The sequence below is a fragment of the Neomonachus schauinslandi genome, chromosome 2, assembly GCF_002201575.2.
Source record: "Neomonachus schauinslandi chromosome 2, ASM220157v2, whole genome shotgun sequence".
Taxonomy (NCBI): Eukaryota; Metazoa; Chordata; class Mammalia; order Carnivora; family Phocidae; genus Neomonachus; species Neomonachus schauinslandi.
The window spans coordinates 105,068,673-105,140,761 of record NC_058404.1 but is presented as its reverse complement, the minus strand read 5'-3'; the positions used below and the strand labels follow the sequence as shown (position 1 = coordinate 105,140,761).

The following is a 72,089-nucleotide window of genomic DNA, read 5'->3' as shown; positions in this document are numbered from 1 at the left end:
CTCTTATAATAGGAAAGAAGACAAAATATGACATTGCTGAGGCAGGAAGTTGGCATATATGGTTGGGGGGATATTGGTGTTTTCTCTGATCACGGATGGAAAGTGGTGAGTGGGGCCACACTTACCACACTTACCCTCCTCTTATTTCTGTTCTCTACTTGCTGAAGACAGTAAGTTCAGTAAGTATGGTGGGCAAATAAGAAATCTACAAAAGGACATTTTATAGCATTTTTAAAGGAGCAGAAGTTAGGGAGGAGGGTAAGTACATTCTAAGGATGACTAGTGGATGGTGCAACAGCTCTGAGAAATACCATATAACCTGGACGCAGGAGTCAGAGGGAACATGTATTCTGGTATGCAGTGAGGGTTACTACCTAAAGAAGGTAGGAAGTGATCAGACGAATTTTATTTTATTTTAAAGATTTATTCATTTATTTGAGAGAGAGAGAGAGAGCATGAGAGGGGGGAGGGTCAGAGGGAGAAGCAGATTCCCTGCTAAGCCAGGAGCCCGATGCAGGAATCGATCCTGGGACTCTAGGATCATGACCTGAGCCGAAGGCAGTCATTTAACCAACTGAGCCACCCAGGCATCCACAATCAGAAACATTCTTAAAAGTTCAAATTTTATTTCATCAGCAATATTCTCATTCCATGGAGACCCTGCAGGGTTCTGTGAAAGGGGAAGTAAAATGTAATACTTAAGGAAAGTGAAACTGTCTATCGATGTCTGTTGTACCAAGAGAAACCAACCAAGAGGCCTGCCCGTCCAGCTCGGTTGATGTCATCTCTGGCTTGCCCCACGAAAGATATCAAAGTATAAGTCAATGAAGCAAATTGTATGTAATCAAAGCTCATGAGAAAAATTGTGATAAAGACAACTGCTCTGCAGGAAATGACATGATAATATAGAATTGGGGACAGAGAAAAATAAACTGGATGATTAAGAATGATATGGACTCTGAGAAACAAACTGAGGGTTCTAGAGGGGAGGGTGTGGAGGATGGGTTAGCCTGGTGATGGGTATTAAAGAGGGCATGTACTGAATGGAGCACTGGGTGTTATACACAAACAACGAATCGTGGAACACTACATCGAAAACTAATGATGTAATGTATGGTGATTAACATAACATAATAAAATAAAATTTAAAAAAAGAATGATCAGTACATATGCAGAACTCATTTCTAAGCTCAAAAGCACTATGAATAAACTCTCATTTCATGATAAATGAATTATAGAAATCACTCATGCCCAGAAAAGTGATACCTGTGTGAGTCAGAGCTAACAGTGCCCTTCCTGAAACATTACATCATACCAGGTAGATACCCAGTGGGAGCAAACTATGGTTCAAAATAAGAGGGCAACAGGTCATGCTGTCTCATTCCTTCTGCCTACTTACAGCTTGACTCAAGACTGCCTGAAGTTCAAAACCTTTGTTCTCCAGGAACAGTCGACTCTTCAGGCAAAGTCTGTCCAAAGAAATTAGCAACTGACAAGGAACCTTCACTTTTAGATTTGACATCTCATAATAAAACCCTGAGGTTTATATGCCAACCATATGAAATAAACCCTAATTCAAGTTGATGTCATCTCAGAGAGCAGCAGTGGTGGTCAGACCCAAGAACAAGCCCATTTGCCCTGCATGAAAAGCCCATGGGTTTGAAGGGAGATTGCCCATTGGTAAAAAGGCAGATTGGGTTGCCAGCGTCTAACACTTAAAGCCAGGAAGTTTCTTATTCTTTTTGGCTGACTCTGTTGTAATCGTGAGTAAGTCACTTAAGTTCCAAACACTCAACTTCCTTCCATCTAGAAACAATGATCTAATACTAAGAAATCCTAAAACTATGAGACAAGACAATTTCTTATTTATTTCTTATTTATTTCTTGTAGGGCTGGTTTCATGTTTGCAAGTTCCTTTAGTTTTTGTTATATATATATAACAATATATATATATATAATTATAAATATATAAATAAATATATTTATAATTACCAGCAGCTAACAGTAGTAGGTGACTAAGAAAGAAAAAAAAAAAGAAAATATCCATAAAGCAAAAGTAATTCATTCATTTTCAGAGTATTTCTACCACCATGTTACAAATATGTCCTCTAGAAATGTTCTTTTTGAGCTATTCCAACACAGGCACTGGAATAGTTAATTCAAGAGATAAGGTTCAATGATGTCCACACAAACAGGTTTTCAAACTGTGGCTCTTTGTCTAGGTGGGAATAAGGGTGCCAGTGTCTGTTTTTGAATCATTACAGCATATTCATAAATTTATGTCCTAATCTGTTAGCTTAATTAAAGAACTGTCACCAAATATAACAAAAGTTTGGAGCTCTAGTTCAGGAAGAATGCCTTACTAAGATGCAGATTAGTGATGAGGAAGAATTAGGCCTCCAGGCAGGTCTCTTTTCCATAATATTTCAGAATGTAAATTTTTAAACTTGTTTTATTGTTATTTTTAATAAGCCCCCCAAAAAGGAAAGAGTATAACGTAGGGGTGAAGTATGTAGCCCTGGTTGTTTACTAGCTGCAGGTGAGGGGAAGCTACTTAATTGTGTAGTCCCAGACTTCACATTTGCAAAATGGGGATAGTTATGCCTAATCCGTGCATACTGCAGTGAAGTTTAAACAAGGAAAATGCATATATAAAAATTACATATACACATATATGTATAATATAAATATATGTAGCAATTAATGCAGTATCTGAGGCATAATTAAACTTGGTTTTTATAAGTGAAGAAAGTGGACCCATGTAATGCAGTATTTGAGAGTAATTTTATTGTTGACTTTTCAGCTACCCAGAGCCTTAACAAATTCTTTAGGAAGAAGTGATTTCTTAAATTCTTCAAAAGCATCCACCAAATTTAGAGTAGGTATCACACCTAGTGTTTTTCTTCTCTTTGGGGAAAAACATAAATTCTATGCCAAATTCTATAGCTTATGTATGTATTATTTCAAATCCCCAAAATGTTAAAATTTCCAGTTATTCTGGAGAGATTATTTGTGTATCAAACATCAAAATGTTGATCATTGTCTGGCAAATCATATCTTGGAATGTAGGAGTGTAGCAAAGTAGAACTGCTATAGAAAAATGGGAATTAAAAAAATAGACTAATCCTTACCTTCTTTAACCTCAGAGTCTAAACAATCAAGCTTTGTAATTACATGGCACGTTATACTTTGTACAGTAAAAATAAGACCAAAGGCACTTGTAACAAACACAGTTTTCTGCGAGCCAATGGCACGCCTCCCTGCTCATCTCATTTCCTAAGCCAGGACTTGAGAAATCAGGTGACTTGGCAATGAAAAAGAAATTACATAGATATTCATGGAAAGCCCATAAACCAGGATGATGAGTAACTTGAAAACTCAAGCAAGGGTCTGCTTCCCTATTATTGTTTTTGCCTCTGGCTTCTATTGCCTTTTATTGCCTCTACTGATGGCAGTAGAAGCTGTGAGCGTGGTAAGGAAAAAAGAGACAGCTAAAACTGACTTGGCACTGAATCCTGTCACACAGCATTGCAGGTCAGTGAGAACACAAGCAGAATTTGACTTGACCTTCTAAAACTCTTCACTGTAATCTTGGTCACTCTCTTAATTGAATTACGGATCTCAGGTTGGTTTTGTCTTTCATATTCTTTGAATTTTTTATTGAATCGGTATTTGTTATTGTTACTGTTGTCGTTGCTATTATGCCAATTAGTTCAATGAAAATGGCCCTATGCAAATGGCCAAGAACAAATAAGCAGAGCTCTTTTCTTGTTGTAAATGATATATCCTATGAATATATTAATTTATGACTACAGAGAGCATGATGTAGTCATTTTAAATGAATTTCTTCACCTCTAAGTTGAATTGAATTTAAAAAGACTTACCAATCACGGAGAGTTATTATGAAAAATATAAGAACTATGAGGCTTGAAAAAAATCATTAATTGAGTGTCCTACTTCTATGCCAAAAAAACCTTATAATTGTTAAAGATAAAGTCTATATTAATTATATAATGCATGCATTATATGTATATAAAAGCACATGCTTTTTTAGTATAAATCGGTATTTGTTATTTGAGAATACGAATCTGGGTCAAGGATTCCATGACATCCAAATAGCCAAGATTTTCCACGTTTTTGGCTTTTATTATTGAAAGAGGGAAAATGGGATCAGAGACCTAACAGCAAAGAGTTCCAGGCAGTTCTAAATGTGTAAAATCTGAACAGCTTACTTCAGCCCAGGACTTAGCTTCTCCTGAGTCCACCTGGCTGTTTAGCTTTTCTTACCAGAAATACCACTCTGGAGTGTTCAGGAAGCATAAATCGTAAGAGCCAAGAGAGAAAACCAGAAACTTGCACCTGGCACAACTTCTCTAGTCTTGTCAGTATAAATGAATGTTAATTCCAGAAGGATCTAAGGCCCCAGAACAGAGGCATGATAGATATTGTAGTTTGGTAGAAATAGTGTGGAGACGGGAGAAAGAAAATCTTTTGAATTCTGGTTCTGCCTCTTCATAGTTGTGTGAGTCAGGACCATTGTGGGAAGCTGCAAAAACCCAACTAGAATTAGCTTAGTCAAAGGAAAAGGAGGTATTTATTGGGTCAGGAAACCAGACAGGCAGCAGGTTAAAAAACACAGTTGTCATGAGGGAAAACTGAATCAGGGTCATGAGCGCTGCCAGGTCAGCTTTCTTCTCTTGGACCAGCACTCTCCATGTGCCTACCACAACAACTTTCAGTGGCTTCTTCTGGCTCCCATAAGAACAGCTTCCCAGCCAGAAAAGAAGAATCTCTCTCCACATCTCCTCCCTCACTTTCCTCCATCCCTCTCTTCGTCTAGGTTAAAAAAATGTGAGGAAAGATTCTAATTGTCTAGGCTCCCTTCATGTATTCATGAGATGGGTCAGGAGGGTTATTATTACCAGTTTAGGTCAAATGACCACTCCAAGGTCAGTTAGTGTTGCTCAGCAGACTGAGGTCACAAGATGAGGCAGCTTGTGGAGGTAAGAACACACATTGGAGGTAAGGGTAGAGAAGCACTTTTCCACAAGAAGGAGGCTAGCACAGACACCATCCCTGCGAGTGAGGCAGCCCATGTGACCTGACTCTACCCCAGTAACTCCTGGGTCTTAGGCCAAGCTCTTTAACCTCCTCACTTTCCCAAAGTATAAAATGGGTAAAATTATAATACTTAACTCACAGAATTATTGTGAGGAATAATTAAACTAATTTATGATTAAAAAAATCTTAAAAAACATAAAATAACTTACAAATAAATACATTTTCAGTTTTTTCCTCAGAACTAGTAGATTTCTGGAATCTGGCACAAATGAACAAAGGACTGTCTTTCCCTCAGCCCCATTTTATGCATCAGATTCCTTGGAAAATATTCTAATAACTATCAGGTGATTTGTAGCATGAACACCACATCTAATATAAAAAAGACACATTAGCAAGAATTCGGTCCAATAATTTAAAACATAAGCCTGAAGGAGCAAAAATTTATTTTATTTCATCGGAAAAATACAGTTGGTTTGCTCTATAACCTAACACCTAATTATGGATTAATACAAAGAAATGTGTTTCCCTGTAAATGTAGCCAAAAATGTATCTTGAATAAGAAAATAAATTTTCTTAGTACTCTTTGCTCCAACCAAGCATTCTGATTCCTTTTTTTGGTACTGATTAATATCACATGAGGGACAATACAAATTTCATGCTGCCTAAAAGGAAACTGAGGTAGGAATATTTAACAGCTCCCTTGCAATAGTTAGTAGCATTACTCAAGTAATGACACCAAACATAAAATCCTTGTCTTCCATCCCAAATTCAGGACTTTCACCATCTCTTCAATCCACTGTCCTTGATTTAGTGCAATTTGACTTTGGAATGTATATATATGGTACTTGGTAAATTATGTAAGGTGGGGAGGTGGCTCACAATGTGCATGAGGCTTCCCTGGACTAGAAGGTTTTGTTGGATTTTCCTGGCAACAACTTTTCTCTGGTGGGGAAGGTAAAGGAATTTAGGGAAAGAGGTGAATTTCTCTGTGTCAGTCCTGCCTACCTGAGCCCATGTGGACACATCCTTACAAAAAATAAAATGATTTTGCCCCATCTTTGACATGCTATAATCTCACTCCCTCTGGGAATATGTCTCTGACCTCTCAAGACTAGATCAGATGGCCGTCCTTTGGGTCCTAGAGAACACTGTGCTTGTTTCTTGTATCTAGTATATCTCTTTCGGTCTCAAAATGCCAAAAAATATGAATCAAACCAGCTTATACAAGAAAAGACCATTTTCTTCAGCAATGTATATATCTTCAGTGGCTAGTAAAGAATGTGGCATTTATTCATTCAAATATTTATTAAGCATCCACAACATGCTAGGCTTTATTCTAGGAAGTGTGGAGCTAATGCTTGAAACATTAATGAGTCCCATCTGCAGTTGGGACTAAGGATCAATCCTGCACCATAAACCTGGGCCCTTCTGTGCCCATCAAGATACAATTGTTTCCCTTAACTATCACAGTTTTTGTCCAGCCATTTTAACTGGGCTTCTCCTTAGTTTTCTACAGGTTTCCCAAGTTCCTTGCCATGGCTAGAACTCTGCCCTGCACTCTAGTCCACTCAGGAGAAATGAGCCCCTGTTTATTTCCAGCACAACTTTATGAGCTCTCTGAATCATGATGCACCTGTCCCTTTAACTTCAAAAACAGCCACTGCCCATTCTTTACAGTGGCTATTTCAACTTCTATTATTCTTAAACCTCCTAGGTTACCACTGCTACCTCTCTTTCTCCCAACAGATGATCTCACCTCTTATCTCAGAGTAAATAGGAGACATTTGATACAAACATCTGGAAATTTATATCTGCACATCTTCAAAATTATCTGCACCTTTGCCCATTGTTTCCTTCTTTCCTGCTTTCAACAGGGAAAAACCTCCCCTCTCCTGGAAAAAAACCAAACTCCTCAAGTTAGGGTCTGGTTCTCATTCTTGCCTTGTGTCTCTTTGACTTTGAAGCACAACTTTCATTTGAATGTGTTAGTTCCCTTATAAATCAGACCTAATAACTTTTCCATACAGAGCCTAAAAATCCTCTAAAGTAGCTGAAAAGGTAGCAAAGCAATGTTCTCAATAGGAGTTTTAATAAACTAGATGTTTTTACCCTCAGCACTCTTGACATTTTGGATGGGATAACTGGGTGGGGGTGTCCTCTGGATTAGAGGATGATCAGCCACAGCTCTGGCCTCTATTCACTAAATGCCAGTAGCACATCAAGTCCTGACAGTTAAATGTCTCCAGACATTGTCAAATGCCCCCTGGGGGACAAAATTACCCATTTGAAAACTAGTATTATATACAATCAGAAAACTAAATGTAGGATTTGAAAGCAAGATAAGAGTTTTCTGTTTCTGGATTCAGATTCAATCTGAGTCATGTTTCAGTTTGAACACCATTAATGACAAAACTTTCAGGGTTAAAATATATTGCAGAGCTGACCCTTGAGCAACACAGGTTTGGACTGTGCAAGTCCACTTACATGCAGATTTTTTACAGTACAGTGGTATAAATGTATTTTCTTTTCCTTATGATTTTCTTAATAACACTTTCTTTTCTGTAGCTTACTTTATTTTAAGAATACAGCATATAATGCATATAACATACAAAATATGTATTGACTGTGTTATTGGTAAGGCTTCTGATCAACAGTAGGCTATTAACAGTTAAGCTCTGGGGTAGTCAAAAATTATACAGAGATTTTCAACAACATGGGGGTTGGTGCCCCTAACTCCCATGTTATTCAAAGGTCAACTTATAGTGATATTGTGGTAAAGAATTAAATAATTCAAAATTCAGCTAGGGTTCCAAGATAAAGTTATGAATGACAATGAAATAACAAGAATAGAATGATCTAAAAAATAATAAAATAAAGAAGAAAGATCTTCATTTTGAAAGATGTATAATAATGAAGAATTTGATCTTCTGTTTGTTCTTTCTGTAGGAAGCTTTGTTGAATGAAAAGGAAAGCTGCAAAAACCTTTGAAGTGGCTCAGTATTCACAAAATCCTCCTTGAGAATGCCTGTAAATGCCTCCAAAGAAGCCTTTCTGAATTGCATAGTTATAATAAAAACTATTATTTCCTCTTTTGATTTGTAGAAAACAAGGCATAGATTAAGAAGATAAGAATTCTTCCAAACAGTATAATGAAATAATATACAATTACTGTAATTTAAAATGTTTCATTACTTAGTTGCCCTATTTAATTCACGTACATATACTGGTATTTGCTGTGCACACGAATCAATAGGTTAAATATATTCATAGTCAGAATCAAAAATCACTAATCTATGATACAATCACAATGAATTATTTCAAAACTATTCTCCGTGAATAATAACATCGAGAGATTGGTTTTTAGAATGGCCTTAAATAAGATCAAGTAAAATTTTTGAATCTTCTCATATTTCGAAACTATTCTCAGTGAATAATAACATCGAGAGGTTGGTTTTTAGAATGGCCTTAAATAAGATCAAATAAAATTTTTGATTCTTCTCAGAAACTTTAAATTTATTTAAGAAAAAATATTTAAAAGAGCAACAGGCAATGAAAATAGTCTAATTTCCAAAATACTCATTTTGAAAAACTCATTTCTAAAACTGGATTTGTAAGACTGAATCTTGTAGCTCTGAGAGATAGATAGATAGATAGATAGATAGATAGATAGATAAATGAATAAAATGATTTAGCTGCTCTTCACTTGAAATTTAGATTTGGTATTAAATACTGTACCAATAGTAAATGTTTACCCTACTTTGCACTTTTCTGTGATTCAGCAAAACACCCATTTCAAAAAATGTCACATTTTACCCCATGCTTCCTCTACCCTGCAAAGGTGTCATGGGATTACTGTTTATGGAAGTAGGAAGATGGTTTGAAGGGAAAAACACTGGAGAAATCTAAATTCTTGTCCCAACTTTACTATTTGCCATGCAACCTTGGGTAAGTCATTTAATCTTGTTGAACCTCATTTTCTCATTTGAAAATGGGGACAAAAGTATTGTTCTCTGCTTTACCCATATGATTGTTGTGAATATCAAATGACATGTAAAATACTTTTAAAAATTGTAATGATTTTGTACACCCTTTAGTAAAGATATGTAATGAGGCACCTATGATATTTTTATATATATTTTCAAAGTCTTTGAAAATATACTTATAACTCAAGAAAATACATCTATAACTCTTACCATGATTTTTCATCAATTCTTTTTAAGTAACTAATATACACTAGAGCATCAGGATTAAGCTCATAAAGTTTTGAGTCAAACTGTCACTTACTAGGACAAATTGCTTAATCTATTTCTCAATTTCTTAATCCATAAAATGGTATATAACAATAGTATCTACCTCGCCTTCAGAGCTGTTGTGCACATCATATTCATTCAAATATGCAAAGTACCTAGAACAATGACTCTTATACAATAGACACTCACAAATACTAGTTCTCCTAAGAATAAGAATCTGAAAAGATATGTGCATCAGCTGGCAATTTTATCATTACCAGAGGTAGGTATTTAAATAATCAGACCAGGGACACCTGGGTGGCTCAGTCAGTTAAGGGTCTGCCTTTGGCTCAGGTCATAATCCCAAGGTCCTGGGATTGAGTAGGGAGCCTGCTTCTCCCTCTGCCTGCCGTTCCCCCTGCTTGTGCTCTCTGTCTCTGACACATAAAATCTTTTTAAAAGGTAAATAAATAAATAAATAAATAAATAAATAAATAAATAAATAATCAAGCCATATGATTCATTTATTCTTTCAGGAAAAAAAAAAAACTCTTAAAAATTTATCCACCTGTCTCTCTTAAAATCCACTCATCTCCTCCATCTAAGAAGACAAGATCAAGAAAACCTTGAAAGCCTAACTGCTCATTTCTTCGCATTTTTTCTTAAGAAACAAAAAGATATAACCAATATGACTCATTGCAGTTGAGAGTTTATGGAAACAACGTCATATTCCAGGCTTCCACTTCCCTTTGGTGGCTCATTTCTGGGTCTGCAATACTTCACCATAAGAAAAAGGAAGCGATGATGGACTTAAATGAGAAGGAGGACAAAATAATCTACCATGCCCAGAAGACTGCAAGAAAGCCTCATGGTCATGATGGACACAACAGAGCCCTGTCTTGCGAAACAACTACAAGTTTGTTCTTTGTCTTATCATCTTCTATTTCTGAACAACTGCAAACTGAATTTCAAAAACTTGACTGGATGGCAGTTTCACAACCATCCCCTCCAACTGCATATAATCAATCATCAAATCTTACTGATTTTTTACCTCTTTATCTCTTTCATGAGGTCTATATTCATATATAATCTGCCTACTAAAATTTTCCAGTTGGATATCCCACATGTACCTTAAACTCAGCCTAATTTCCCACCAATCTCTTAATCATATATTTCCTATTATGGTGAATAACACCATTATCCCCTCATCTGAGGGAAGAAAAACTGATTTGATAGACCTCATAAGTTCTTTCTGCTCCTTTGACCATCTACCCACAAACCACGTGTCATGCGCATGCGCACATGCACACCCCCCCCCACACACACACTGTCCAACCAATCAAATCACTACTGCCTGTTAATTATCACCTAAACTATCACAGGTGTTTCTTTACTGATTTTCCTGCCTGCCTCTAATTTCATCCCAGGGTCCATGTCACCTTAACCTAACTTCTATACTGCTGCCAGAATGGCTTTCATGGGATGAACATTTGCATGTCTTTTTTCTGCTTGCATTTTCATAATGCGGTATAAGATCAATTCTCAACACTTCTGCAAAAAATACAAGACTCTTCAGAGTCTGACACCTGCCTCTTCACTCAGATTAATCTTCCAATGCTATTCCCCTTATCTGGAGTATCTCTTCTCTCTGTAAGAAGATCTCACAGATCTTACAAGCTTCACTTGAAATGCTGCCTCCTTCATGAAGATTCTCTGTCTCTTGATGGCACACTTAGATGCTAGTGCTCACATGATTTCAGTAATTTGTCAACATCTCTCTATCATAACAATTACCTTAGAGCTATTAGTTGTTTGTTCACACATCTATCTTCTCACTACTATTCTGGGAGGCAAACCAATATATACATTTTTAAATTATAACACTTAAACAATGTGAAGCATTCTCATTGTAGACGCCTTAGAAAATCCAATAATGTTTAATGAAAACGTAAAATTATTTATATTTCTTCTACAAAGAAAATACCATTATTTTAAAAATAGCTCTTCTATTCATATACATATACACACACATTCACATGCACACACCCACACTACCTATTTTTTATTTGTCTTAGAACATTTATAGTTTGGTTTGTTTGTTTGTTTGTTTTTCTAGCAGCTAGCACAGGGCCTACCACATAAATAGTCAACAAATATTTACTGAATAAATGAATAATCTCAAATCTATGCCCCATTTTTCTGCGTCCTTACCTCCTGCCTTATAATCATTTGTCTGAACTACTCTAATAATCTGTAATTGGTCTCATTGCCACCAACTTCTTTTCCTTTGGATTCACCCTCCATATTGCTGCCATGATTATATTATCAAATGAAAATCTTGCTACATTATTGTCATGTTTATGAATCTTTTGGTGACTTTTATTGCCTATGAAATAACATGCAATTCCTTATCATTCAAGACTTTTCACAATTTAGTCCTAATATACTTTCCTGACCCATCTTCTGTCATTTCTATCTCTTATATCAGGGATCAGCCTTATATCTTATCTTATATCTTATCTTATTTATATCTCATATATTGGGGATCATTCACAGTTCTCAAAGATATGCCATGGGGTCTCACTCTTGACTCATGCCACTCCTTCTGACCAAAATATCCTGCCCCAGTGTTCCTCATAAGGCAAATATTTGATATAGCCTTCAAGAACAAATATATATATACACATATATATATCTTCTACAAAGTCTTTTTAAACATTTCCTCCATTTTTCAGCCAAGTGATTCATTCTTTCAGCTGTTTCCAGAGAAGTCATCCCAAAAGCTAAAACTAATGTTTTGTAAAACTGCCTTCTCTGACCCCCACTAATGGAGGCTCAGATTTCGTAGGACTGGAGTGGAGACAGGAATCTGTTGTTTTAAAAACATGCTACATCCCAACATAAACAATGCCAGACTGAATGCAGTTCAGTTCCAGGCCAGACTGAACTCTGGGTTGCTGAGTGCTAAACATTCTTCTTAAAGCATGACTCGGGATCATACTGGAAACAGCCAGAAGTAGAGCATGTTGGGACCCATGCTTTCAGGTATCAATAAAACCAATCATTGTTTTTCATAGGTTTTATGCGTATGAGTTTTTGGGAAGTGAAATCAGCTTCTGTTATTTCAAGCTGTTCAAAATACCAGGGAAATGGAGGGATTGAAAACAAAAAGTAAAACAAAGGCATAAACTATTTAAATATAGACCAAAAGGAAGAAAGAAAAGGACATGAAGTCATGTAAGCTGTCTCTATAATACTGTACTCAGGGGGAAGTAAGTGAAGAGGAGAAGAAGCACAATGAAACTAGTTATAAAAAAATATGATTTGTGTCCAAGGAGCCATCAAGGGTCTTGGCTTGTTCAAATCAAATCAGCAGAACTATTATCCTAGATTGGCATTACTGGATCTGAACAAGTCACTTAGCCCAAAATTCCTGGGATTTTCCTCATTCAAAAAAATATGCAACTCCTTTTGAAGATTTCAGTTCAAAGCAACTCTATATAAAACCCACCCTCCCTTCTCTTGCGTACAGTATGTTCATTCACTGAACAAGTGCCCAGAGAAGAAAAATGCATTAATAATCACTTCTAAAGTTAACTTTAGAATCAAGAGTTTTAGAGACAGAAAGACTGTTAGAAGATTTTCTAGACCATATTTTTTAACCTTTTCCTCAACAAAGTGCACACAGAAAATGCTATTTGTGTGGCACACTGGGATAAAGAGATGAGACTGTCGGAGACTACAGATGGCCGGCAATGGGGCTCCTGCTGCCAGTGGGTGGGTGTCAAAGAGCTCAGTATCTCCCAGAACCTCTGTAACCCATACCGCTCGAGAAGAGATTCTAGATAAACCAATGCCTCTTAGAGAGGAGACAACTCAAACCCCAAAAGGTGGATTGACACCAGAAAGGCTAACAAAGTCACTTAGTGGGAGGGCAAGCACTGCGTTTTCACATGCCTCATATGAACTGTAGTTCCAATCTATGTGCCATTCAGAATTCACCAATTCTGATCATTGGTGGAGGAGTCATTTCAAGGGACCCACAATTCACCAAGGCACCCCGCATTGGCAATAGATTACAGAAATTATGATCTCTCCCACAAATATCTGTACTGATTTCAACTGTATTTAAATGCTACTTAAAAAAATAACAAAGACATTCATTCAGAATTCTCTTAATTCACTGAAAAAATGCTAGGTAAAATCCTAAAAGCACTTTGAATATAATGTATAAATGTATATATACATATTATACTTCATATATATATATACTTTGTATACAATAAATGGAGAAGGCTTCCAGGAATTAAGCAGGAGTATGAGTTTAAGGAAGTAAGTGAGAAGCAGTTGGGTGCCCTGGAAGAATCTATATATCCAGGATGCCTAGAACTTTGCATCTTCCCAGAGCAGAAAACTCCATTAGTGACCCTCCAGCATGAAAGCCATGCTCAGGAAAAGCCAGGTATGCAGGAAAAGAGTTCACTGGAAATAATTGAATAAACAACCCTTCACAGAGGCAAGCAGCAAAGAAAATTGTCTAAAAGAGATTTTTTTTTTTAAGATTTTATTTTATTTATTTGACAGAGAGAGAGACAGACAGCTAGAGAGGGAACACAAGCAGGGAGAGTGGGAGAGGGAGAAGCAGGCTCCTGGCTGAGCAGGGAGCCCGATGTGGAGCTTGATCCCAGGACCCTGGGATCATGACCTGAGCCGAAGGCAGACACTTAACGGCTGAGCCACCCAGGCACCCCTAAAAGAGATTTAAATACAGGTCCAAAGCTCTCCTGAGAATTTGTAGCCCCTGGAAGTTTTAGCCATGCATTTAGGATCAAAATTTACACTGTTTACATGATATGGAAAATTGTAAGCTAAAAATTTTCATGTCTGGACCCATTTAAACTAGACCCAGGTCTGTAATGTCCTCATACGGCTGCCAGAAAGAAACACAGATCCTCCCTGGAGGAATGAATTAGAGTCCAAAAGATTGTGTTTTATTGTGAAGAAAAGTTTGCAATAAAAGAAAAATCACACAACACATGAGGAAAAAACTAATCCACCACAAACATTGTTATAGAAACTATAAACAATAGGAACTTGAATACTGGAAATGTACAAATACAGAGAATATATTAGAAAATATATTTATATGTTTAAAGAAGTTTTAAAAGGGGAAGGGGGAAGGTAAAAACCTCACTAATAAGCAAGAGATTAGATAGATTTGGGAAAAGAGATCTAGAAATAAGAGTATAATAATTAAAAGTAAATATTCAATGTAGGGATTAAAAGCAGCAGATAGATACCATGGTGGATACAATTAATAACATGGAAAATTCTTATGCAAAAAGAGAAATTACACAGAATACAGCAACAGAGATAAAAAGATGGGAAATACTTTTAAAAAGAGTTGGATTTCCCTGATGCCGAGCGATGTTGAGAACTTTTTCATGTGTCTGTTGGCCATTTGGATGTCTTCTTTGGAACCACCTCACACCAGTCAGAATGACTAACATAAACAAGTCAGGAAACAACAGATGTTGGCGAGGATGCAGAGAAAGGGGAACTCTCCTACACTGTTGGTGGGAATGCAAGCTGGTGCAGCCACTCTGAAAAACAGTATGGAAGGTCCTCAAAAAGTTGAAAATAGAGCTACCGTACAACCCAGCAATTGCACTACTGGGTATTTATCCCAAAGATACAAATGTAGTGATCCGAAGGAGTACATGCAACCCAATGTTTATAGCAGCAATGTCCACAATAGCCAAACTATGGAAAGAGCCAAGATGTCCATCAGCAGATGAATGGATAAAGAAGATGTGGTATAGGGCGCCTGGGTGGCTCAGATGGTTAAGCGTCTGCCTTTGGCTCAGGTCATGATCCCAGGGTCCTGGGATCGAGTCCCGCATCAGGCTCCCTGCTCAGCGGGGAGCCTGCTTCTCCCTCTGCCTCTCTCTCTCTGTCTCTTATGAATAAATAAAATCTTTAAAAAAAAAAAAAGAAGATGTGGTATATATATACAATGGAATATTATGCAGCCATAAAAAACCCTGAAATCTTGCCATTTCCAACGCCACAGATGGAACTAGAGGGTATTATGCTAAACGAAATAAGTCAATCAGAGAAAGACATGTATCATATGATCTCACTGATATGAGGAATTCTTAATCTCAGGAAACAAACTGAGGGTTGCTGGAGTGGTGGGGGTGGGAGGGATGGGGTGGCTGGGTGATAGACATTGGGGAGGGTATGTGCTATGGTGAGCGCTGTGAATTGTGTAAGACTGATGAATCACAAACCTGTACCTCTGAAACAAATAATATATGTTTAAAAAAAAAAAAGAAGATAGTAGGAAGGGAAAAATGAAGGGGGGCAGAAATCGGAGGGGAAGATGAACCATGAGAGACTATGGACTCTGAGAAACAAACTGAGGGTTCTAGAGGGGAGGGGGGTGGGGGGGTGGGTTAGTCGGGTGATGGGTATTAAAGAGGGCACGTATTGAATGGAGCACTGGGTGTTATATGCAAACAATGAATCATGGAACATTACATCAAAAAAGTGAAAGAAGAAAGAGAAAGAAAGAAAGAAAGAAAGGAAAGAAAGAAAGAAAGAAAGAAAGAAAGAAAGAAAGAGAGAAAGAAAGAAAGAAAAAAAGAGAAACTTAAATGTATATTCCTTATATTTCTGTATCATTTGAAGCTTTGACAATGATAATATATTCCATATTGCATAACAACAACAACAAAAAAAGAGTTGAAGACATAAAGAAAACAGAGGAAGTCCAAAATACATCTAGTCAGAGTTTCAGGACAACCAGGCAAATTTAACCAAAAGAAAGTAATATAGCCATAATTAATGTCAGACAAAATTCTTTTTTTTAAATGATTTTATTTAATAGAGAGAGAGCGAGCACAAACAGGGCGAGTAGCAGAGGGAGAAGCAGGCTCCCCGCTGGGCAGGGAGCTGGATGTGGGGCTCCATCCAAGGACCCTGGAATCATGACCTGAGTTGAAGGCAGACCATTAACCAACTGAGCCACCCAGGTGCCCCCAAAATTATTCTTTCAAGGAAAAAAATACTACTAGTAAAGAAGAAAACTCTATAAAAATAACAAGATATAATCAAAAGAATATCACATTTATAGGTTTATATTATTTGATATCATAGCCTCAAAATAAATACCATATAAACAAAAAGAACTACAAAGAGAAATTGACAAATGCAAATATTTGTGGGAAATATCTATCACATATCTTTTAGTCATTAATACTTAGAGTAGATAAGGAGTGCCTGGGTGGCTCAGTTGTTAAGCGTCTGCCTTCGGCTCAGGTCATGATCCCAGGATCCTGGGATCGAGCCCCGCATCGGGCTCCCTGCTTAGCAGGAAGCCTGCTTCTCCCTCTCCCACTCACCCTGCTCATGTTCCTGCTCTCACTATCTCTTTCTGTTAAATAAATTAAAAAATCTTTAAAAAAAATACTTAGAGTAATAAAACCGTCAAAGTTGCAACCAATAAAGAAGTTCTGGAGATCTATAAAGCACAGTGTACTGAATATACAAACAATACTGTATTATAATTGCCAAACTTGCTAAGAGACTAGATCTTAATTATTCCTACCACAAAAAAGAAATGATAATTATGTGACATGATAAAGATGTTAACTATCACTACAGTTGGGCAATCATATTATAACATATAAATGTTATAAATCAACACATGCACCTTAAATCTACACAACGTTGTATGTCAAATGTATTTCAATAAAAAACAAAATGGAGTTAATAAAAGAAAGAAAAACCAATATTACAAATAATTTGAACAATAAAATTATCAAGTTTGATTTCATTGATATATATAGAAGTCTGCATCCAGCAATTGGAAAGAATTGGTACCATACAGAACACATTTTCTGACCATTAGAAATCGTGGCAAGAATTCTGATTTTCCTATCAGTCCTGGTCATAGAGTTAAACCCCAGTTTTAGAATCCCTTTTTTTTTTTTTAAAGATTTTATTTATTTATTTGAGAGAGAGAGTGAGAGAGAGAGAGAAAGAGACCACAAGAAGGGGGAGGGTCAGAGGGAGAAGCAGACTCTCCATTGAGCAGGGAGCCCGATGTGGGGTTCGATCCTGGGATTCCAGGATCGTGACCTGAGCCAAAGGCAAGACGCTCAACCAACTGAGCCACCCAGGCACCCCTAGAATCCCTTTTATATTTAGAAGACTTAGCTCTGTCCTATGGAATGTAGGAAGAAGTGATGCATGTAATTTCAGGTCTGAACACAGAATATCCTGTGCAATCTTGTACACTCTTGCTTCCTTTTCATCTAAAACATAGAGAGCTGCACGTTGAGAATGTTGGCAATTTAAAAAAGGGAAGAAGCTTACTCTCTGTGTCATACATAGAAATAATCAGGATGGACTTTGAATGAACAAGAAATAAACTTGTACTGCGTTAAGCCCTTTGAAATTTGGAATTGTTTGTTGTAGCTGATCGCTTATCACAGAACACAGAAATTAAAAATAAAATGAGAGCTAAAAATAATTCTCTCTGTTTGCAAAGTTTTAACCACAATTATGGTAACTCAAGAGTTAAAGAGAAGAGTGTAATAAAAAAATTTTAAATACTGGAATTAAATAATAAATAAACCCAAAGAAAGCTGGAAGAGGAAAATCACATGGAAAAGAATGGAAATAGAAACAAGCATGTAACAGAAGAGAAACAAAATGAAATGTTGGTCTTTGGAGAGACTAATAAAATTAACAAACCCCAGCAAAGTTGATTCAAGCAAAAACGTAAAGTGAAAAATCAACAATATGAGGAATGAAAAGGGGGCATACTGTAGCTGTAGCAGAAAGTTTAAAAATAAGAGAATACATGAAAAATTAAAAGATAAGAGACACTGTCTTTTGTTCTGGATTAACTTGTCAGGGATGTTTGTATAGTGAATAGCCTTGGAAGATACAGTGTCTCCTTCTGGAACAAAAAGTAGTCAACATTTACTGCCAATTAAAAAAGATTCAAGTTCCCTAGGCTTAGGGTTTCTCTCCTAAAATGCAACCCAGTGCATATGCAGGCATCCATCTGAACCCATCCATGCTGCCCAATTGCACTTGGAAACAAGAACTGATGCAAACATGAAGCTCAGGCTGCTTGCTGTGCCTTAACTAAAGTCCTTTATCTCTGACACAGGAGTTCGTATCTTCTGCCAGTATCTATGAAACTGTAGTAAGATAACCTGTTGGCTTGCAAATATTGTAAAATCTCACTGCTCTCACAGTTCTTGACCCGAACAAGATAATTTGAAAATGTATGTGGAAGATCCACAATGAGCCAAAATATTATTTCTTTTAAAGATTTTATTTATTTATTTGTCAGAGAGAGAGCACACACAAGCAGGGGGAGCGGCAGGCAGAGGGAGAAGCAGGCTCCCCGCGAGGCAGGGAGCCCTATGAGGGGCTCGATCCCAGGACCTCGGGATCATGACCTGAGCCGAAGGCAGACGCTTTATTGACTGAGCCATCCAGGCATCCCTGAGCCAAAATCTTCTTAAAGAAGAACAAGAAGAGAGTACTTGCATTGCCAAATATGGATTCATTATAAAGTTATAAAATTTAATAATGTGTAATATTGAAATGGAAAAACATTAATGGGCCAGTGGAAAATAATAGCTGTCACAGAAACAGACCTAAACATATATAAAAATTTAATATATGACAAAGTTGAATTTCTAGATTAGCTAAAAAAGATGCACTATTCTACAATTAAAGCTAGGACAAGTGTTATCCATCTGAATAAAAAATAAAATTGGATACTACCTCATACCCCACAAAAACTTAATTTCAGATGGAATAAGACCTTAAATGTGAAAAAGCAAAACTTTGTAAATTTTAGAAGAAAATAGAATAGATTTATGACTACAGTTAAAAAAGACAGAAAAAGCCCCAATCATAAACTAAAAGATTTGATGTCTTCAAATACATAAAAGGTTAAGCTTTGTTTAAAACAAAGCTATAAAAAAAAAGATGTCAAAACATAGTCAAAAAAGGAAAACAGAAAGGTACTCACTTTACAAATAGCTAAGGAAGGATTAGTTACCAGACTACTCAACAATTCTTAAAAATCAAGATGAAAAATGCAAATAACTCAATAAAGAAAGAGACAAAGATAAGAACAGACATTTCTCAAAGAGAAATATGAATGTCCAATAAACTTGGGAAGGCCACAACCTTACTTTAGTTATCAGGGAAATACAAATGAAACCACCTTTTGCAGCTATTTGATGGATGACAGTGTTAAAGTCTCACCTGCCAGGTGTTGTGGAGGATGCAAAATGTAGTAGAACTCTTACAGGCTGCTAGTAGGAGGATATATTGGTGTAATCATTACAAGCTCCAAATTTAACTCCTAGCTTTATTCTCCAGAAAAGCTCTTGCATAAGTGCCCCCCAAGAGACATGTACTAGTGTTTGTAGCAACACTGCTTCTAATGGAAAAAAAAACAAAAACAAATATCTCTCAATAAGAGACTGAATTAGTAAAAGTGTGGTATATTCATACAATGAATACTAAACAGTAGTGAAAATCATTAACCTGCAGCTATAACATAACATGGATGAATCTTAGAAACTTTTTTCAGTGAAAAGGAAGTTGCTGAAGAATATAGATAATTTGTTAATATTTTACAAAGTTCAAAAATAATCCAAAGCAAACTACAAGTTTAGCAATATATACGTGCTCATTGGAAAAACCATGAAGATGACCTAGGAAATGACTTAAAGTATTTATTATTATGAGTATTTCTGGGGAGGGACAGGGAAGCAGGGAAAAGATAGAAGGGACGGATATGCGCTTCAATAGCATTGATAGCATTCTATTTCTTAAGTTGAGCAATATATTCACAGGTATTCATTTTAAAATTGTGCTTCATAACTTACATATAATGTTCATATATTAGTAATAAAATTGGGGGAAATAGACCATTAAAAGAAAAAGTGTTTCTAAATACACACTCATACATACATAAATACATTAAGTAAATACATATTTCCTTAAAAAAATCATCTATTTTTTTCCCTGCAATTGTTTAGTAAACAGGTAAAGAACAAATTCTTAAGTGAGATATTTTCCCACTGCGTGTTGCCTAAGGGAAATAAATTTGCCTGAGTCTTTCTTCACACAGAGACTGTTCACCTGCTGCAGTTTACTATGGGATGGGCCATTGAAATATACAGTTGACCCTTGAACAACATGGGGATTAGGGGGACCAACCCCCCCCAATTCCCCACAGTCAAAAATCTGCATATAATTTTGACTCCCCCAAAGCTTAACTACTAATAGCCTACTGTTGACCGGAAGCCTTACTGATAACATAAACAGTTGATTAACGTGTGCTTTGTATTTTATACATATTATAGAATGTAGTCTTACAATAAAGTAGGCTAGAGAAAAGAAAATGTTTTTAAGAAAAACATAAGGGAGAGAAAATGATGTACTTACTGTACTGCACTGTATTTATCAGAAAAAAATCTGTGTATAATTGGACCCATGCTGTTCAAGGCTCAACTATGTAAGGTAAGACTTAGTGGTGTTATCCACATTAAAAGTAGATCCAATTCATGGCTACTTTGTAAATTTTCTGCACACAGGAAACAGAATCTGTCCCAGAATCAGCTAAATTGGTTATTCAGGTCTCTCTCTCTGCTAATGGCTTTATTCCTAAAGCATCAAGTTTTTACAGCAACAGGTATACGTAAGACAACAAGCATCTCACTAAGAGTAAAAGACATGTCTACCTTAAAGATTTTAAATTTAATGGGGAGATATGAATTGTGATGGTCTGGACCTTCATCACTATTAGAGACAGTGTAAAGAGCATCTATTGTGAAGCCAAACAACCTGGGTTTGAGTGTTTGCAACAATGCTTCTGAGCTAGGGCAGGTTACTTAGTCTACTGCGTTTCTGTTCTTTACCTGTAAAAAAGAGGCGATGATAACAGAACTTATCTAGGGGGTTGTGAAGATTAAATGAGTTAATTTATGTAAAACAACTAGAACAGTCTCTGATACACCATAAGGGGTATAGAAATGATAGTTGTTATAAATGGTGATGGTAGTGGTGGTGATGGTGCTGGTGGTAGCAATGCTTCCCTTTAGATATACATCACCTGGGAACTTCTGGTTATTGCCCCAGTAGTCTCAGAGCCCTAGCGCTCTAGTCAATTCAGCTAAGTAAATACAATTTGGAAATTTTAAGAATAAATTGAGATTTTTTTTCATAACGTATCCTCACCCACCAATTGATCCTGTGATAATCCACTTGTGGGATACAGAAATCCCCCACTCAGAGATCCCTCAACAGGGAAGGTAGACAATTGTCTTTCTAGTCCTTGTTTGGACCAGTTCATCAATCACTCATCAATTATGAGTCCCTCCATAAAAAGATGGGGGGGAGGAATGGGAAAAATATTTAACATTAATGAAATTTTATGATTTTTTTGTGGTGTAAAATGATTTAACATAAAATCTCAGCCAAAAAAAAAAGAAGGAAAGTAACAAAAGAGGAAAAAAGGGGAAAATACTTAAGACAGTAACTAATGAAAGCATAAATGCAGTGCTTCTTAGATAAAAAGGAGCTTCCTATACACGTATAGATTCATAGATTCTGATTGTAAAAGTACCAGATACAATAGTTCCCTTAACAAACATTCTCTTCTATGCTGATGGCATGGTTTAATAAAAAACTAAGAACAGCCCCTCATCTTCTTTGCTACTTGTAGTCAGAATGAACTGCTACATAGTGATTAGGCAAAACTGAAATTATCTTTTTGAAACAAGACATTTTCCACACCAAGTAGCAATGTTAAATGAATTGACTCAGCTTCTTAGAGGTATATTTGCAACCAAATCATTTGGGTGCTCTTACAAAGAAAAAATGGCCATAAAACTGAAAATATTCTAGAGGAAAGAAAGGACAGTTCCTTTGCTTGATCCATAAATATCTAAAACTTTTCTTTATCCACTTGCTTCCTCCAATTCTTATGAAAGCCATTCCAAAATCTTTCTTTTTATTCCCCTCCATGCACCCTATTGCTAAAATCTCAGGCCATAATTATTGCTTGATCATATTCCATCCATCTTACTATCACCATTTAATTCCTTCACTTCCAATATGGCCTTCTTCTGCAGAAGAAAAAATTTCAAGCACTCCTCTTTCTCTTTAATGTAAATCAAGCAAGTTTCAAATTTGCTGCTCTCTGCTGCCATAGCTCAAAAAATTATTTAGGAATTGCCACCCAAAAGGAAAGTTGTGAATATTTACATTAAAACTTTTTCTTTTTATGCAAGTCACATAGTATACAACTTTCTCCCCAATTGCACTATGAAATCCTCAAAAACAAAAACCACACTTTACTCATTTTTATAAATGCCTTCCATAGGCATGACCTCAAGAAGCCCTCAGTATGACTCTTGAGCCCCAACCACATGTACTTTCTACTGTACCATCTATGGGCGTTTCAGCATTTTTTAGGAGGAGGCTAACTGAGGGAATTTTGAGGGAAGAGCTTATAGACAAGTTTGAAACAACATTTGCATAGCAAGCAGACTTTTTGCTTAGATTGTATGCTTATTGCATTCATTCATCCCATCCATCCATTTATTAAAGTATATTAAGTGCCAACAATGTGTCAGATACTATTCTTGGTGTCAGAAATACAGCAGAGAACAAAAAACAGATAATAGTTTGTGCCTTCGTGGCATTTACATAAATATGGTAGATAGTGATTAGTATTACGGAGAAAATTAAATCAGGGAGGTGGAGGAATTCTGGAGGGAAGAGGTATTGTATTTTTTAACAGGGTAGACAAGGAATGCTTCACTGAGAAGGTGGTATTGAGTAAAGACCTGAAGTGGTTTGGGACAGAGTCACATGGATATCTGGAAGAATGTGTTCCTGGCAGAAGGAACAGCCTAGAATGTTTGAGCAAAGCAAAGAAATTTGGAGGTCTAGAGCAGCAAGTGCAAGAGAGGGAATAGAAGATGTGGTCAGAGAGTTATCAGATGGTAAGAGTGTGGAGGATAATTTTAGGCTATTCTTAGGGCTGGATTTTACTCTAGGATATGAACCCATTAGAGCGTTTTTGGGCAGAGGAGTTAAATTTGATTTTTAAAAGGTTCTAGCTACCTTTTGAGAAGACGCTTAAGTGAGATGTAGAAATAGAAGACCAACGTACCTCTGACCAATCTCCTGACTTCTTTCTCCCTTACTTTGCCCTAGTCACACTAGCCTCTTCACTTCTCTCAAATATGCCAGACATGTTAACACGTTGGGGTACTTGCTCCTTCTTCCTGGAATATTCTTCTCCTAATACATCCATGTGGCTTCCTCTTGCCTTTCCTTTGGGTCTTTATTCGAATGTCACCTTTTCAATGGGGCCTTCTTTGGTCATTCTAAAATCACAATCACTCTCCCCAACAATGCTGCCTGCCTTCTCTACTTTATTGTTTTTCTTTATAATTATCATATCTAGCATATGGTATATTTTACCTGTTTATCTTGCCCTATGCCTATCTCTCCAACTGGAATGTAAGCTCCATGAAGATAGGAATTTTTAAAGTTTGATTTACTACTTAGTGCCTAGAATAATACCTAATACATGTCACTTGCTCAATCAATATTTTTTGAATGAATAAACTAAGAAGAAACGGGAGGCAAACCAGGAGTATATGGTTTTCTGGAATCAACAGACCAAGCTTCTCGTATTATAATTGCATTGTGTGGTGACAAGTGGTAGTACACTGTGAGCACAGCATAATGTATAGAGCTGTCAAATCACTGTATTGAACACCTGAAACTAATGTAACATTATGTGTCAACTATACTTCAATAAAAAAAGAAAACCTTTCTAATACTGAAGAAGCATTTTTGACTGAAGATATATGTGTATATTTGAGATATATTGAGGTTGTGTTTGCATGGCATGCACACTATTTCGGCTTCAAGGGTTTTGACACAAAATAAGGGAGGTAAATTTCTCCTAACCAGTATCACTTCTTGACCCACCACTGCATATCATGGAATCAAGAGGTAAGAATGAAGAATGAACGGTTAAGTTAACAGTGGTGAAAGGAACTAAAATCCATTATATTCCTGCCATATGTCATGCATTATACTATGCTATCCAACCAATATTTGCCACATGACTACGATATGCCATTACTCTCATAAGCACTGGGATTACAAAGTGACTTAATTTACTAGGGAATAAAACATTAGAGACTTGTCAGAACAAAGAGATTGAATACATAATAGATGTATTGTACATTTAAACACAATACAACATAACCCAGAAGAGCAAGTGACCCAAGAGCAAGCACAAACTACTTGGGAACATTAGAAAAGGTTACAAGGAGGTGAAACTATTTGTAGATGGAAGCTATGGAAAAATCAATGGAAACTCACCAAGAGAGTTCATCAGGTAGAGGGGAAAACCTACTGTTAGCAAAACTTCAGGTTCCCAAACAATGAACATGAGTAGAGACCTGAAAGCCTAACAACCTCAAGCCCAAAGATAATTTTAATATAATCTTGTCAATCATATGAAATGAAAAACAGGAGAGAAGAGCAAGAAGGCTTGGACTGCAGTTGCCTTAGAGCCGTTGCTGCGTGGTTGGAATAGAGAGCTAAAAATGGAACAAGGCCCACTTGTACGACCTACCAACACTGTGACTATAGTCACCACCCACCCTGGCCAGATTTGTGTCTTGAGAGACAACACACAAGTTATTATCTCCTCTCTTCCTTTGGGTGAGAGAAATGGGGTTGAAGTAGACTTCCATTCCCCAGACTAAAAGTGATTTTAAGTGCTTGATTAGATTGTAAGGGGAAAAGGAAAAGAGAAGATTCTATGATGATTCCTGGCTTGGTCTGCAGTGTAGGTAGTGATGTTTACATTCTCTATATGTGTATATGGGGAATTCAGGATGAGGAACTCATTTGAGAGGAAACACGATGAGCCCAGTTTGGGATATGTTAATGTTATGCTGCTTGTAGGATGCCAAAATGGGAGTGCTAATTGCAATTTGGAAATACAGGTGAAAAGGCTGGGAGAGAGGTCAGGATCAGCCACTTATGACTGTCTTAAACGTAATTTCACGAACTGATGGGGCACAGCCTTACTAAGACTAATGCAGTTGGGAACTGGCATGTCTGGACCTGCTCAGAACCTGGTCCCTTGCAAATTTATCTTGGTGATGGCATGCTGGAGATCCTCCTGATGGCACCACCTGGCCCTGATACCAAATCTTACTGCACATTTCCTTTTAAACATTGCATGTCACATACTTCTTTCCTCCTACCAGGATTTCTCTCCAATGATCAACCATCATAGGCCTACATCCACAATGATGTGTACCACTCCAAATCTCAAATTATCAAAATTCTTATTGCTTCACAGATGAGTATTTGTTTCTCTTTTATCTCCAAACATGTTCGAATTTCCTCTTCCAAAACATGCATGCACACACACTCACACACACTTGCAACTTGTTTTCCTTTTAGCTACTGAACTCTTTCTCCCCTTTAGTTCATGGCCAATCCTTTCAAATAAATAGTTTCCATTTGCAGCTTACACTCCCTAACCACTCATTATTGCCTTAAATCCTTTCTATTTGGGTTCTGTGACTACCACATTAAGACGATGTCTCTCTTCTGCCAAAGACTGACTTCTTGCCAAATCCAATGACCTTTTCTCATATGTCACTCTCTGTAGAAATTAACAGTGCCTGGAAATCCTCTTTTCTTTTGAACTTTGCTCTCCTGGTTCTTATCTAATTTCTTTAACTTTTTCTTATTCATTTTTTTACTCTCTTACTCACTCAACATTTACGAGACACTGAATTTTTTACTTTTAAAATGTGTCATAGTTTAATGAAATAAAGTAGTAGGTGGGTTGGATTTAGGCAAACTCATGGGAAACGAGCAAATTAGTGGACATTTGGATGGTGAGCAGATTCAGAATATGGAGAGTTATTCTTATTTATTTATTAATGCCATTAGGTTGTGATAACACTGACAAATCACTTTCACATAGGATATATACTTAACAAGTACACGAACCTTCACTGTTCGTTTCTGGATGCTTTATTTCTTAGCAATCCCTCTTCTGATCTACACATGCTTTATTTCTGTGTATTAATACCACAGCTCAAGTCATATCCATCTTTCTTGGTTAAGGAGCCATTCTGTTTTTTCTATCTGTGTGACTTTTAGCATGTGATCTAACCTCTCTGTGTCTCATTGGCAAATGGGAATTAAGCTATTGTTATTTAAGGTGACTTCACATATTTTGCTTGTCATCCTTTCACATGTTTATGCTACAGTTAAACTTTTGATGATAATAATAATGATGGTTAACTTTTATTACACACTTAATGAGCCAGGCATTGTGATAAGCACCATGCCACGGAACTGCTCTAAGACATTGATGCTATGGTTGTCCTTATCTTAGAGTCAATGCTGCTGATACTCTAGCATGTGATACATAGCTGTGAAATCCAGAGACTTTGCAAAAAATTGTGGCCTATACATTCTTTTAAAAACTTCATGTTTTCTTTAATGAACCTTTATTTAATTAGGTCATGCTAAATTTGTATATAAAAGCAGGGGTACATTTTCTTGCAGGTGAGAAAACTGTCAAAGAAAATGCTTCCATAGACTGTAGGAAAAATACAGGCTGGCTAGAATCATGAAAGGAAATGTGACAAAGTTCTGGATAAATGCTGGGATTATGCAAGCAAAGGAAAAAAAATGATTTGCGGGTTTGCTTTGGCAACTTGTTTCTTAATATTCCTGTATATGAAACTTTCTTTCTTTCCAAGTTCCCAACCCTATTCTGTGAGCCATCCTTGACAAGCTGGTCATCGGGTTCTGTTTAACTCTCCTTTTCACCTCAGTTTACCTTAACGCTTAATTTAAGAGCCTAGAAGGAAATGCTTAAGCAAGAGAAATAAATTTGCAGAAGAAGGCAGGTAAAACCCTGGGTTTGCCTATAAATGGATTATTTTGATAGAGTTGGATTTGCTTCTTATTTTTGGCCCTGAAGGTAATAAGTGTGTTTGTGTGTGTGGTACAGCAGACAGGAAAGGAAGGAGAGGTCTGCACAGCAAATGGCACATGTTTCCATTTGTTTATGTTCAGCACTTGAATAACTTTAGTATTTGCACAGCTGAAGGAAAGGAAAGCACCCTGAGAATAGACACCATGAGGAACTCTAGAAGCTTGCAAACGAGAAACACATGAAATGGAAAAGAGCCACAAATGTTATAAGTAAAAAGGACCCCAGCCAAAATAAACCACATGTTGGGATGCTCTCTTCTAAAGGGAATCGATAAGGAGCACATTGAAATAATTATTCTGACAGTTCTCAATGCTGCTTATTTTTGTTATGAAGATATCAATACAGAGAAATTCGGAGATTGGGAAGATAGACATTTCTGCACAGTATAGTGAAAATACAAGAGCCTCTGGATCAGACAAAACAAATGGTTAATTCCATCTCTATAATTTTCAAAGATGATGCGTGGGGGTTTTACTTAATCTCTCAGAATGTCAGTTTCCTCCTCTGTAATGCAAGAGTAAGGCTAAAAAAGTATGATGAAGTTAAAAGTTGTGTTTTTTTTTTTTAAGAAAAAGCTCTCTGTCCACTTTAGACATCATATTTTCTCAGTTTCATCTGGTTTTAATTCTTCCTCTCTCTTCCACTTACTTTTTGACTGGGACCACAAGCACTGCATATATGTGTTTATGTGATGTTGTTTAGTACATATATACACACGTACAATTTGGGGGACTTGATTTCTCCTTTCAGATTAAGGGGAAACATTTCACCCTCGATTTATAGGCAGAGCAGGTTACAAAAGTGTAGAACGATACATGACCAACTGCACCACCTAACAAACATTAACTAAATGGCAGTTGTAACAGTTCCTCTTACCCCTGTAGGTGCCCTTAGGCCTTTGCTATAGTGAGACCAGTTGCAAACTCACCTATCTGTCTTGTACTGTCTCACTTTGGCCAGTGGGATGATCAGCACAGCACTGCTTATAACTATTCTGCCCTTGCTATGTCTGGGTAATGAGATTGATTGTAAGCTGGACCTTCCTCGATGTAGAAAAATAGAAACCATGGAAGATACAGCAAGCCAATTAGCCATAAGGAGAATAGATAGGCCTTTCACACAAACCAAAACCCATGCATCCTTAGCCTCACCGGCTATAAGTTTTTACACCTTGTTATCCTTTCTCTCCTCCCAGGGTTAGCACCATATATGACGCCCTGAAGGCTGGTAAATAACTGATCATCCTATCAGATTTGTCATTTAACATTAGCCTGGCAGCTGCCCTGTTTGGGTTATGTGTGCATCCTTCCAGAACTGAGTCTCAATAATGGTGATATGTTGTCTGCCCATCTAGCAGACAGTCAGTTCCCACATCCTGGCCCCACCCCCACCCCGGGGATCCTGCCCTAATCTTTAACTGCCCACAGTGACCTAATATAGACTGAAAATGGGACAAGGAGAAACACAGAATTTAAAAACAAGTGCTCAGTCAGAGGAAGATCAATGTAGACCTTGTTTACCACTTGGCTAAAGGGCTCATTGTTTACCACACTGGCTAAATAAGGTTGCCTTTCATGGTCTTCATGGTGTGGATTTTTGTTAGGTGGTATATTGGCAGTGAAACTCACCTTATTTAGTCTCTTTTTTTCTTGTAGCAAGTGGCAAAGGAGTTGGAAACACACTGTGGCAGCCCTAGCAATGGAAATAGTTTGGTTACAGAGACACTGACAAGTTCAGCCATAAACTTCTTCCACACTAGCCTCCCAAGGCACCAAGTTCTACCATTAGAATCCCATTATTTTGCCTACAAGAAAAGATCTCATCTTTTATTGTTAGTTAGCACCATTTAATTTAAAATATTTAGGGCCTTGAGGGAAACCTAAAGTACTACTCTGCTTATATTAGGGTTAGAAGAAGCATCAAGGACAAGAATAATTAATAGGACAATTAATAGGGCAAGATAAGTGTAGGTACTGAGATCCTGGGGGTAGGAAAGACCTTTTTCTGATATAGAGTGTGTGTGTGTGGAGGGGTGGGGGGGAGGCATCCTGGGTCTTGGGGATGAGAGGGGGGCTGCTGAGGACAAAGGAAGATTGCAATTTGACAAATGTAAGGGAAATTTAATATACAGCCAGATCTCTGTGCAGATGAAATAGAAATATATTAACTGTGACTCGATTTAAAATTTAAATGCATTGGCTTTCAGAATGGACCATCTGAAAATGCTTTATAAAAACCGTAGAGTTCTGTTCTAAAATTTAGCCTAGTCATGAAGCACATGGAGAGCATACACTGTCTGAAAGTTACAATACCAGTGATTTGCTCTTTCTTCTTTTCAGAACAAACAATAAATCAGAAACCAGAAAGTGATCAAAGATATGTATGAATGAGCTTAAAAGTAAGGCAAACAATTTTAAGTATAACTGAAAAACAAAAACAAGTAAGGTGTTACATTCTTTAAAACTTTTGCAATTATTTAAAATATCTCCTTTCATTTTAGGGGCTCCTGGGTGGCTAAGTTGGTTAAGCATCTGACTCTTGGTTTCGGCTCAGGTCGTGATCTCATGGTCATGAGATCAAGCTCTGCATTGAACCTTGCATCAGGCTTCACCCTCAGTGTGGAGTCTGCATGGGTTTCTCTCTCTCTCCCCATAAATAAAGAAATAATTAATTTTTAAAAATCTCCTTTCAAAAAAAAATAAGAAATAATAACAAATAAAAAAATCTCCTTTCATTTTAGAAATCAAAGGTAACATAACAATTATTATCTGCTGAGGACACCGGTTCAACCTGTAGAGCTATATAACACAAAATTGGAAACAGATGAAGGTGACTACATCAGAAAACTGGGGTTTTCTGAATATATTTTTATTTTTTACTGAATAATGCAGTCGATTGTTCTAATACTTTCATATTGTAGGAATAATAATAGTAAATGAAAAAATTAATATTCATTAAGCTTTTATTAAGTATCAGAAATTTCTAAAATTGTTATATGTAAAATGTCCATGACATGATGTGGTAGAAACTGTAATCTCCATTTTATAGGTAAGAAAACTAAGAGTTCAGGAGACCTAACTAATAGCTTACTACAGTAAATGCTAGAGCCAGGAATTTAGGGCAATTAGAGAATCTTAGGAGGGAATTTAAATTCATTTGGCTTTGGCAAAATGGTTTCCCACTGGTACCTAATTAATATCTTCAAAGCAAACAATTGCTTAGAAGCAATTGTAATAGGTTAGCTTAAACCTACTACTACCTTGAACTGTGATCAGGCAGTCCTATGATCAGGCACTAAAAGTATAACCTATTTCAATCTCATTCAAAACAATTTCTCTCATAAGTCGCCACCATCTTCCCATATTCAAGTTACTCTTCATTTATTACAATCCTATTTTCCCCCCAAGTGTTTAACATAACAGGAAGAGAATTCCAAAATCATGCCAAACCTTTAATGCATTCCACAATTAATCTCCAACCCACTCATTTATTAATTCGTTCAATGAATATTGAGTGCCCACCACATACTAGTCACAATTCTTGATACGCAAGCCTTTATGGAGTTCCTTGTATTTTGGTAGGAAAAAGAGACACTAGATAGATAAAATAATGTCGATATGTTCTTGTGTCAAAATCTGGGAGTTGTCACACAGTAACCACTTATCTCCTTTCTCAGTAAGTTATCCTCTGAATTTTATCTGGGCGCACAGCCACACAGAATAAAATCTGTATTTCCCAGCCTCTCTTGAGCTCTGTATGGCTACTCGACTAAGTTCTGGACAAAGGGATGTAAGCCAAAGAGATCTGAGCAATATCAGGACATGTTCTGAAGAGGAGACAGTGTGCCTTTCTCATTACTTTTTCCTTTTTCTGCTAACTAAAATATGAACATGCTCGCTAGAGCTGGAGCAGCCACTGAGGCCCAAGGGGACTGCATGTTAGGGATAATGGAGCAAAAAATTAGAAGGCAATTGAGCCCCTGATGATTATGTCAATCACACCAATCCTAGATTATTTACCTCTGGTCTAAGTATATATGTGGGAAAAACAAACTTCTGTCTTTTTAAAATTTCTGTTTTGGGGGTTTTTCATCCACTTCCATTTGACTTTAATATTAATGAAAAATATAAAGAAAAATGAAGCAAAATTAGGAACCAGAGCGTGGCACCATGTGATATTTTAGACATGGTGACTGGGGAAGTGCTTTATAAGGAATCAGTAATTGAATGGAGTCCTGATTGCATGGGAGAGTGAGCCACATGGGTCGAAGAAGAGCATGTTCCATCAAGCGGGAAATAGTAAAAGCAAAGCCCAGAAATGAGAATATACTTCTTCTGTGCTCAAAGACCAGCAAGGAGGCCAATAAAGCCCACCTTCCAAACCTGTTATCTTCTCATTCTCCCAAACAGGAATCCTTCACACCAGACCTTGCAAAGATTAGTCAACTTTGTAGGCTCTCTTCTTTATAGGTCTCTTCAAAAAGTACGACCCAGTTATGAGTCTCAGCTTTTACTCAAATAGCTTCATGGTTCAACCTTTAACACCATTGCCAAGTGTTCCCCCACTTTGCCATTCAAATATTACCCATTTTTCTGGACCTAGCATAATTCTCACTCCTGCTTAAGGAATGGTTCTACTGGTTAACCCAACATTGCTTTCTTCATTCTTGAAACTCCATAGATATTATTACCAATACTTTCATTGTAATGGTTAATGATCTATCATTCTAATTCATGTACGTGTCTCTTGCCACGTCAAGAAGATGCAGCATAAGATCTACATCTTAACAAGTTTTAAAAATCCCTTTTGGCTACTATCTCCTCAAAGAGCAGGTGCTCCATAAAAACTTTCTGTATGTTCCTTCAACCATCTCACAAACTAGAAACACAATGGAGAGAACCTAATCTTTCTCTGTTCCTCCCTTTCGCCAGGAAGATATGAGTAGCTGAAGTATTTGGTGCTATATATAGTCAGTTGATGTCAGCTGGATGCCAGTCTCTTCAGAAAGGCTCAGTCCCCAGTTTGAGTCAGAGCTAGGGACCATGCCGTCCCAGGCTCAGGGATAAAAACCATCGGGCCCAAGTGCCATCCATATTCCATCTCCACTCTTTCCTCCACAAATTGGGACTCATCCCTGCTGCAAAGCACAGCCTAAGAGCAAGGTGAGTATATTGTTTCCTAAAATGTTTTATTAGTCAGTTGTCCAAGGAGGTTCAGAGTTATGACCCATAAATGGGCCTTCTTTGCTTTAAAGGGCAGCTGTTGATGCTAATATTAAAATGCCACCACCAAAGAGTTCTGGTTTAATCTAGTGTCCTTTCTTCATTCTTACAGTTTGCTGGAACTGATGTACCGTGATGCTGGTACAAATGAAGGCCAGTAAGGAAACGATGACAGATTAAAATAAACTGTGGAAAAGAAAGAGGGAGGGGAGAGGAGGCAGCTCTCTCATTGTTTCTCCTTGCCTGGGGACCATTGTACAAGTGTATAGATAAGACTGGGACTGAAACTCTGAGTATTATCTTCTGTTCACTGTGATATTGCCTGTCAATGAATAACATGCTCTGTCACAAGATAGATAAGGCATATTAAAGTCACTCAGTAGAAACAATAATAAATTCCTAATAAAGAATGAAGATGCTCTCTTTCAAAAGGATGATTATAAAATACTCCAGATGAGTTCTTCACATTGTCTCAATAACGTTCCTTTATTTTCCACAGGGAACAAAAGACCATGCTTTCACATAATACCATGGTGAAGCAGAGAAAACAGCAAGCATCAGCCATCATGAAGGAAATCCATGGAAATGGTATCAGTGAAAATCCTTTTTTAGCATTACTCTAGCTCAGCATTAACAAAGATCCTTCCTGATGATATTTAATATTCTATAGTTTACTTCCTTTAAATTCTTGCTATTCTGTCATAACAAACCTGAGCTCTAGGGGGTGTAGAAAAGCCTATGGTAACTAATCCTTTTGTAGTCATCCTTTCTCATCTGAAAGCTATTTTCAGATGAACAACTGCTCTAAAGGAATGAAGCAATCTGACAGCTGATGTACATTCTGCTTGGCTTGCCTTTCACATTTCACATTATAAGTTAATATCACTCTCAATTCCTTTTTTTGGACAGGTCTCATACTTGTCTTCATGGTCCAACCCACATGGCATATCTTGCTTTCTTTTACCTTATATATTACATAAAACATTAAAAATATATTCTATCATCTTTTTTGTACAAAAACTGTTAAGTTGGAATTCAGATTATGAATTTCTTTAACCCCGAAACCAGTCTTCATATTTGGTAATTGGTTTACTAAGATATTTTCAATAGAAATCTACTTTTATTTATGATGTCTAGGGAAATACAAAGTTTATGTAGTCTCAAAGCATATGACTCAAAAAATTTAATATAAATTAGATGCAAGATGATATTCCATTCTCCTTTTCCTTAAGTTCCAGCAAATACCTCTAGAAAGCAATGATTTATAAATTGCATTTGATTGTTATAAAGGAAACTTTATGAGCGAAGGATAGCATCAATTTTAAAAGTGAATGGGTAGAATATCCAGATGCTTTTAAGGGCTGATTTGAGCCATTCCAGATATATCTGTGGAGTTTTCAGAATGCCTCCTTATTTCCCCTCCATTGACAAGGAATGTAACCTTTCACCTGAACACTATTGAGACCTAGAGGCATGAGATCTGGTGGGGGCAGCCAGGAACAGGGGTAAGTATAGTGTTTTCATATTTCACCTTCCATAAAGCACACTGCATAGAACCAGTCAAAGATTGTTTCAGATACTCTCCATAATGTAGTCATATCTAAAGAGTCCTGTTTTTAAGTTTCATTTTCTATTTTCTGGAATATAAAATTAGCATACTGGATTCAACTTAGTTTCCATGTTTTACTATGATGTCAGACTAGCTTGGAATAAAGTGAGAATAATTCTGAATCAGATTCCAGAACTAAACTTGTACGGGTCCAAAATTCAAAAATTCACACTTCTTTTAAATTTTTATGCTTCTTTATAGTTCCTGGTTCAGGTAGTTTACTTGAAATTGTTTTTATAGTTTTCCTGATCAACAAGGAAAAACTGGATGAACACTTGAGTTTGAGAATAAATTATTTACCTTAAAACTGGACTTGAGATAAGTTATTTTCTAATTGCATTCTAATCATTAATCAATTGATCCATTTAATGTATTCCCAGTTTAAATCATGTGTTGGATTCTACTCTATGTTAGTCCTGACATAGACCTTCAAGGGTAAGAATATCTTTTTCTTTTTCTTATAATGTAAATTTTGTGTTTATGAAACATAAAGAAAAAACACAATTCTATCTCAAGGGGAAAAAAACCCTCCAAACTATTATCTTACCACCAGTAGGTCCTGGCCATGTAAAGTCTGCTGAAGCCTCCCTCCCAAGTCATGGGTAGATTTCCAGCCCCCTTAAGGGGAGTCACATGCTCTGCCTGTGTTTGGAGGTCAAGTATCCAGATAATGCAGGATGATCGCAGACTTTCTTAACTCATCTGAGATAAAATAGCTGTAGTACTTTATGAAACAGCTTAAATAATTTCCCTCTCTTATTTCCTCTGACATCTTATATGGAACTTTACTATTTGTGTATGACATGGTGTCTAGAGATCCAGAGCTAGGGAAGTGTCATGGATGCTGAGATGAGACAGACTGCAAAGAAACCTTTTCGGGAATAAACCTCCAAACTTTCGAATACTTCACAGCAGCAAAAATCTGGATAATTTAAGATAGAGCATGCAACTGTTTTGATCTTAATTATAACACTTAGTAAATCAAACTTGGGTTGGATTTTCCCTTATAAAATTGAACAGAGAAGGATGTTTTCAAAGCCCTCCTTCTCTCCTTGTGCATCAGGATTTTTTTTCTTTTGTACTTGGAACTCCTTTATTTTTTATATCACTTTTCAAAAACATTTAGCCTGGAGAAGAATGAAACGTGACAATGAACTGACTAAGTGGGTTGTTTTTTAACATGAACTGCAAGTTCACTCCAGTTCTTGTCGTTTGGTAGAGACACTATAGCTGGTGAACCTTTGAGATCAATTGGTAGGAAAATGTAAGAATCAAAAAAGGAGAGTTGTACATCAGAGCACTCATTCCATCTGAAGGAGAAATAACCTCCAAGAATTAATGAAAAATCTTACCCATCTAGACTAAAATACATAGAACTGGATAGAATGAGTAAAAATGTAGATAACTTCCAGCTTCTACTAACTACACCCCAAACTGTTACTCATTACAGATCCACTATGTTTGTCATGTCAGATTATGTCCCAGCAGCAACTATACCACACTCGCAACAAATAATTAATAGAAAGTATCCCCTGACACTAAGGCTCTATACTGTCACATCGTTACATCATTATATCATGATCATCATCATCATGATCATCATCGATATTAGAAGGAATAGAGCTGATGGTAGCAATTGTCTTGGCGTTACTGCTGTGAAACAAAACTTCTGTGCTTTATACAGAAGTAAGAGAACCATGTTGCTACCATCTAACAAGTGCTATTCTAAGACAGGCAAAAATACAAAAATATTTTGCCATTATCCATGCGTGAATAGTTGTGGGGGCAAGAATAGTTGGCTTATCAAAGTTTCATGCCCCCCAGCCCTGTGCCATTTACCCCTAATTCGTACATATTCTCCGGTATTAATCCTGTTCCTCTTCTCACTAAATCTTCCAGACTTGAATACTGCAGGAGGAGGGAGAGAGATAGGGAAGCATAAAATGATAGGGAGTGATAAGTTGACAGAAAGAGGAGGGAGAGTAAGAATAGAAGCAGGTGATGCTCTAGAGAGCCACTGGCATCTGTCCCGACGTGGTGGGGAAAAGGAATTGGAATGAAAATAACCATAAGAAGAACTGGGCATACGCTGACCCCCAGTCTTACACACAGATGTAACTGACAGATTAGAAGAACTTCAGAAACAGGGAAGACCACAGTGCCTCGGAAGGCTGCTTCAGTCACCCTACAGTTTTTTCACTGGGGCTCTGTGAGGGCTTTTTTGGGATGTTTTTTGTTTATGTTTTTAATTTTTCCCTGCATGACTGGTGAACAGCTTTTCCCAGCACACAGAAGAGGACTGAGCAGCCTGTTTTTGTGACTTCAGGAAAAGAGTTTAGCTTTGTGGTTTGAAAACAGGAAGCCCGGGTTCTAAATGGAGTGCTGTTGTTGGTATGGTACCAGGAGCCCTGGGTTCCAGACCAGACCTCAGATGCCTCATCTGAACATGAGGAGGTTGGATTTGCTGATCCATTTAATTCTAAAATTCCATGATTCTAATTTACTGAGCTGTGTGCTACAGTCAAACATCAGCATATCTGAGTTTCTCCAATAACAAAGACAATGCTAATATTAACATAAATTGCAAGGGCACTTTGAAAAGTATAGAGTATAAAATCTAGAAATTCAGATGGAAGATTACGTGAAGACCCCTTTTGCTTTTCCTGCATCAGCATATCTTAAACTATAATGTTTTAATCAAGCCATCAATGTTAAAATTAGGACACCAAGAAGGCCTTAAATACCACAGATCAAATATGAAAAGTTTGGGGAGAAAAAGAACTTAACCTAATGCTTCAGTGTACAAGTTTATTAGTCTTCCTTGGTTTAAATTTTCACATCAGCACTCCATAACCCCAAGAAAAGTGTGCTTTTTTGGGAAATTAGTAAATTCATAAGATTTTTTGAGCATGCCATAGGTTTCTAAACTTCTATAAAGGTCCTTCAGAAAAGTAGCACCAGAGAGCTAGAATAAATTCTAGTCACTACCCAAGCAGAAATCACAGTATTAAGTCCAACCATACTATTCTATCATCCTAGTTTCTTTGTTGTCTTTTTCACTCTAATATGCTGTACATGTGCATTTCATAAACAGTACTAGATGATTGTGTAATTCCAAACTGTGTAATTCAATATATTGGTAATCTCATTTCTTAAATGTTTAAAAAATTACAGTTACTAAATGATAATATTTTATAGTAAGTTTTGAAAACTATAAAATAGCTATAGAACTCAAATCAAAGCAAAGAGATATAAAATAGGAAATTAAAGAATCTCAGATGGATTTCAAAATCAACTTTTTAATGTAAAGAAAATTATTAATGGCCTTATTATCAACTGTAGTCTTTTCAGGCATTATTCAAAATGACAGTCTGGACTATTATCTTTCATGTAATATGTATATGTGTATGTTACATTTTGAAATAAAGCATATTTTATGGACTATTATTCAATCCACTTAGGCCAACTATCTGTATACAAGCAGAAGAGACTTGTGCAATACAAAGAAAATTGTTGGCCTCAGGCTTCTAAGTAAATCAATAGGACCACCGTAGAGCAAGTCAGTTTCGTTAACTCCCCTCCACTGGTTTTGCCCATTCTACCAGAATTGCAACTGCCAGGGAATCATGGGAAAAGAGGGTTTTTTTAATTAAGATCTTTTGTCTTACTACAATTATGTGTAAATGAGTATCTTTACAAACTATGAATTAGATTCACTGATCTAACTAAATATGTAACTTTTGGTAGGATCAAAATTTCACATTAAATGTGTAAAACTACCTGTGCACACATAAATCATTTGATCAAGTTTCAGAACGTTAATGTATGAAATAAATGTGAAAAAAAGAATGTTTCCTTTTGGAGGAACTTAAGTCCAGTGTTTGTTCATAAGACTATGCATTAATGTAAGGTTTGAAAAAGGAACTGATCACATTTTCAAAGATCACATATTGTCTCAATAAAATGCAATTTTCCATTTGGTTTCTAATACTCATTGCAATGGGGCTCTACAGTATGAAAGGTAGAAGGAAAGTATACTCAAAAAAATTATTTGAACTTTTTTTTTTTTTTTTTTTTTTTTAAAGATTTTATTTATTTATTTGAGACAGAGAGAATGAGAGAGAGCACATGAGAGGGGGGAGGGTCAGAGGCAGAAGCAGGCTCCCCGCCGAGCAGGGAGCCCGATGTGGGACTCGATCCCGGGACTCCAGGATCATGACCTGAGCCGAAGGCAGTCGCTTAACCAACTGAGCCACCCAGGCGCCCCTGAACTTTTTAATGTAAGATTTTAAACCTTAGTTTAACTACAAAAGTATTGAACGTTTGAGGACACTACTGAAGAAGAGTATTTCTAGTAGATTAAAAATTGTGGGTTTTTTGTGGAAATTAACTTGATTATGGCCAAGATCCTTAGATTATATGTCTGTATCAATTTATAATTAGATATTCAACTGTTCATAAATAATCATTGATTCTTGAAATAGTAGCCAAATACAATATATCAAGAAAATCTTTAAAGAACAAAGGGAAAATTCTGGATCACTATAAATGACATCAATAGGAAAGTATGCCTAGCAATATTATTTTCAATAGATGATCTAATGCCACAAAGACAACCTTCTAATCCATCAAGGCAAGGATATGTATCCTGAATAAGTTATATCATTTATCAGGCATCCAGATTAAAAACACTGTTAAGACCCTGCAGAGGGGTTTGCACTAAAGGGCAGGGAACAGCTGGACTTGGATTCTATGTGCTCAGTTGACAGTGTTCTTCACTCTGTAAGTTTAAGTAATGAAAGTGTTCATACATTAGATTCCCCTCACAGATGGTTTGGAACTACTGCTCCAGTTATAAATTTAACTATTGGAAGGGAAGGGAAGAAAATCCTAGAGAATTTAGATATGTCTTTTGCTGTTTGTTTGTTTATGCAAAATATGTTGACTTAACATATTCCTGTGTCTAGTGCCTTGCTAGTAAATACTTAACAACTGGTTCTTTGGGGCGGGGGGAAATGCCTTGGTTTCCGGAGTTTGCCAATTTCTATGGTATAAATACACCCACCACGGCCGATTTCAAGCTACCATCAAGAAGGCACTGAATGGAGATTTAGGAAAATATGTTCAGTAATACGTTATACAGTATTTCCACCATACACATACAAACAGATAGAAATAACATTAGAAGCATAGGTAATAGCAAAATGCAGTAAAAAGACTTAAAAAGTGATACGTTTTGAGTATTGCTTTGTCTTTAAATACTTTTTCTAATTATTAAATTTATATAATTTAAGTTTAATTAGGGCTGTGTTTACTGAAGTTAACTACTGGCTCACAGAATTCTTGAAAATTTATCAGTCAACTCTTGTGAGCCAGTAGAAGTTTGCTCTAATGCTGACTTATCATCTAGTATTTCTGGCCCCAGAGGTCCTTAATACTTTCAGATGGCCACTCAAAGCCAGTTAACTCACTGTCTATCACGGAGTAGGAGGGAGAAAATGTAGGCTTAGAGGAAGTGGAATGGAGTGTGACGAATAAGAAAAGAGGTTGAGTGTCCATTATTTTATGCACCTTCTCCTTTTTCCTTTTTCTCTCTTATTTCTCCTCTCTTATGATACAAATTTACTAGTAATAACAGATTGTGCCAGCTGATTAGTAGGTAAGTTCCTCATGGCTCTTACTGAACATCTATTCCTTGTAGCAGCTTGAGTGATGGTTCTAGTGCTTTGCTAAAAAGGAGTGAATGTATCTTATGAAACCAGATGAGTCCATGACCAGCGGTATATCCATTTTTGTTATAGCTCTGCTCTCTGCTCTCTTTCCTCTTTGAGGCCCCTACTTCTGGGCTTTTAGGCTGGTCTTCCTCACTCTTCCTTATGACTCCCATCTTAATATAGTTTTTGGACCTACATCAGTGAGATGAAGATCTGGAGAGAATAACTATATCTGCATGCTTTTAGTTGAAAATAAGAGAAAGTCCGAAGCCAACTAGCTTAAACAATAAAGGGAATTTATGGCTCATATATCTGAAAAGTTCAGAGGTGATCTTGTAGGGCTTCATCTAGCCACTCAAGTATGCTGCCAAGGATTCTCTGGTTTCGCTGTCTCTGTTTTGATTTCCTTGGGGTAAGCTTCAACCCAAGCCTGGCTCTATCATTCTACCAAGTACTTGCCAATAGTTCCCTGGGCAATATACTTCCGTGTTTACATGCAGCAGGATAAAGAAAGCATCTTTGGCACAACATGCACAGAGAAAAGTCCTGATATTCACTCTCACTGACCTGGGTCAGGTCTTGTACTTGTTTCTGAATCAATCACCAAGCTGATCAACTCTGGTCAAACACACCCCAGAAGATTATTGTAAATCACAGGGACCAGCAGGATGGAATCTACTTAAGTCATGTGGTTATTTCAGAAACATTGGTGGAATCAGTTAATATCGGAGGGCCTTTAAAAGAAGGAAATGAGATAAAAACATTTTCTCAAATTTCTGTCTGGAGTCACAGAATTAAACTTATGCTATAGCTTAGAATTTAGAAGATATAGAAATTAATATAATAATATGCTATTCCTTTTTCTAACACCTCTATTTTCATTTAACTGTTTGTAATGACTCAAAACAGTAACAGAAATGGGGAGGAAGAAAAAAATTGCATTTCTGTTTTGGTTTCTTTATGGAAAATCTTTGTAGCCTTCATTGTAAGGAGAAAGATTCTATAACTATGAAGATTGTCATCTCCACGTTTTTTAGTGGCTGCCTGCTTTGGGGCATTTTTCATTTCCTGAAAATGTCCCATTAGAAAGGTTTTTCAGGAAAAACTTAAATGTGTTTAAAAACATTATTTGTAATATATTACATTATATAGAATATGTATTTCTAGAAAAGTTGAATGGAAAAAAATCTGTAGATTTTGACTTTTTGTGTTACTATTTCATTCTCTCTCTCTCATTGCTAATTGAATTGTTTTGAGAAACATTTAAAGGAGATTCCCCCTTCCCATAACTGCACTAAGTATAAGCAATACTGTTTCTTCTATCCTTTGTATCTAAAGGGAACTTGCTATTTTGATTATAGAATCAAAAAGTTGGGCACCTGGGTGGCCCAGTTGGTTAAGCATCTGCCTTCGGCTCAGGTCATGATCCCAGGACCCTGGGATGGAGCCCCACGTGGGGATCCCTGCTTGGTGGGGAGTCTGCTTCTCCCTCTCCCTCTGCCCTTCCCCAGCTTGTGCTCTCTCTCTCTCTTTCTCTCCTTCTCTTTCTCAAATAAACAAATGAAATCTTTAAAAAAAGGATCAAAAAGTTGAAAGAGCCCACCCTGTCACTCTCTTTAGAATATGGAGGTATATATTCATAGATACGTTGAAAAATAACCTAGCTTCTCCTTCCATGTTCCAAGCACACAGTAACAAAGATTCCAAACACTCTCAAATAGATGAAAGCAAATATTCCCTGTAGAACTCAACAGGTTTGGCAAGCAAATCCCAGGCAACTGTTATAAAACACCCTCATTTATTTTGCTCTCTTCCTCCTATTCCTTTTTCGTAGGCAATCCCTGCCATCCCTGGGGATTGTAAAGCATAGCTTTTTTTTTTTTTTTTCATACTGGAGAGCAGACAAAGCTGCTCCACTTGCATTAGGAGGGGCTATGAATTTTTTAATTTAATTTCTTTTTAATAATACACTTTTTTAAGAGCAGTTTTAGGTTTACAGAAAAACTAAGCAGAAAGTAGAGTGTTCCCATATACCCCTTCTCTTCCCAATACATAGTTTCCTCTATTACTGACATCTTGCCTTAGTGTGATGTATTGGTTATGGCTGCTGAACCAATATTGATACACTATTAAACACTAAAGTCCAGGGGCACCTGAGTGGCTCAGTTGGTTAAGCAACCAACTCTTGGTTTCGGCTGGTGTCATGAACTTGGGGTCCTGGGATCAAGTCCTGAGCTGCTCTGCACTCAGTGTGGAGTCTGCTGGAGATTGTCTCCCTCTCCCTCACTCTCTCTGTACCTCCCCTGCTCATGCACATGCACTCTCTCTCTCTTTCTCTAAATTAAGTAAATAAAATCTTTAAAAAAAAAAAAAAACAACTAAAGTCCATAGTTTACGTTAGAGGTCACTCTTTGTGTTGTAGTGTTTTATGGGCTTTCACGAATGCATAATGTCATATATCTGCCATTATAGTATCATAGGGAATAGTCTCACTGCCCTAGAAATCCCTTGTACTCTACCTGTTTATCCCTACTACCTCCCCCCAAGCCCTTGGCAACCACTGATTCTTTTACCGTCTTCCAGAGTTTTGCCTTTTCCAGAATGCCACGTAGCTGGAACCATACAGTGTGTAGCCTTTACAGACTAGTTTCTTTCACTTAGCAATTTACACTTAAGGATTATTCATATCTTTTTATGGCTTTGTAGCTTTTTTTTTTTTGAGATAATTGTAGTTCATATGCAATTGTAAGAAATAATACAGAGCTATCCCATCATGGGATATCCCATCCCTTTCCTAATTTCCCCCAAGGTAATACCTTGCAAAGCTATAGTATACTATCACAACCAGAATATTGTTATTAATAGTCAAGAGACTCCTGCCAATTACAACTCTGCTCTTTATTTCTCTCTATATATTTTTTCATTTCAAGAATGCTATATAATGATACACACACACACATAGTGTATAACCTTTGGGGGTTGGCTTTTTTCCACTCAGTGTAATTCTCTGGAGATAGGTCCAGGAGATGTATATTTCAATAGTTTTTTCCTTTTTATTGCTGAGTACCATGGTATGGATGGACCACAGTGTGGTTAACCATTTACCCATTGAAGTACAACTGGATTATTTCTGTTTTGTTTTTAATTAAGAATAAAGCTGCTATGAATATTTATACATAGCTTTTTGCGTGAACATGAGCTTTCATTTTACTGGAATAAATGCCCAGTATTACTGTTAGTTCTACGGTAGGTTTTTAACAGAAACTACTAAGTTACTTTCTAGAGTGGCCGTATCATTCTACATTTCCAACAGCAATATGTAAGTGATCCAGTTTCTCCACACCCTCCCCAGCATTAGGAGCTATCACTATTTTTCATTTTAGCCATTCTATTTTTTTTTAAGATTTTATTTATTTATTTATTTGACAGAGAGAGACACAGCCAGAGAAGGAACACAAGCAGGGGGAGAGGGAGAGGGAGAAGCAGGCTTCCAGCGGAGCAGGGAGCCTGACTCGGGGCTTAATCCCAGGACCCTGGGATCATGACCCAAGCCAAAGGCAGACGCCTAACAACTGAGCCACCCAGGCGCCCCATTTTAGCCATTCTAATAGTGACATCGCATTATGGTCTTAATTTGCATTTCCTTAATTTGAATTGACTGATGATGTTGAACATTTTTGTATGCTTATTTGCCATCTGTATTTCTTCTTTGGTGAAATGTCTCTTCATGTCTTTGGCCCATGTTCTAATTGGATTGTTTGCATTTTTACTGGCGAGTTTTGAGAGTTCTTTATATACTCTAGCTTGTTGTCAAATACGGTTTCCCACTCTGTAGCTTGTCTTTTCATCCTTGTAAAAGTCTTTCTCAGAGCAAAAGTTTTTAATTTTGATGAAGTCCTATTTATCAGTTTTTCCTCTAATGAATTGTGGTGTCAAGTTCAATAGTGTTTTGCCCAGCCCTCAACCCAAAGGTATAATCATGTAATTTTTCTTCTCTAGCCTATTAATATTGTGGAATATATTGATTTTTGAATATTGAACCAGTCAGTATCCCTGGGATAAACCCCACTTATTCATAGTATAGTATTTTTATATATTGTTGAATTCTAATTACTAATATTTTGTTAAGGATTTTTGCTTCTATATGCATGGAGAATATTGGTCTGTAGCTTTCTTTTCTGTGTCTTGTCTTTAGTTTTGGCATCAGGGTAATATTAGCTTAATAAATAAATTGGGAACTGTTCTCTCATCTTCTATTTTCAGGCAGAGATTATGAATTGGGTGTTAATTTTTGAAATGTTTGGTAGAATTCTCCAGTGAAATTATCTAGCTCTAAAGATTTCTTTTTGGGGGGATTTTAAAATTATAAATTTGATTGCTTTATATTTATAGGATTAATCAACTTCTCTACTTCATATTGGTGAGATATGATACTTCGTGCTTTTAAAAAATTGGTGAATTTTTTTTTAAGTTTTCAAATTTATGTGAATTTATGTATACAATTGTTCATAGTATTCTCTTACTATCCATTTGCTATCTACAATGTGTGTAGTTCCTGTAGTTCCTTCTTTTGTTCCTAACATTGGTAATTTGTGTCTTTTATATTTTTGTCTGTGTCAGTCTAGTTAGAGATTTGTCAATTCTATTTATCTTTCAAAACTCAACTCCATGCTTAACTGGTTTTTTATTTCAGCTGTTATCTTTGTTATTTCCTTCCTTCTGCCTGCTTTGGGTTTATTTTGCTCTTCTTTTTCTAGGGTTTTGTTTTTTCTTTTGAGAAAGAGAGATAACACATGCGTACATGTGTGCAAGCCAGCAAGTGGGTGATGAAGGGCAGAGGAAGAGGGAGAGAGAGAATCTTAAGCAGGCTCCATGCTCAAGGCAGAGTCCCCCTCAGGACTTGATCTAGGGTCATGATCTGTGCTGAAACCAAGAGTCTGACACTTAACTGACTGAGCTACCCAGGTGCCCCCTTTTTCTAGGTTTTTAAGGTAGAAGCTTAGATTATTCATTTAAGACTTTTTATTTTTTTAATGTATGCATTTAGTGCTATAAATGTCCCTCTCAGCACTGCATTAACTGTGTCCCATAAATTTTGACATGCTTTATTTTCATTTTCATTCCCAGATCAATGATTTTTTTTTATTTCCCTTGAGACTTCCTCTTTGACCCATGGATTATTTAGAAGTATGTTGTTAAGTTTCCAAATATTTAGAGATTTTCCTATTATCTGTTACTGATTTCTAATGTGATTCCATTGTAAACAGAAATCATATTCTGTACAATTTTAACTCTTTTAAATTTGTTAAGGTTTATTTTATGGCCCAGGATATGGTCTACCTTGGTATATGTTCCATGAGCACTTGAAAAGAATGTGCATTCTATTGTTGTTCAGTAGAATCTAATTCTATAAATGTCAGTTAGATCTTCCTGGTTAATGGTATTATTGAGTCCTTTTATATCTTGCTGATTTTCTGTCTGTTGTTCTATCCTTTGTTGAGAGAGGGATGTTGAAGTCTCCAACTATAACTGTGGATTTGTCTATTTCTCCTTTCTGTTCTTTAATTCTTTTTGTTGTTGCTGTTGTGGTTTGGTGCATACACATTTAGAATTTCTAGGTCTTCTTGGTGGATTGATATTTTAATCATTATATAATGTTTTTTCTGTCTCTGGTAATTGTCTTTGCTCTGAAATCCACTTTATTTGATATTAATATGACCACTCCTGATCTTTGATTAATATTTCCTTGATATATCTTTTTCCATCCTGTTAGTTTCTTTCTTTTTTTTTTTTTTTTAAGATTTATTTATTTATTTGAGAGAGAGAGAGAGAGTGCATGTGTGCAAGTGAGGGGAGGGGCAGAGGGAGAAGGCAAGAGAGAATCTCAAGCAGACTCTCCGCTGAGCACAGAGCCTAACACAGGGCCCAATCTCATGACCCTGAGATCATGACCTGAGCCAAAATCAAGAGTCAGATGCTTAACTGACTGAGCCACCTAGGTGGCCATCCATCCTGTTACTTTCAACTTGCCTCTATTGTTCAACTCACAGCATACAGCTGGATCATGTTTTTTAATCCAATCTGCAATCTTTGTCTTTTAATTGATATATTTAGAGCACTCATATTTAATGTGATTATTGATGTTTTAGGGCTTAACTCTACCATTTTATTTTTTTTTGTTTTGTTTGTTGCTTCTGTTTTTTATTTCTGTTTTCTTTTTCCTATTTTTCTATGGTTTACTTGAACATTTTTAAGATTTCCATTTCTATTTATCTATAGTGATTTCAAGTCCATCTGTAATAGCTTTTTTGGGAGTTGCTCTAAGAATTACATTACATATGTGGGACGCCTGGGTGGCTCAGTCATTGGGCTCTGCCTTTGGCTCAGGTCATGATCCCAGGGTCCTGGGATCAAGCCCCGCATAGGGCTCCCTGCTCTGTGAGAGGCCTGCTTCTCCCTCTCCCACTCCCCCGCTTGTGTTCCCGCTCTCGCTGTCTCTCTCTCTCTGTCAAATAAATAAATAAAATCTTAAAAAAAAAAAAAAGAATTACATTACATAGGCATAACTTATCAAAGTCTACAGATGTCATCACTTTATCAATTCAAGTGAAGTATAGAAAACTTACCTACCTTCATGTCCCTTTATCCTCCTCTGTTTGCAATATAATTGTCTTAACTATTTCTTTTACACACATTTATAATTATATCAGAGAGTGTTATAGTTTTTGCTTCTAACATCAAACATAATTTAGAAAACTCAAGAGGAGAAGGGAAGCTTATTGTATTTACCCACACTGTTGCTCACTGTATTCTTTCTTTGCTCCATATTTTATTGTTTCCCTCTTGTTTAAAGGACTTCCCTTAGCTTTTTGCTATGGTCTGATTGTTTGTGTCCCCACCAAATTCATATACTGAAATCCTAATGCCCCTGTGATGGTATTAAGAGATGGAATCTTTGGAGATGATTAGGTCATGACAGTGGAGTCCTCATGAAAGAGATTAATGCCCTTATGAAAGAGGTCCAAGAGAGCTATCTTGTCCCTTCCACCATGTGAGAACACAGCAAGAAATCTGCAATCTGCAACCCAGAAGGGGGCTTTCACCAGAACCCCAACCATGCTGTCACCTAGATCTCAGACTTCCAGCCTCCAGAACTGTGAGAAATAAATTTCTGTTGTTTAGAAGCCACTGGTCTTTGGTATTTTGTTATAGCTGCCTGAACCATTGTTTTAGGATAGGCCTCTAGGAAACAAATTCTCCTAGTTTCCCTTCATCTGAAGATGTCTTAAATTCTCCTTCATTTCTAAAGGATATTTTCACTGGGTATCAGATTATGGGTTGACAGTTTTTTTCTTTCAGTAACTCTGTGCCACTTTCTCCTGGTTTTCATGGTTTCTGGTGATAAATTCACTGTCATTCTCATTTTTGTTTTCTCTCCCTATAGGTAAGTTGTCATTTTTCTCTGGCTGCTTTCAAGGTTTTTCATCTTTAATTTTTAGAAGTTTATAATATATTTTGTGAAGTTCTACAGATTTATCTTGTATAAGACACTCTTAGTTTCTTGACTCTATAAATTTATCTTTCTTGCCTAATTCGGGGAGTTTTTAAGCATTATTATTATTTTTTTTAAGATTTTATTTATTTGAGAGAGAGTGAGAGAGAGTATGAGAGAGGGGAGGGTCAGAAGGAGAAGCAGACTCCCCGCCAAGCAGGTAGCCTGATGCAGGGCTCAATCCTGGGACTCCAGGATCATGACCTGAGCCGAAGGCAGATGCTTAACAACTGCTTCACTGACTGAGCCACCCAGGCGCCCCCCAACCATTATTTCTTTGAGTACTTTTCCAGCCCCACTTCCTTCTCCTCTCCTGGGACTTAAGTGACACAAATACTCTATCTTTTGTTCTAGTCCCATTAATCCCTAAGGCTTTCTTCATCTTTTTTTCAGTTTATTTTTTCCTTAGTTTTTCTTATTGGGTGATTTCTATTATTCTGTCACCCAGTTCACAGATTTTTTTTCCCATTCTCCCCTCTATTCTGCTGTCTCTGTCCATTGAGCAGCCATTTTTATCATGGCTGCTTTGAAATCTTGGTTATGTAATTATAATATCTCAGTCATCTCATGTTGACATCTGTCTTTTTTTTCACTGGGTTTGAGATCTTCCTGTTTCCTGGTATGAAAAGATTTTTTATTTGAGCTTGGAAATGTTCCAATTATGTTCCAAGACTCTTGCTCTTATTTAAGCCTTCTTTTTCATCTATATTGGTCTGACACTGCTTCAGCCGGGGGAGAATAGTGCTACCTCACCACTGTCAGGTAGAAGTAGAAATGCAGGCAATTTTTATGATTAGTGGAGCTTCTCTCCACATAACATCAAAATATGTAGACTAATTGATTTTTTTCCAAAACAAAATAAGGAGAAAATTCAAGTAATTCTGTTATTTCATCCCTAACACTTCCAAAAGCTTAATTATTAGGGTTAATTTGTCACATCATCAAAGAATGTTGCCCTAGTCAATCAGAATAATTAATTATTTATTTTACTAATGGCCCAATTTTTCTTCCTGTGATTTACTAGCAGTCTACAATGGCAAGAGAATTCTGTGGGTTACACAGAAATATATTCCTGATTAATGGAGAAAATAGAAGAGTTTCATCTCTTTTCAACTTTAAAAAAGTCCTTCAGGGGCGCCTGGGTGGCTCAGTCGTTAAGTGTCTGCCTTCGGCTTGGGTCATGATCCCAGGGTCCTGGGATCGAGCCACACATCGGGCTCCCTGCTCAGCGGGAAGCCTGCTTCTCCCTCTCCCACTCCCCCTGCTTGTGTTCCTGCTCTCACTATCTCTCTCTGTCAAATCAATAAATAAAATCTTAAAAAAAAAAAAAGTCCTTCAGTACTAAAAATAGAAAATAACAGTCATTTACTGGACATCTTCTCTATTTAAGGCATGGGGGACACAAAGACTAAAACATAAAAAAAATACAAACCATCAACTAAGTAAAATGTAATCAAGTAATTGTGGTTCAGTGCTATGGAGATATGAAAAAGGCATGAATAGGGGCACCTGGGTAGCTCCGTTGATTAAGCAACTGCCTTCAGCTCAGGTCATGATCCCAGGGTCCTGGGATCAAGTCCCTCATCAGGCTCCCTGCTTAGCAGGGAGCCTGCTTCTCCCTCTTCCACTCCCCCTGCTTGTGCTCTCTTTCTCTCTCTTGCTCCGTCAAATAAATAAATAAAATCTTAAAAAAAGAAAGAAAGAAAAAGGCATGAATAATTATGAACAGAGATTTAGTGAAGGGATTCACAGAAATAGCATTAAGCTGAATTGGGAAGGATTTGTTCATTCAGTACTTACCACCTGCCTACTTTATACTAGGCTCCTGGTGGTGGCTGCAGAATGAATGGTATTTTGACAGAGATAAGGAAATGGAGTGACATGGATGGAAGGGTAGGCACTCAAGCAACAGGGATAGCTGAAACACACATAAAAATGTGGGATGCCAAACAGAACTTATTAAAACAACTATAAGCGGTGCTGTTTGAAAACTCATTAAATTTGGAAACACTAAATTATACTAATAGTGTTATTAGCTAACTTTCATTCACTCTTTCTTTTTTTTTTTTAAGATTTTATTTATTTATTTGACAGAGACACAGCGAGAGAGGGAACACAAGCAGGGGGAGTGGGAGAGGGAGAGGGAGAAGCAGGCTCCCCGTGGAGCAGGGAGCCCGATGCAGGGCTCGATCCCAGGACCCTGGGATCATGACCTGAGCCGAAGGCAGACTCTCAATGACTGAGCCACCCAGGTGCCCCTCATACCTATGTGCCAGGTACCATAGCTAAGTGATTTATATGAAGCATTTTATTTAATCCTCATATCAAGCATATTCAGTAGGTATTATCTGAACTTTAGATAAACAAGTAACATATCTATAATCAAGAGTTAGAAAGTAAGGGCACTAGTATTCAAGCCAAAGTCTGAGTAAGTTGTCTTTGTCTTACCCACTACACTAGCATATAGCAGGCAATAAATTATGGAATTTAGCAAAGCATTTAAAAATGCTTACCTTGAGGTTTTCATGCACATGAATGTTGTTTTACAGATGTAGATGGCATGCACCTGGGCAAAAAAGTCAGTATCCCCAGAGACATCATGTTGGAAGAATTATCCCATCTCAGTAACCGTGGCGCCAGACTATTTAAGATGCGACAAAGAAGATCTGATAAATATACATTTGAAAATTTCCAGTATGAAACTAAAGCACAAATAAATGTAGGTATGACTTGGTTATGTGGTATCTAAATAAACAGGTAGCATTTCTAAGTGTATATGTATCACTAGATTCCCAAACAAGTATTCTACATATTTATTCAACGTATTTTTTCTGTTGATTCTGTTAGATTTTTTTAAATGATAATAAATAGCTTAGATGAATAAACAAAGGAAGTATTATATATGGCACTGAAAAGTTGGTGTGCTCTGCTAAAAGGAGGGAGAGGGAGTGGAGATTGGTGGAACTAAAAGTTTCCATGGTTTTATCTCTACTAGTTAAATGTTTGGGATGGAAACACTTCCAAAGCACACAGCACTCCACAAAGTGAGTGTACGCATTTTATTGGCTGAATACATCCTGGCACTGAAACGTGCCTGAGAACTACAGACATAGTTGAGCTTCTCTCACTCAAAGCATTTACGCCACATCATGTAGGGAAGTCTGATTCCTATTAACAACAAAACCAAGGTGGACAAAACTCTTTAGACAAAAGTTTTCCTCAGCTGAAAGTTAATAAACAAATGAACAAATTAATTACATCATATTTTACATATTGCATTAATACTATGTTCTTTTAAACTGTCACATAGAGAGATTGTCGAGGAAAAAGTTCATAATAGAAAACAGCTAGCTTTGGGGGATTGGCTTTAAAAATAAAATACCAGGGCGCCTGGGTGGCTCAGTTGGTTAAGCAACTGCCTTCGGCTCAGGTCATGATCCTGGAGTCCCTGGATCGAGTCCCGCATCAGGCTCCCCGCTCAGCAGGGAGTCTGCTTCTCCTTCCGACCCTCCCCCCTTTCATGCTCTCTCTTTCTCAGTCTCTCTCTCTCAAATAAATAAATAAAATCTTTAAAAAAAAATAAAATAAAATACCAGGCATGAAGAATCAAAAAGGAACAAAGCACTGGTTCTAAATTTGAAGAGGTGGTGGAGACTACAATAAATTTCAGTTTTATTTACTGAGGGTTTCTTCCTAAAGCTATGGGAAGTCTGTAAGTTTACTTGTGAATTTGAGCCCAAACATTTGCCAGCTTCCATCACTAATAAGTTGTTTTGAATGGACATCTCACTTCTTTACAACAAACAGACTAGTTTCACTAAGCTCTTTTATCATAATTACTAAAAATAGAACCGACAACCACACCTACAAACACAAAAATGTTAGTCATTCAAAATATCTGTTTCTCTGGTTAACAATAAATATGAGGGGACAACTTAAATGAAATAATTTCTTTTTCACATTAATAAGCCTCCTTCAACATCCATAGATAAAGTTTAGTTATAACTATGAATTCAGTTAGACATTGTGAGGGATGATTTTTCGCTTGAAGTCATGGATAGATATAATGTTATGGTACTCTATAATTATGTCTAATATCTAGTTATTAAAAAATGTCTGTAGCTAATACAATGTGAGCCTAAAATAATCCCTATCCCAGCTGATGAAATCTAATTACATAATCATATTCTTTTAATAATAACAACAGCTTTAAGGAGTAGTATAAAATAAGATGGCTTAAGGAAATTCTTTGAGAAGTCATCTACAAGTCTAGACATCTGAATAGATGAATAAATCCAGTTTTCATAACTTATACTTAATATCTCTAAGTCTATGCTTTAACTACAGTTCTGGTGGAAGGGACAATGAGTTTTTTTTTTTTTTAAAGATTTTATTTATTTATTTGAGAGAGAGAGTGAGAGAGAGAAAGAGCACAAGAGGGGGGAGCGGGAGAGGGAGAAGCAGACTCCCTGCCGAGCAGGGAGCCCGATGCGGGACTCGATCCCGGGACTCCAGGATCATGACCTGAGCCGAAGGCAGTCGCTTAACCAACTGAGCCACCCAGGTGCCCGGGACAATGAGTTTTTAAATGTCCTTATGAACACGACATATTCCCTCATCACCAGTATCTCAGATTATTGTCACTAACCTGTGGCCAAATGTTCTGATTATACATAAAATGTAAGAATATGCCTTGATAGTTTTTCAATACTCCTAGAAAGTTGAACACTAAATAAATAAAATGGTCCAAAACAGGCATATTGAAATAAATAATTAAATGTTGATAAGTTAACTTACAGCAATAAACAATAATAATGTATTCAATGAACTAGTATGTCATTGAGTTACATAACATACTGTGACGTCTGATGAAATCTATTCTCTCTTTAGAAATGAGGAAAGTAGTGTTCACGGAAGTATATTAATTTGTCTTAAGTAACACTATAATAAGGAAGATTGAAACCCAGCTCTCAGAATTCTAGAATTCTTGGTACTGACACTTATCATGGTGTAATCAAAGGAAACTGGGCTGGAAACCAGAAGACCAGGGTTCCGTCCCAGCTGTTCCACAAGCCATGCAATTTGGAGTCAATTTAAAAGTTTCTTTGCTTTCCTGGACCTGTTTTCTCATTTAGAAAATAAGAAAATGGACTCAAATGTTCTTTAAAGTGCCCTCTTTAAAGATCTGTGTTTATTCTAAAAATGACCTGTATAATAAATCATTGAGGAAAATAGTGAGCCACATTATATAATGATATATTTGCTTTATCAAGGCACTAGATTGCAACATGGAGCAAGCCTTGTTAATATGATAGGAATTTTTAAAACAATATTAGGTTCAGATCTATTTCCACTCATTTATTTATACTTTTGGCAAATATTTATTGAATGCCTACTGTGTTCTAGATACGATGCTGGGAGCTCAAAGATAAATAAATATAGCTTTTGTGTAGTGAAGTGGAAACAAAATAACATTGAAAGAAAACAACTATTACTTACAGTCTACTTCTTGAATCGTCTTTATATGATTTATATCACATTTTCCTAATTTATTGACTACATTTTCTGAAATGAACTTTTATTGCTTCCCTCAAGCTATATTGTCAAAATAATTATTTAACTCTATATACATGTCTTATTTTATTATAATGTTTAGGACATCATTAGATGAAACTATAAACCAACTCCCTGGTAATTTAATGCCATTTGTCCAAATATTAAGCATCATTCTAAAAATTAAAAAATTAAGGGCAGTTTTGGTCTTATTCCACTGCTGAGAAACTGGCAAATTCAAGCAGCACAAACCTTATGACATAAATAATAACAGGAAATGTACTTTCCTAACAAGAAATGAAGATACACAGCTTGCTACACAAGCCAATTTTGAAGCCCTAGTTCATGAATTGACCAAATTCTTTTTTTTAATCTTTTTTTTTTTTTTTAAGTAGGCTCCATGCCCAGTGTGGAGCTTAATGCAGGGCTTGACTCATGATCCTGAGAGCAAGACCTGGGCTGAGATCAAGAGTTGGACACTTAACTGACTGAGCCACACAGGTGTCCCTAACTGATGAAATTCTTACACTAATAGGCAAAAAATGAAATGAAGAAAATGAGCATAAGGAAAAATAAAATAAAAGAATGATTCATGATAATTAAAATTATCTTCTATAAATCACTATAAAATGATATTAAGGAAAATAATCCACATTTTATAGTAAAGACTACATATGTATTTAGTAACTATGGACTTTTTGAAATCCTTTGAAATCTTAAATAATAGTGGGGAAAAGGGAAGTATACTATAAAAAGTAATGCAGAAATAAGACTAAACTAAATATACTGAGATTCTCAAAATATATTTATTTTGTGCCAAAAATAACTTCTATGTTTTTGGCACAAATTATAGTACAGGTTTTTAAACAAATCCTTTTATTTCTATTGATATTTCAACAGAAATCATACAACAGACATTATCCACGTGTTTATAACTTCTATGTTTATAACCTATAAGATGCTGCTTTAGTTTTATTTTGTTTAGGGTCAACTTAACTGAAATAAAAAGAAACACATTTTCATTTATCTTTTCAACTTTTCGTGAAGGGAATCACATATGACGGAACTCTGTAATTTAAGGCTTATGTCACAACTAAAGTAAGTTGCTACCCAACTATTATTAGGCTTTGTTTGTACACTTAACAATGACAATAGAGATACTGGGTGTCTCCTGATAATTAGTGACTAGCTAGAAACAGTTGATTGTCCTGCTCACGAATCCCCAGGAAAAAGTCTCCAAAGAAAGTCAGTATTATAATTCTTAAATTACCGTAGATAGAATGATTTGTAAGTTTAGGTGAAATGCATTTCATGGACACATTTCAGGAACTCAGAAAAAGAATTCTAAATGCATGATATTCCTATATTTATCTCAACTGGCTTTTTATTTATAATTAATGTTTTAAGAGGTGGTGTAGGTTCAGAGTGAGAAAAGATATTAATCTAGTCAAAGAAGTCTAATACTTAAGATAATAGTTATATTCCAAACGCTAAATACTAATGTTTCTGAGTACAGCATTACACCAGTCTTTAGAAATTGTTCCTTATTGCCTATGGAATAAAATGTAAACTCTTCTGCCCAGTAAACAAACCGTGCGCTCACCTAACAAACATTACCTCTCATGCCTTTTTGCACCTTTCCACAAGCCAGCTCACCATTGCTAACATGTGTCCTATTCATTTACACAGCAGCTTTACCCATGGTGCTGCAGAGAATAAAGTGAATTTTGTAAAAAGCACCTGGAGATGTTAAGAGTTCCTCCAGAAAGGGTGCCTGAGTGGCTCAGTCGTTAAGCATCTGCCTTCAGCTCAGGTCATGATCCCAGGGTCCAGGGATTGAGCCCCACATTAGGCTCCCTGCTCAGTGGGGAGTCTGCTTCTCCCTCTCCCTCTGCCTGCCACTTCCCCTGCTTGTGCTCTCTCTCTTTCTCTGTGTCAAATAAATAAATAAAATCTTTAAAAAAATAAAACACACATATTTCTCAGATATAATTAAAACAATTCTTTATTATAGAGATAAGGCCTAGCCATGCTTCTAAGGACATCACCTATTACAATGTCTTTTTTCTCTGTTAAAATGCAAATTTTTAAAAGTGCCATATTAATGTCATAGAATAAATCTTAAATTATAATAGTAAAACAAATTCACCTAAAACTTAAAAGACAAACATCTCTTTTAAGCATTTCATTTCCTAGAAATCCCAAATTCTTCCTTTTACAAATCTATGCAGCTTCAAATATTAATATTTTTTAATATATGGCTGGTATTCAAATTTCAGATTAAATTTTAAAACAAGACAAATTAAAGAATATAATAAATATAAATATTATAAACAAAAACAGTAATGTAACAATGACTAAGCCAAATGTTTGGCCAGTATGCTCTATAATATTAGATTAGTAAAGACTTAAAAATTAAATAGATTCACCTTTATAGGGACTTTGTGAATAGTACATTAAGTAATTGATACAAAGCCCTAGACACTGCCTGGCACATAGTAAGGTTCAATTAATTATTAACTGGAGTGTTATCATAAAACATATCTTAGGTTAATATCAGTAAAAGTTCTCATTCAATAGCTGAACCAATTACATATAAATTATTGAGGCCCCAATAAACAAGGAAGTGGCACTGTACTTAAATTTTAAATATACAAATGGAGTTTTGCACATATGGTATCTCCATTAGTGTGTCTAGAATTTTTGAGTTTTCAGCAGAATTTACTTTTGATCACATACAGCACAACATTGCCATGCAGAATGGGAAACTGGATGGAAGCAACTTGGAAGGTGGCTCACAGCAAGCCCCATTTACCCCTCCCAACACTCCGGATCCACGAAGTCCCCCAAATCCAGAAAACATTGCACCAGGTAACTATTCCCTTAGAAACAAGAAATAAACAATAAGTAAAATAAGTAGAATGAAACTGCTGTGCCCTTAAATATATGACTCAGGTCATTTGGATGCTTTAGTAAATGGTATCTAAATGACATGGCTTTACTCATTATATATCTATTTTGTGGTTAAGTTCAAGATAAATATAAAGATTCAGATCTAAGGAGTCAGGTAAAACATTTACTACGTTCTTTCAGATGGTTCATTGTATTTGTTGGCAATCATCTGTTATATTAAAAATTGAGTCACTTGTAATTACATTGAAATTCTGTTTGTATAGGACTACAATTTATGAAGTGCTATGATACATCTTGTCTTCTTTAATTTCAAAATAACTCTGATACATTTATTATAATCCTCATTTTACAAATTAAGAAACTGAGGTCATAAATGGCTATAAATTCGTATTGATTGATCAAGAATTCAATCCAGATACCAAATTTACAGATGCCTCATGAAAGTGACCTTGTGGAGATTACTATCATTATTCTCTGCTTCCTTAAAGGACTTTAAATGCAATTCTTCAAGATTACATATTTGTTTATTATCTTAAAAGAGAAACAGATACTTATCTAGTCAGTATATGTTATTCATAAATATTGTTAGATTTTGAAATATTAAATCTGTCACAAGAATTATCTATTTAGACAATACCTTTTCAAAATAACTGACAGCAAGTGTCTTCAAGTATTTCCTCAAGAGTAATGTACAAAGTAGATTTTTTAAAGGTCCAAATACTTTTATCTTGAAATTAGCAATATCTATGTCATATTTTTGCAAAATAAAAAGTAAATTTAGCAAAAGCAATTCTAGAATTCTTCTCAAACAGCAACAGTTTTTGAAAATATGTAAATAAAGCAACTGTATCATATTAAATCTTACTTAAAAATAAATAAACTGTCAGTCATTGAGGGGCTTAGATTTATTAGGACATTCTTATTGAAAATAATGAAAAAAAGTATTGATAGACATAATAAAATAGCGCTGAAGGAGACCAAGTACACACTTAGAATGCATAGAACTCTGAAGTGAAGCATCATAATAAAGTTCTCAAATAGCTTTCAAGTAGCCTTTTTTGTGGGGGAAAAGCAGAAAAGCAGGTAATCAGACCAACCTGGGTTCACCCTTCTGGCTCCTTCCATCCCTGCCCATTTTACTACTTTGTTGGGAAAGAAGGTAACTCTCTTTGAGTCTCAGTTCCTTTCATCAGTAAAATAAGGAAAACAAATCTCACTGCCTAGGGTTGTGAGAATTAAGTGTGATAGGTATAATCCCAAACATATAATAAAGTACAGTAGTCCTCCTTATCCACAGGGGATACACCCAAGACCCCAGTGGCTTCCTGAAACTGCAGGTAGTATCGAATCCTATATATACAACACTTTTTCCCATACATACGTACTTACGATAAAGTTGAATTTATAAACTAGGAACAGTAAGAGATTAACAACAATAATAAAATAGAACAATTATAACAATATTCTGTAATAAAACTTATGTGAATGTGGTCTCTCTCTCTTTCTTTCAAAATATCCTATTGTATGGTACTTACCTTCCTTCTTGTGATGATGCAAGATGTTGAAATGCCGGCGTGGTGAGATGAAACGAGGCGAGTGATGTAGGCACTGTGACGTAGCATTAGGCTACTACTGACTCTGACCATGTGTCAGAAGGAGGAGCATCTCCTTCGGGACAGGCTCAGACTAGGATAACTGCCTTTAACTGAAACCACAGAAAGCAAAACCAAGGATAAAGGGGATACTACTGTACTTAGCTAAAGTTAATTCTTCCCTTATCAACTTTATATCCAAAACAGAATAGAATACATACATATTCTTTTAGCTCCAACCACTATTTGGCAACTTCTTACTTTCTAATGTTTGGAGTGTTTTTTCTTTGTTTTTTAAATAGTGAAGAGACATGTGGAAAAGTTTATGTTGGTCAGTCTGGTACTCTCAACACTATGTTAGAACTTTTATTATATGGTCAGCATTGTAAACTATGTCATTGCAAAAGGAATAAAAAAAATTCATCTCTACCCTCAAGGAATTCATACATAAGGAGACAGTACAAAAGTTCATGTTACATTTGTTGTCTCACTTTCTCTCTGCGTACATAATTTAATATCATATATTTTATTTACTGTCATAAATATATATATACATATATGCATAAATATTTATATATATAAAGAGAATGTTTAAAAGTATAAACTCATACAGTTCTTTAAATCTAAATATCCAATTATTAAATATTAGGAAATGTCTATGTAATATAGACTAAGAAAAGGGGGAGCTTGGAGGTTATCAGGTAGTTTGTCCTGAAACAAGACTAATGGATCCTTCCTTCTTGGTTGATAAGTTGAAAAGTATAGTAAATTGAGGAAGCAAACTTCAGCTTATCCTAATTTAGCAAAAATTTTTATTGGTTAACATGCTATGTATCCAAAAGCTAACTTTTTTCAAAATGGATCAATAAGAGTATTATGATGCCATAATATTGCAGGAATTAAGTTCCTTTGAATTAAAATCAGTTATGTTAAGGACGGTATTTTGAAATCAAATAAGAAATGTTATCGTGTAGCATTGTCGAAATGTATTATATCTGAGAGCTTAAACATATGCACATTCTTTCCTGTACATAGTTCAGCATATCAGAAAAGAGTTATTGATTATATCTATAAAAAGAAATTGGAAAACCAGGAATATTAAAAAAAATGTGAAAAGATTAGGCCCTTTATCATATTTTAATGTAGTAGGTTATTATGAAACTCTTATTAAAGTGATCATAAACATGACGTAGAAACATTGAAAAGTATTCCAAGAGAAGTTGGTTAGGAATAAAATATACTAGAATGTATACTAGAATTATAGTTATGTGATCATTATGTTTATGGGTGAAAAAAAACTGAGAAAAAATACACCAAGGTAAAATAATTGTATTAGGGTAGTGGGATTTCAAGGAATTTTTAAAAATATAAAATTCTAAAATTTCCAGTTTCTAGATGGCTGACATCTGATCACTTTTAGGAAAGGAATGGGAAATAAAATGTGCTAGTTATGATAATGGAGTTATGTATACTATACAAATGGAAAGAGCAAGAAAAGTAACTCTGCTTTCCTGGGGGAGACAGGAAAGCCTAAATAGAAGAGGTAACCTCAATCTAAGGCTTAAAATAAGAATTTCCAGGTAACAGGAATTAGAAAGAGCATTCCAGGCACAGGGAACTAATGGAGCAAGTAGAGAAGCATAAGGGGACACAACAAGTGTCAAGTAGCTCCAAGTTCTGAGGCATAAAAATGTGAGAGGAGAATGGTAGGAAATGAGGCTGGATGAGGGTAGGGCCATGTGTGCTGTGCTAAGTAATCTAGGTTTTTGTCATGGGGAACCATTACAGCAACCTAGGAAAGGGAGGTCAATGACATGATCCAGTTTAGAAAGGTCACTCAGGCAGCAGTGTGGAGGGTCCAGGGGAGAGACTGGGGGCTAAAGGATGAGTATGAAGGCTACTGTGAAAGTCCAGGCAAGAGGTGGTCAAGGCCTGAAACAAGGCAGTAGTAATGGAAATGATGAAGAAAGAGGGAATTTTCCAGAGCAAGTTTTCCCAATGTTCTGTTAGCAAATCCCTTGCCTAAGATTTGCAAGCCATACTTGAGACTTACTGAAGCCAAATCTCTGGAGGGAAGAACACATTTGGCCCAAAGTGACTCAGAAACAAAGTTTGAGAGCCACTATTTTAGCAATCCTTAAGAAGTACAGCTGGTAATACTTAGTGATTTGCTGTGGGAAGGAGAGGATCATCAATATTTAGGTCACAATTAAAACCATGAATACAAATGGAACTTTTTAGGTAGAATGTATAGTATAAGAAAAGAGCTTTGAGTAACTAAGTGGCAAGCAGAAAAAAGAAGTCTATCAGAAGAGACTACCATGAGATACTGAGGCAATCAAAAGAAAATTAAATTACTGCAAACAAATAACTGCCTAGAGGTAGCATTATCAGCAAGATATTTTGGAGGAGATAAACTCTTTAGTGTAAAGAAAGGATAGGCATGATTGGACAGGAGAAAATAGAAAACATTTTAGAGAAGAGAAAGAGCATCAGAAAAACCTAAAAGTAAGAGTGATCAAATGGTAAAGGGTTTTGACATCGTGGAAAAGAGAATTATGCAAAAGACACAATGAGGTAGTACAATGGTGTAGATGGAGAGTACACAGCTGCTTTTGAATACTTGAAGAATGTCACTTGATGCATGTGAAAACAGTTTAAAGTTGATGCCAGAAATTTGTGTGATTTTTAAATGGCACTTACAAAAAATTTCCAGTTCCCAGAAGAAGTTGAGGAGGTGAGACTAGAAGCAGAAAAGTTAGGTAAGAAATCTTTAGGAACAAAGTAAACATGGGATGGGCACATCAGGGAATAAGACTGGGGCCTGATTAAGGCAATGGAAACAAGTTACTTCACCATTTTGAAGTTTTAATGGTTTGCAGATCACTCAGCAATTTAAGATAGACAAGACCTAAATATTACCTCTACCGCATCAGCCCCCAGAAGAGGGAGATTTTGTCTTCACTGCTCCTTCCCCAGCACCTAGACCACAGTAGACACTCAATATATATTTTTAACTTAATTCATTCACTATGGTATCTAAAGCCTACTATAAATTAACATAAGGGAAACAATTTTTCGAAATTAAATGAATAGTTTCACTGAACAAACACATACTAAGATAATCAAGGAAGAAATAACTGTATGATTTGGTATAACTAAACACTGAGAAAAGTGGTTTCTTTTGGAAAATTCTGTAAGTGTAAAGGGGTTAAAAATGTCTTACAGTTTCAGACTACTCTTTTCTGAGAGATCATAGAAAGGATGCATTCTTCATAAATTCACCCCCACTTGGAAAATTAAACATGGTAAAATGTTAGGTGGAGTTCAGTAACTCCTAGGCACTCTGTATTTATTTATTCTTGCTATATTTTTCCAAAGGATATTCTGGACCACTTAAGGAAATTCCTCCTGAAAAGTTCAACACCACGGCTGTCCCTAAGTACTATCAGTCGCCCTGGGAACAGGCCATTAGCGATGATCCGGAGCTTTTAGAGGCCTTATACCCTAAATTTTTCAAGCCTGAAGGAAAGGTAGAACTGCCTGATTACAGGAGCTTTAACAGGTAATCCAATTATCCTGGGTGACACTGTTGACATGTAATACGGAGGATTTTATATTGTGGTATGGAGAACTGAATTCTCTGGCAGAAAAAGACATTTTCTTTTAAGAATAGACTCAAAATAGCCATATAGGATAAATCCTAAGCCTAGGCAAGGGCTGATTTTTGCAATATTACTAATATGGCAAGTCTTGTTTTTTTTAGTACAAAAATGAAGGAAATGATTCAGGAACTATCACAACATCAAGATTATCTGCCACATTATTAAATGTTTTTAAAAACATTTTGATTAAAAAATTTTATTAAAAAGTTTTTTTAATTAGTAATGATTTCTCATTCAAAATTTGATATTAGTTTTTATGTGTTGATTCAAACTGACAGCACTATTCAAGAATTTCAGAAATAATTTACATATATGACTATGAGAATTACTGTGTAACTCCAGGCTCCAACTTACATTTTTTAAACCAGATTAAAGGTAATTTAAGGATTTGTGGCCCAAGACTCCAGCATATGTATAAACCAAAACGTATGCTACTAAAAATATTGCCAAATAATATCTGCATGATAATACTCACAATAGATATCTATTTCTCCGTTACCCAATTTTAATAAATTCCATGGATATTTTAGATATATTTTTAATGGTCTCATAATCCATTCTTTGATCATTTAATTTTCATTTTAGAGTAAAGTATTTTTAGTATGGGGCGCCTGGGTGACTGAGGCAGTTGAATGTCCAACTCTTCAGTTCGGCTCAGGTCATGATCTCAGGATAATGAGATCCAGCCCCATGTCAGGCTTGTGCTGAGCATGGAGCCTGCTTAAGATTCTCTCTCTCTCTCCCTCTGCCCTCCCCACCCCCCCACCCCCCATCCCCCTGCTCACACACACATTCTCTCTCTTAAATAAATAAATAAATAAATAAATAAAGTATCTCCAGTATGCTGTTTGGCACCACAGAAAAGTATTCCTAATTTATAGGCTGCTTAATGACTATTCATTTGAAAATTAATAAATTAAGGAGTAAGTCTTTGATTTACAAAAGAATACCACAAAGCCTGGATTTAAATAGTGATCTTCTTTAGTACTTTTAAAATTATTATACTATTGGAATGTTAGTTTTCACACACTACTATAGTGGGAATATTAATGTCTATTATTAGTAATAGATCTACTAGGATTTCACCTAATACTATTACTAATTAGTAATGCTAATAGTATTAGTATTACATCTATTGAATAAATGAGGTATACCATAGAATTTAAGGAGAGATTGAGGAATGTCTGGGAAAGGGGATTGGAGGGCCATTCTAATAACTTTTTTCCAAAACAACCACGTAGAAAATTATAAAAAGTTAAACACTAAGGGAAAATGGAAAATAATGGAATACTTGAGGCTTGTTTTTGAGATTAGTGCTTTAGAGATGCTATGTGACTTCTTGTGTATCTTGTGGCTTTCCTACCCCATGCCTGCTGAGCGGCTTGCTTCCAGTTTTACAATACACTCCTATATTTGGGTTGGCTATCAAGAGATGCCTATTGTTTGAATAAATACCAAGTCAGTGCTATTTCAGTAAGAGAGAGAAAAAGAAGTTAACCTGTTAATACTTCTCCTTTACTTGAGAAAATTTTATTTCTTTTTATATACACATCGATATATAAATAAAAACTTCAGAGCTTAATGTTAATCAATATTACAGATTCTTAGATTCTTTTTTATGAACATAGTTTGGTATAAGTCAATGTACATTTCATTATTATTTCACTGGGTACAAATGTCATTTCATACAGATATGCCAATATTTTAGTCATTGCACTGATTTTATGAGACAGTAAATAAGCACTGATCAATTTTTAAAGAAAATTTGAGTATGGTTGACACAAGATGTTACATGAGTTCCAGGTGTACAACATAGTGCTTCAGCCTCTCTGTACATTATGCTGTGCTCACAAGTGTAGCTACCATCTGTCACCATACAGCGCTATTATAATACTATTGACTATATTCCTATGCTGTACTTTTATTCACATGACATTCATTCTATAACTAGAAACCTGTATCTTCTGCTCTCCTTCACCCATTTTGCCCATGCTCCCAATTCCCCTCCCCACTGGCAACCATCAGTTTTTTTCTGTATTTGTAAGTTTGATTCTGCTTTTTGTTTATTTGTTCATTCATTTGTTTTGTTTTTTTAGATTCCACATATAAGCGAAATCATATGGTATTTTTCTCTGACTGATTTCACTTAGCATAAGTGAAATTCACTTTAGGTCCACCCATGTTGTCAAAAGATCTCATCCTTTTTTTATGGCTGAGTAGTAGTATATTGTGTATATTCCAGTGGAATATATACCACATCTTCTTTATCCATTCACCTACTGAGGGACACTTGGGCTGCTTCCATATCTTGGCTATTGTAAATAATGCTGCAATATTCTTAGATTCTTTATCATTGTTAAATAACAGATGAAACAAAATATAATGATATGTAGGCAATCCCAAATAGGGAGCTCTAAGAGTCTTTTTGCCCTTAAAGTATATGTACTTGGCTACACAAAATTTGAGGCCTTGTCTCTTGCATACAATGCTCTAAAAGCTTACTTAAACAATTAAACAGTGTAACCATATCTTTGCCTTGAATGCTTGCTAAATAAAGGAGTCTATAAAAAGTTACATAGGTAGGAAATGGAAATCCATTTCTAGCTACTAGTTTATATTAGAATAATTTCACAAAAATAACTAGAAAAGCTAATTATTATAAAGTGTTTGAAAAGCTATCAAGGAAATAAGGACTTAAGGGCCAAGCTAGACATGAGGTAAATTTAGAGATGTAAACACAACATTTGGTACCACTTTTCCCTGTTAAGGCATTTTGCTGATTTATTGGCAACAACTAATAAGCAGAGAAAGTGAGTGAACTTTTCAACAATCTTGAATCTGGGAAGGCCAAAAATAGGAACATAGGGTCTGCTAGGAGGAGAGGCCCAAATATTCTAAGTTTTTAGTTGGGATTCTTATAGGCTATACCACTGGAATAAAGGTGAACAAGTAATAGACCAGCTTTCATGAAAATAAATGCTGGTCCTAATCAATGATTTCCTAGGTTGGATAAAAATCACCTCTTTTATGTCAAACTGCCTGCCATGGCCAAAAGTAAATCATCTCTGAAAGAAAGAGAACACCATTCAGAGACTCAAATTATTTCTACAATTTTGCTCATCAGTCAATTAAAAATTATGAAGCATACTATGAGACAAGACCAAATGACAAAGTAAAGAGAAAAATAAACAAAAGAAACAGACACACAAAAGATCAAATTATTGGAATGTTGGCTACTCTAAAATAATTGTGAGAAATATGTTCAGGAAAATAGATAACAAGATGAAGAATTTCAGCAGATTGGAAATATTTTTAAAGAAATCAAATGGAGGGGCACCTGGGTGGCTCAGTCAGTTAAGTGTCTGCCTTCAGCACAGGTCATGATCTCAGGGTCCTGGGATCAAGCCCCATGTCAGGCTCCCTGCTCAGTGGGGAGTCTGCTTCTCCCTCTCCCTCTGCGCCTTCCCCCTGCTCATGCTCTCTCTTTTTCTCTCAAATAAATAAATAAAATCTTTTTTTAAAAAAAGAATCAAATGGAAATTATACAAAAATGAAAAATATACAGATATAACTTGGAGATATCATAAGTTCAGTTCTAGACCACCACAATAAAGTGAGTCAAATGAAGTTTTTGGTTTCCCAATGCATATAAAAGTTATATTTACACTATACTGTAGAATATTAAGCATGCAATAACGTTACGCCTAAAACAACGTGTACTACCTTAATTAAAATATACTTTATTGATAAAAAATGCTAACCATCATCCGAGCTTTCAGAAAGTCATAATCACTGGTCATAGATAACAAGTTTAATAATTATGAAAAGTTTGTAATATTGTGAGAATTACGAAAACGTGATAGAGAAACATGAAATGAACAAATGCTGTTGGAAAAATGGGGCCAATATACTTTCTCAACACAGGGTTGCCACAAACCCTCAATTTATAAAAAATGCAACATCAGCAAAGCTCAGTAAAATGAAGCACAATAAAATGAGGTATGCATGTAATAACGAAATTAAGAAGTCAAAAGATTAAGTGGTTGGATCCATATAAAATTTATAGAAAATACAAAGAACAGAGGAACATGTTAAAAATACCAAGGGAATGTAATCAGTAAAATTCAGTCTGTGGGAAACTCTATAGGACAAATGATCCAGTATTTTCAATAAATAAATGCAAGGAAGAGATTAAAGGAAAACTCCATAATGTAAAAATGTTTTAAAAGATATTTTAAAAAGACAGGCAAAACTAAACCATAGTATTTGGAGATACAGAATTGGGTTATTGACATATAATAAAAGGTTTTTTTATATTTTATAAATTGGTATTACCTTAAAAGTCAAAATATTGACTACAGCTAGGGTCAGGAGATAGCTGGGATTGAGCAGGGACATATTTAGGGCTTCTGGAGGAACTCTTTTTTTTTTTTTTTTAAAGATCTTATTTATTTATTTGACAGAGAAAGAGACAGCTAGAGAAGGAACACAAGCAGGGGGAGTGTGAGAGGGAGAAGGAGGCTTCCCGCTGAGCAGGAAGCCCAATGCGGGGCTCGATCAGGGCTCAATCCCAGGACCCTGGGATCACGACCTGAGCTGAAGGCAGATGCTTAACGACTGAGCCACTCAGGCACCCTTTCTGGAGGAACTCTTAACATGTGTAGTATACAAGGTTGTTCACTTTATAATAAGCTGTTGTCCATTTTTATCAGGTTTTCTGTACTTCTGTTATATTTAATGATAAAAATGTTTTTAAAAATTAAATAAATAGATTTCATGGCAGATTAAACACAGCTGAAGAGAGGATTCATGAACTGATATGGAAAATGATCAAACTGAAGCAGAAAAAAGGATTCAAAATGCAGTAAAATGGCAAAAGATGCACCTGGGACAGTAATAAAAAATGCCAATATACATGTGTGATTAGAGTCTCATTAGGGAATAAGAGAGAAAATTAGAAGCAATATTTGAGGAGTTAACAGCTAAGAATTTCTCAAAACTGACAAAAGATATCAAGGTTCAGGTTTAAGAAGTCCTACACAGCCCAGGAAGGGTAATGTAAAGTAGACCATGCAAAGGCACATGACTGGAAATCTGCTGAAAACCAAAGACAATAAGAAAATCTTAAAACGGGGCACCTGGGTGGCTCAGTTGGTTAAGCGACTGCCTTCAGCTCAGGTCATGATCCTGGAGTCCCAGGATCAAGTCCCGTATCGGGCTCCCTGCTCGGCGGGGAGTCTGCTTCTACCTCTGACCCTCGCCCTTCTCATGTTCTCTCTCTCATTCTCTCTCTCTCAAATAAATAAATAAAATCTTAAAAAAAAAAAAAAAAAGCGGGTGCCTGGGTGGCTCAGTTGGTTAAGCGACTGCCTTCGGCTCAGGTCATGATCCTGGAGTCCCAGGATCGAGTCCCGCATCCGGCTCCCTGCTCAGCAGGGAGTCTGCTTCTCCCTCTGCCCCTCCCCCCTCTCATGTGCTCTCTCTCATTCTCTCTCTCTGAAATAAATAAATAAAATCTTCAAAAAAAAAAATTAAAAAAAAAATAAAAAAAGAAAATCTTAAAACCAGGGGAAAAAAGATAACTATCTTAAAAGGGTAAAAATAAGACAACTGGAATTTATAGAAGACAATGGAATAACACCTTTAAAAATGAAATAAATAACTGCCAGCCTTTAATTCTATATCCAGTGAAAATATTCTTTAAAGGTAAAAGTTAAAATGAAAACATACTTACACATTTTCAGACAAAGAAGTTGTTTTTTGACCCCTGCTAGACAATGAAATAATAATAAACAGAAGGAGAAGGAAAGGAAAAATAAAATTATCCTTATTCACAAATGGCAGGATTATGTCCACATGAAATTCAAAAGCAGCAGGTTAGTAATTAGAATTAGTAAATAAATTTAGTGCAATCACAGAGTACAAGGTCAACATAAAAATTAATGACATTTTATTGTCTTGGACATCTTGGACATCCAAGGTAAGTTTTACTTATGTACTGAATCAACTTTGAGTCATAAAGACTCTTCAATTCACTAAGTCAAACGACAAAATGTGGGACATTGAATCAGCTCTTTGCATCATGAATGGGACAGCAACCTGGTTTGACATCCCTTAGACACAGCCCAAGTAGGCTGACATTCCTAAACACACTGCTCTACTTAGAAAGTGATCTTATAAGGCCCCATATTCCCCAAGAATTATCTCGTGGGGGTGTGGTATAGAGTAGTGACTAGAAAAACAGGCCTCCCATGAGTCAGGCCACCTGGGTTTAAATCCTGGTTCTTCTACAACTTAATAGCTGGGTGACTTGGGGCAAGTCATTCAACTTAGCTCTGTCCCTATTTCATCTATTAAATAGGGATATAAGTAGAACCAGTTTATAAGGTTGTGAGGATTTAATGAAAAAAATCATATAAAGCCTTTGTATACAAAGTATGATCCACAGACCAGTAGTACTGGCATTACCTGGGAACTGGTTAGAAATGTGGAATCTCAGGACACACACTAGACTGACTGAATTAGTGTTTGCTCTTTAACAAGACTCCAGTGTGACTCCTCTACCAATAGAGTTTGAGAAGCATGTAAAAAAGGGGTCTGTTATATTAGTACCTAGTCAATAAACAATAGCTTTAATCATTACTATGCCTTCTGAAGTTTAATAATCATAAAGGACCTGAAATGAGAATCTAAGTTCTTCAATTTCTTTTCTAAACTGATCTCTTTTACCTCCAGAGTAATGGTTTTAGGCCTTGGATGTGAAAGTCTTTACTGATACGATTGCTAAGTACTACCTTGGACTGAGGTTACTGCACCAATCAGTGACTTGTTATTATCCATATCTTCCACAGCAATTTGGGGGAAATATCATCAGGTCAGTTATCCTGAAAACAGATGCAATAGAAAATAAAACATACTGCTCTTCAGAGAGGAGCAAATTAGAGGAAGACAAGAAAATTATGGGAAACAAGACAGAGATTCTATACCATGTGACACCATGTACCATCTCTTCAGCCATTGTTGAGATCTTCCATCTACTCTGGATGTTCCCTTCACTGAGGATTTTAGTGTCTGGCTCCCTGTCTTCCTCCCCAGGACTATTCCTGTCATACTTCTTGGTAGCTTCACTATCCACATATGATTTAATGAACTCTCCACCCTTTCAAGTCTTTGTCTCATTTTAAGGACTGCTTTCTCAATCCCACCTCAGCCACTCTTGGCTTTTGTTGTTGTTGTTGTTGTTGTTGTTATGTTAGTCACCATACAGTACATCATTAGTTTTTGATGTAGTGTTCCACGATTCATTGTTTGCATATAACACCCAGTATTCCATGTAATACATGCACTCTTGGCTTTTCTTAAAGTTTGTCATTACCAATACCTGTGTTGCCTTCAAAAATCTCAATTTCAAGCACCCCCCCCATCACATTGTATCTTTACCTTTCAACTTTTATTCAATAATACTTCAGCTCCACATGTCAAAGCCATCCCATATTTCAGAGTCCATCAATCACTGTCTCCTTTCTTAATCAGACTCCATGGTCTCTCGCTATTGTCACACAAAAATTAACATATTCATGAAAGATCACAGAGTGACTGAGCTACAAAGAAAATGAGATCTCTTCCTGGCTTTAAAATAATCTCCACTATATTGGACAGTCCCTACAGTCTTCCCAGTTCCATTGTCCAAATGTGTATGAGGATCTTCTAGGTACAATGCATTATACAAGTATATTGTGATGAGTTACGAAGATATGTCAGAGCGAATTCCAGTCCTCTTAGAGTACAGTTTGGCAAAAAATAAATTAATTAATTAAAAATAAGGCAGATATATCAATGGATTTAATGGAAGATAGGAAATGGGGTTACAGGGGAGGTAAAAATAGAGTCCATGGAAACTTAGACGAGAAAGATTTACTTCTGGCTGTGGGAGATTAGGGAAATCTTCAAGAAGAAAGCTACATATGTTACTTAAATAACATACTTAGAACTTAAAGAACTTAAAGGTGATTTGGAAGTGCAAATTAGAACTTAAAGTTATAACGTAAAGGAGACTTAGAAATGTAGTAGTAAGTGTCAGAGTACTCCAACAGAGAAAAAACGAGTATGACTAAAGGTAGGAGAGCATAAAGGAGAAGAGTAAGCCGTGCATTCAATTTGGCTGGAATGAAGGAGGCATAAAAAAAGAACAGGGCAAACAAATGATTGACCTGTCTACTGGGATGTCAAAATTGTTTTCCACCCACACACCAAACCTGTTCCTCTCCGTCTTCCACCAGCCAGTTGCTAAAACTCTAAATGTACAACTAATCCTTGATTTCTTTTTTTTTTCAAAGATTTTATTTATTTATTTGAGAGAGAGAGAATGAGAGACAGAGAGCATGAGAGGGAGGAGGGTCAGAGGGAGCAGCAGACTCCCTGCTGAGCAGGGAGCCTGATGCGGGACTCGATCCCGGGACTCCAGGATCATGACCTGAGCCGAAGGCAGTTGCTTAACCAACTGAGCCACCCAGGCGTCCCTTGATTTCTATATTTCTTTGACAATTTTTATCCATTTTACCAGAAAATCCTGTTGACTCTACTCACAAAACCCATCCCAAAACCACCTACTTCTTTCCATCTTCATGGAAAACACCTGAAATCCAAGCCACCATCATTTCTCACTTGAATTGCCACAATATCTTCTCTCCTTCCACTCTTGTCCTCTTATAATCTATTCCCAGAGTAACAGCAGCCAGAGTAACCTTTCCAAAAATTTAATCAGATTACATTACTCCCCTGCTGAACATTTTACAGTGTTGCCCTTCACACTTAGAATGAAATTCATATTCCTTACTTGGACAAAGTCCCATATAATCCACCTCTCTGTCCTCTCTTCTATCAACCTTTACCTACATGTCTACCAACATAAGCCTTCTTTCTTTTCCTGAACATATCGACAATATCTCTGCCTTAGATTCTTTGCATTACCTACTCTCTGTGCCTGAAATGCTGATGTGTTTCAGCTGTACTGCCCATGGCTAACTTCTTACCATCAGATGATTGTTTAAATGTCACCTCTTCAGAGAAGTCTTCCCCAACTAGCTAGTCATTCATTTATGCCCTAGTGGATTATACTATTTTAATTTTCTGCATAGTTCTCATTACTATTGGATGTTTTGTCTATATGTTTATTTTTTTATTGTCTGTCTTCATTGGAGTATAAGAGTGTGGGGCGCCTGGGTGGCTCAGTTGGCTAGGCATCTGACTGTTGATTTCAGCTCATGTCATGATCTGAGGGTTGTGAGATCCAGCCCCACATCAGTGTAGAGTCTGCTTATTCTCTCCCTCTCCTTCTGCCCTCCCCCCCCACCCCATGCATGCATGCTTTATCACTCTTAAAAAAAAAAGAATATAAGAGCTCAAACTTTGACTCCATTGTTCCCTGTTCCATCCCTAACACTTAGAAATGTCTGGTGCTGAATGAATAAATAAATTAATGGCTAAATCAAAGAAAGCTGGAATGTTATGTGGGGACTTGAATGACAAGATAAGAAGTTGGACTTTATTCAAAAGAAAAATAGAATTTTGAGGTCTTTGAAGTGGAGATAGAAAGATGCAAAAGACACACTTCTTGCCTTCAAAGACTTTATGATTCACAAATTATACCAAACCATATTACAAAAAAACAAACTCAGACCAAATCATATTATGAAAAAAAAAGCCAAGTGTCATATCATAAGCACCAAATGACTGACATAAAACAATGCATGCTATAGGAATTTGGCTAAACTACAGCATGCAAGCTGGGATAATTGAGAGGAAGTTGGAACTTAAAGGCCACAAGACATACACAGGTGGAAGGAAGGAAGGGAGGAAATATCTAAGCAGGGGAAACATGTTAGCAAAGACACAAAGGCAAGAAATGTTTTCAATGAGCTCAGGGTATAGAATAGATTAGTTTAGTCCCAAACTAAGAGTACATACAAAGGGACTTCATACCAATGTATTAACAAATATCTGTTTTATCATAAAAGCATGGTCCTTAAATAAAAATGCTTTCCTCAAAGATCAAAAACAGAAAATTGTACTAAGAATATAATATAACAACATGCCCATAGAATCACGAATTAAATTGTTTTCTATTTTCTGGCAAGTAAATTTGAAAATTAATTAACATATTCTTTTTCTTTTCATTTCCCACAGAGTTGCCACCCCATTTGGAGGTTTTGAAAAAGCATCAAAAATGGTTAAATTCAAAGTTCCAGATTTTGAGCTACTACTTCTAACAGATCCCAGGTTTATGGTTTTTGCCAATCCTCTTTCTGGCAGACGGTCCTTTAATAGGACTCCAAAGGGATGGATATCTGAGAATATTCCTATAGTGATAACAACTGAGCCTACAGAGGATACCACTGTACCAGAAACAGAAGACCTATGAAAAGAAAGTTTTATTTGCCACAAAACCCTCTAAACATAAATGTTGCTGTTTTATTATTCTACTTACTGGCAAAGCCACTTACACTCTTCATTAGTAGCAATAATTTAATAGCAATTTAGCAATTTTCCTTTTATCACATTTAAATTCAATCTCAGATCAAACACTAATAAACAATTCGAAATCTTGCTTTAAAAACTTTCAACTCACTTGTCTTTATTCATAATTTTGTTTTCACCTGATCTAAACAATCCAGCCTTTTCACTGAGAAAGTCCAGAAGAGTAACTGACAACAAAAGCTTTTATCTTCTTTTCCTTTAATATGAGCTATTTTTGAATAAGTTTTTCAAGTGGAATCTAGAATTAAAATGCAGTGCAAGATATTTAGACTCATTTGGAGTTTTCTTTAAGGGATGAAAGCTATGGAAGCTGATATACAAACAAAATTGA

General features: G+C 36.3%; 1 protein-coding gene across 1 annotated transcript; it reads left to right on the top strand.

Moving 5' to 3' along the window:
- Positions 1-32,518: 32,518 nt before the first annotated feature.
- Positions 32,519-71,870, top strand: MYOZ2 (myozenin 2). Its single transcript, XM_021684461.1, has 6 exons — positions 32,519-32,564; positions 33,124-33,212; positions 50,049-50,218; positions 55,794-55,923; positions 60,939-61,122; positions 71,408-71,870. The coding sequence occupies exons 2-6, from the start codon at positions 33,137-33,139 to the stop codon at positions 71,640-71,642; spliced, it is 795 nt and encodes a 264-aa protein (XP_021540136.1). The 5' UTR covers positions 32,519-32,564; positions 33,124-33,136; the 3' UTR covers positions 71,643-71,870.
- The last annotated feature ends 219 nt before the right edge of the window (positions 71,871-72,089 follow it).

Coding starts and splice junctions, on each gene's coding strand:
- MYOZ2 (XM_021684461.1), top strand. CDS start 33,137: ATGCTTTCACATAATACCATGGTGAAGCAGAGAAAACAGCAAGCATCA. Junction 33,213..50,048: donor GAAGGAAATCCATGGAAATG/GTATCAGTGAAA, acceptor GTTGTTTTACAG/ATGTAGATGGCATGCACCTG. Junction 55,924..60,938: donor TCCAGAAAACATTGCACCAG/GTAACTATTCCC, acceptor ATTTTTCCAAAG/GATATTCTGGACCACTTAAG.